General features: G+C 31.7%; 2 protein-coding genes across 4 annotated transcripts; both read right to left on the bottom strand.

Annotated features, from left to right (window-relative positions):
- Window positions 1-18,679: 18,679 nt before the first annotated feature.
- LOC110610649 (protein ALTERED PHOSPHATE STARVATION RESPONSE 1) lies at window positions 18,680-22,887 on the bottom strand. Its single transcript, XM_021750670.2, has 4 exons — window positions 21,503-22,887; window positions 20,683-20,858; window positions 20,222-20,445; window positions 18,680-19,614 (listed from the first exon to the last, which is right to left on the bottom strand). The coding sequence occupies exons 1-4, from the start codon at window positions 22,554-22,556 to the stop codon at window positions 18,807-18,809; spliced, it is 2,262 nt and encodes a 753-aa protein (XP_021606362.1). The 5' UTR covers window positions 22,557-22,887; the 3' UTR covers window positions 18,680-18,806.
- A 10,704-nt stretch (window positions 22,888-33,591) lies between these two features.
- LOC110611500 (protein ANTI-SILENCING 1) lies at window positions 33,592-48,001 on the bottom strand. Of its 3 annotated transcripts, XM_043954779.1 has the most exons (12): window positions 47,668-47,998; window positions 46,669-47,080; window positions 45,377-45,545; window positions 44,408-45,267; window positions 43,761-43,787; window positions 41,747-41,839; window positions 41,402-41,480; window positions 41,117-41,207; window positions 37,643-37,748; window positions 34,759-34,875; window positions 34,569-34,644; window positions 33,592-33,940 (listed from the first exon to the last, which is right to left on the bottom strand). In XM_043954779.1, exons 2-11 carry the CDS (start codon window positions 47,011-47,013, stop codon window positions 34,594-34,596), a joined length of 1,938 nt encoding a protein of 645 aa, XP_043810714.1. In that variant the 5' UTR covers window positions 47,014-47,080; window positions 47,668-47,998; the 3' UTR covers window positions 33,592-33,940; window positions 34,569-34,593. The 3 variants fall into 3 exon arrangements, 2 of the variants coding, with proteins under 2 accessions (XP_043810714.1, XP_043810715.1); XR_006350176.1 differs by lacking the exon at window positions 37,643-37,748 and having other exon boundaries at window positions 47,668-47,997; XM_043954780.1 differs by lacking the exons at window positions 37,643-37,748; window positions 41,117-41,207; window positions 41,402-41,480; window positions 41,747-41,839 and having other exon boundaries at window positions 47,668-48,001.
- Window positions 48,002-72,089: the final 24,088 nt, after the last annotated feature.

The following is a 72,089-nucleotide window of genomic DNA, read 5'->3' as shown; positions in this document are numbered from 1 at the left end:
TTTACTGAAAATTTTATAATAAATATATTATTTTATGCATATTATTATTTTAAATTAAATAATATATTTAATATAAAATATTTATAATTATTATTATAAAATAAAATTACCGCAAGTTGAGAATGTAGACTGCATTTTTAAGAATCGCATTATTTATTTGTAATTTTAATTTTAAAAAATTAATCAAAATTTCATTCAAATGTAAATATTAAATTAATTTATTTAAAATCTAAATATTTAAATTAAAATACAAAATAACGATAAATTAATGTTATAGCCAAATACAAAATGCTTGAGATGTCACAACTCATTACACCACTATCTTAGAACTTAGACATTCAAATAAAAAATATTTTATGGATAGACAATATTTTTTTCTTAAAATTAATTTTAGAAATAACAAATTTTTTATTTTTTAGTTGGAATGTTAAAAAAAATGTATTAATAAAATTCATTATTCATTTAATGAAAGGTCAATGATATTAATAAAATACTTACAAAATAAAAAAAATTCTTTTAAAAAAATCATAAAAAAAATATAATTTAATAATTATAATATGAAAAATCTATTAATTAATTATTTAATTTTAAAATATATTTAAAATTTTAAAATTTATTAATTAATCACTCCATTATTTTTAAAACCGATAAAAGCAGGAGAAACTAAATAATACTTCAACAAATAGTAATTTTAGAAAGAAACTTCTTCACTCCTTTAAAGTCTCGTGAATATTTTATTATATTTTTCAAAGTTCATACAATAAAAATTAAATAAAAATTTTTCTGGATTGTTTTTTCTAATAATAACAATAATTTTAATTTTTTTTTGAAAAAAAATTTTGTTACCTAAATACTATAAAATGCAAAAATATGTCTCTCTAAAATACTTTTTCAATAAAATATAAATTAAGAACCCAAAGAAGTACATCTCTAGATTATGCATAATTAGGTCTACTTTCCACCTCTCAGAATGAAGATGCCCATATTATGTAGTGGCTCTAATGATTTACTAGCCATTGATTAGTTTAAGGCTTCAGAATCATTTACCCAAATCCAGAATTCACATGAAAGAAGTACCCAAACATCCTTGAAGATTCCATTTGATTGATGATTTACCCACTCAATCATTTCTTTAATTAACATATCAAAGATCATTCCCAGAAAAAAAATAATAATAATGAAATAAAGAGAGAGAGAGAGAGATTCAACTAGGCATCATGATGATCATCAAAGTCCCTGGACATATCTAACACTAAGATTCTTGAAGGATCAGCAAACCTAGCAGAGAAAGAGCGAGAATGATTATCAGGTTCTGTCCATCCAGTTCCCTGATCAAAATTCTGAGAATACTCATCTGGATCATAAGAAGCCTGCAATGTAACAGGACCACTGGCAAATTTTTTCTTCTTCTTCTTCTTCTCTCTGTAGATCTTTCTCCAGAAATTAAACCACTTGGGCTTAGCTTCTTTAACTTCATCCTTTTCATCTTTCACTTGCAAATGGTTCCTACCTAGATGGATAGTTTCTCTAGATGATGAGTTTCGCCAGTTCTTGAAGCTCATTGCCATGGCGGCTGCTGAAGATCTTAATGAATAAGAAGCAGAAGGGCAACTCTGGTGATGAGATGAGAGGCATTATATAAGAAAATAGAGATTAATTACATAGGACTTGATGATGTAGATAGCAGATAATCATACGATTAAGCTACAGCTTATATTTTTTTGAAAAAGAAAAAAAAAGCTAAAGCTTATATGAGAAGGAATTTAATTGTAATGGTTAAATAAATGCATGTCAGATCAAAGGAGTGTTTGGATAAATGTTTCGCCACTCTTTTTCTTAATAAAATCGTGAGTTCAATTTTTGTGATAAACAATAAAATAAATATTTGCTAGAATTCTGAGATTTATTATTTAATATTATCTCTTATCATTATTAATAAATTAAATTTTTATTTTTTTTATAGAAGTAGTCTTTTTTATCTATTTATATCGTTAAAAATATAGTCAAAAATTAAATAATTATTATTATTTTTCTTAAAGTTTATTTTTTTTAGAAGAAGGGAAACTATTTTATTGATACAGAGAAAAAATAAAAATATTTTAATAAAATTTTAAAAATATAAAAATTCACTTATTAATAGTGGTATATAAAGACTAAATAATGATATTTACCGTGGATAAAATTTAATTTTAAAAATTTTAATTCTCATTTTTCATTTATTTTTAATAAAAAATAAAATATAAGAATTATTTCATTAAAAAAATATATTTTAATAAATTTTTAAAAATATAAAAACTAACTTATAAATAATAGTAACACTTAAGAACTAAATAATAAATTTTTTTAATATATAAATCGATTATTATAATTTTATTTAATTTTTATTTTATTTTTAAAAAATTCTTTAAAATATTTTTTAATATTTAATAAAATTTAATATATTTAAAAATTATAATTAAAAAGATAATAAAAAATATTTTTTAATATATATAAAAAATAAAATAAATAAAAATCATGATATGAAAAAAAAATATTTAGTTATTTAATGAGTTGAGGACCGAGTATTTATGTTAAAAAGAGAAAAGATATATAATATAGAGGCGTAGAGGACTAGCTCATTGACGATAAATGGCTTGAAATTGAACTTTGCTTAAGTGGCTGCTGGAAATTGTTCTATCTCAAATAGCCTGATTAGCCTTGGATTTTGATTAAGAAATTAGGATTATAGTTGAATTTTTTACCATAAGAATTGCAGTAGATATTGAAACAAATAAATAAAACAAGAAATTGTCAACTGAAAAATCTTGAATCGGCATCATGCCATAGTGAAAATGAGAGGCCATGACCTCAGAATTTTTTTTTTATGTTTCTCCCTCTACATAATTAGGATAAACTGTGAATAAATCTATCAAGATATGGTACGTAGAATTGTGGAAAGGAATAGGGCTAATAATAGTAATATATTTATCATATAATATTAGGTTAGAGGTTTTTTTCCTAATATAAAATTAAAATATTTAATTTTAAATTTTAAAATTTTTTAATATTCAATTAAATACACTCACCGCTAACTCAAACTCGCAAATGGAGACGGATAGCAGAGGCTAATTTCGTGAGCGGCGTATCCTTAAAAGTCTTTTTTCTTCCGTGATACTTTTGCTTCTATTATTATTATTTCCACCGGTAAAACAAAAAGCATAGGCTGACTTTGATTCATTGTATTTTTAAATAAATTTTAAGGCTTTGTTTTCATTTGTTTTATTAAAAATATTTTTTTTTAAAAATGTTTTTTATATTTTTAATATTTAAAATATTTGATAATTTAATAAATAAAAAATATTATTTTAATTAAATTAAAAATAAATTATTTTTAAAAAATGAATTTCTCTTTCACCTCGAGATTTTTATTAAAATTTTTATATATAAATTTATTAATAAATTTTATTTTTTAAATTAAAATTAAATAATAAAAAATAAATTATATTATTAAAAAATAATTTTTAGAAAAATAATTTTTATAAAAAATATTTTATAAAATATATTTTTAAAATATAAGTTATATTTTACAAATAAACGAAGTTTTAAGTTATGTTTAATTGTGAAAAATAATTTATATTTAAAAAGTATTTTTTAATAACATTTTTTTATTAAAAAAATTTACTATTTAATTTCTAAATAATCCTATTATTAACAAATCAGTCAAAAATTTTTTATTTTTTCTTTCCATTAACGAAATATTTTTCTATCATTTTTTTATTAAAAATAGATAATTGAGAAAATTTTTAAAATTTAATTTTGTTCTCAAATAAAATTTCTTATTTAGTCCATGGATATTATCATTATTAATAAGTCAGTCCTTACATTTTTAAAAATATATTAAAACGTTCTTATTTTTTTTAGATCTATTAAAATATTTTTATCTTTTCTCAGATCTATTAAAATAATCTTATCGTTTTTTTCGGTCAACGAAATAATTGATCCTCTTCTCAAAAAAGAAAAAAAAGAAGATGATAATGATGAAAAAGAAGAAAAAAAGAGAAAGAAGAAGAAGAAGGTGATGATAATAAAAAAGAAGAATCGTCTTTTTCTCCTCCTCTTAAAGAAGAAAAACTGAAGAAGAATTGAAAAAGAAGGACTTCAGAAGGAGAAGGAAGAGGCGGAGAAGAGAAAGGATAATTTAATATTTTGCTATATTTTTAACCATAAAAATAAATGAAAGGATTATTTCGTTAACTGAGAGAAAAAATAAAGATATTTTAATATATTTTTAAAAATATAGAAACTGATTTGTTAATAATGAAAATACTTATAAACTAAATTATAATTTTTTATTATTTAATTTTAATTTAAAAAATATAATATCAAAACATGAAAAATGACTTTTTTTTAATAAGAAAAATATTTTTTATGGACTAAATTTATTAAATGGTATAAATATAAAAAAAATATGAAAAATATTTTTTTAAAAAATATTTTTCATAAAACACACGTAGTCTAAGAGTATCTCAAATATTTTTAGTACCCAAATTTCTGTGAGTATTAAAATTATTAGAAAAAGGAAGTGTCAAAACTAAATACTGATAAAGTAGAATTTTATATTTACATATTTACTTTTAAATAAAAAATTAATATTAATTTTGATAACCGCTGGATTTCTTCACCCCGGATCAGGGGCTTGACCACAGCCAAAGGCCCATAACGTAGAGGCCCACGCACCTGATATGCACAACAAGCCTGGCTCATTCAACCTTCAAGGCCGGACTCAACCAAGCTTCTTCACTCAGATCGGCCCAGTCCGCGACCAGTAGGCCCTCTCCTCTCAGGCTTAGCGTCCGGCCCGACTCTCGGCCCAGCCCAGTATTCAGAGCCATACTAAGACAGCCTAGCAGATCCGCTCGAGCGTACGCACGAGGAGAATCAGAGGCCGTTACGCATGGAGCAGGCTGCTGATACCCTCGTACGCCCGAATCTGTATGTCAGAGACGCGTGTCCCAATCATGGAGAGGCCTTTACACGTCACCAGCAAGCATAGCGAAATGGATAAAAGGGGAACCCCCTCCCCAGAAAGTTTAAGTTTATTTTTCAATACCAAAACCCTTGTAAAACCCTATTCTATTGGATCTCAGATCATCAATTGGCGCCGTCTGTGGGAAACGAAGGAGATCTTTTCATCACCGGAGTTTTCACTTTCAAAACCCACTGAGATCCACGATATCAAACCACCAAGAAAGTAACCTTAACATTCCAAATGACCTGAGCTCTGCCCAAGATGGGCAGCAGTTCTCCTTTTCTAGCCCTACAACGTTGAATAACCAAACGCCTATCCCTCTTAATCCCTCGCCAAGCTTGGCAGGGAATACTCCCACCGTGACTCTGTCTAACCAGGACATTCAAACCATGGCTCTCCAGCTACAGACTACTGCTCACTGGTTGGGGCAGATAATGCAACAGAGGGGCCTTAGCACCCCAGTAAATGCACTCCCAGTAGTGGAGGAACCCAGAACCAATGAACCCCGACCTACCTCTGACCGCCTCCAAACTAACAGCCACGATGCCGGGGAAGAGGAAGAACCGGAGGCCCGAATCCATGGGAGAAGGGCAAGAGAGTTGATAGAAAATGAGGAGGCGGACAACTATTCTGCCGGAACAACCAGGGAAACGGGAACTGAAATAGGGGAGGAGGAATACAGCTTGGGCAAAAGATCCAGCCCGGAAGATGAAAAAATGAACCAAAAGCTGAAAAGGTTGAAAGAGCAGCTCTTAGCCGAGCTAGGTAAGAAAGATCAGAGCCAAACCTCCTTGCCCACTTCTTCTCCTTTCTCAAAGATAGTGCAGCAGGAGACCGTTCCCAAGAAGTTTATGATGCCGCCGATGGCGGCCTATAATGGAGCTGGTAACCCGAGAGAGCATGTCATGAACTATAAGACCTTCATGGAGTTGCAAACCCTGTCAGATGCCTTAATGTGTAAGGTGTTCCCAACAACGCTCTTGGAACCAGCGCGGGCGTGGTTCAACACCCTGGAGGCCGGGAGCATTAAAAGTTTTGGAGATCTTGCCACCCGCTTCATCAGTCGGTTCATAGCCGGGGTGCCAGCAGATAGGAAGACGAGCTATCTAGAAACAGTGAAACAGAAAGAAGGTGAATCACTCAGAGAGTATGTCGCCGCTTCAATACGGAGGCCCTGTAGATTCCCGAGCTGGATGAAGGAAGGGCGGTGGAGGCCATGCAAAAGGGAACAACCTCTGCCGAGTTCTTTGGTTCTTTGAGCAGGAAACCTCCGACCTCACTGGCTGAGTTGATGAAGAGGGCGGAGAAGTATATAAGGCAGGATGACGCCTTAGTGACGAGTAGATTTGCTAAAGGGATGGCAGGAAAAGAGAAAGCCCCGGAGGAGAGGAGGCCGGAGAGACACGAGAAGAAACATGGAAAGAGGCCTGAGCCGTACAAACAGGCCTGGGAGAGAAGGGATCAAAGGCATCCTCCTCCTCCTCGGGCTCTTGAACCAAGAGTGCTCCCTCCTTGGGTTCCCGAGAAACCAACCCCCCTCAACGCTTCCAGAGCCGAAGTGCTCATGGCAGTCCAGGATAAGGAGTTCCTCCAGTGGCCCAAACCCATGAAGTCGGAAGCAGATCAAAGAAATCCTGACAAGTATTGTCAGTACCACCGGAGCCATGGGCACGATACGAATAACTGTTTTCAGTTAATCGCGGAGATTGAGAGGACCGGAGCCATGGTGTTGAGTTAACATCGATCTCGGCAGCATTCAACACCACCTTTTTTCCTTTATCAACAGGAGGGGAGGGGCCTACCTCCACAAATTCTGAGGTTCTAGTGTACTTGACAGTCCTACCCCCAATGGCGATATCGCCTACAGCCTTAATGGGAGAAACACTCAGAGTGGAAGACCTAGTGCCCTCCTCTGAACTGCTCTCTGGTGACTCACTAACAACAATAGCTCTTTAGAAACTTTCTCTAGGGTTGATAGAGCCTTAGAGGAGGCTGGCGCCTTAGGAGGAATCGATGTCTTGGAGGCCGCAGAATGAGAACCCCCCTACATTGGCACCAAAGCTAATGAAGGTGCGGCAGCACGAGTAGAAGGATGAGTTGATGATGCTAGAGTCACAGCTTGGAAAACCTCCCTAGCCACATCGACAATGGATTTATTGGCCTTGAAAGCAACCAATGTGTGTTTCATACTCTCCCTAGATAAGGTAAAGTTCTTAGGGAGTTTGATGTTGTCCATTGGCACGTTGGAGGCTGAAAAAGAAAAATCAATGCAATCAAAGCTCAAAATAGCAAAAGAAAAACACAAGGGGAAAAAATTAAAGGTACCAGTTTATTGACAGTCCCATAGGTTGGACATAAACATACACTTCTCCATATTATATTTCTTCTTTACAGAGGTCAGTCGAAGAAGGCAGATCTGGTCTATAAGGTTTAACCTAGAGAATTCATTATAGCCCTAAGGCACCTCCCTCCAAGAGAGGTCGATATCCCAACTAACTTATGAGCTTTCCTTCAGCTCAATGACAACAAAGTTCTCTAACCAATCCTTAATTGAGTCTTTATACCCTGCAAATATAGATAACCCAGCTCGGGGGCCAAAATAATAAAACTCATGGTTAGACCTAACTAAATGGAAGAGAATAGAAAACAAATCGATGAAAAGGGCAAAAACCCTACATAAATAGACAGACTCAAAACAACACATGAATAAGATGGAATTAGGGGACAACATTCGAGGAGTCACTCTAAAATGCCAGAAGACCTCGATGAAAAAAGGGGTAAAAGGAAATGTTAGCTCGAGTTCATACAGTTTGACAAAAAAGACTAAATTGTGCCCCTATTAAGTATCTATCAGGCCCTCTAACGGTGAGTTGGGAAGAACGATGCGCTCATTAGGCATGAGAGCCCTAATCTTAAAGGTCGAGGTATCAGCAAGGTCGCGAGAAAAATAGTGGGAAAAAGAAGAAGGGGTGATAGAAGAGGCTAGACTACCCATCTCTGAAATTCTAGTAGAAGCTATGAGGAGCAAAACGTACCTCGGACCGGAGCATTGAGATAACAGAGAAGAGAGATGATGAAATAACAGAGAAAGAGTAACGAGCAAAACTAAAATTTTGAAATAACAGAGAAACAGCAACAAGCAAAAGTAAAAATTTGAAATTGGAAAAGACAGAGAAAGGATGTTTGACAGAACCCTCCTAGAGTCACGTGATAATAATTAAGATTTGAAAATTTACCTTATCATAAATCATGAAATAATTAATGAGCGGGTAAAGAGGCACTTAATGACAGTCGAGCTCTGGATGCCTGGGCTTGAGGAAGCCAAGCGAAAAGAACTGGGCCAGAGCTCAAGTAGGGCCCAATACGCGGCGATAAGTCATATACCGGTTCAAGACCTGTCCTCGCAGGCCGGACAAGATATGAACCGGCTTGAGGCATTCTGACCCCAAATACTCGTTAGCCTCTATAAAAAACAGACGTTGCGATGTCTGAGATTGTGTCTAAGTGGTGCCGGATGAAATTAAATGACCGCCTGACGAAAGGAAGGGATACAGTATGTCTGTACATATTGTCAACGTGAATATGGTAGAATGGTACGGACACAAGACAACGGTGACGCGCCCGAAAATAAAAAAAGAACGAAGAATAAAATGGGACGAAAGAGAAATAGAAACTAAGCTTACCAAAATATACTTGAGTCTAGACCCATTCTGAGATCTTAAACATTAGGGAGAGTGTTATAATGATGTAACAAAATGATGTGAATTATTTTATGATACTTAGATAAATACTATTGGTAAAGAAAATCCAAAATTTATAGTTATTTTGTAAATTAATTTAAAATTTTAAAAATTAATATAATTTAAATCAAAATCTCTAATTTTTTTTAATTTTTTACTGGCTTGATGTAAAAAAATAACAATATTAATTTTTTTTTTATTTACTACTAGTTCCAACAAAAATTGCAACACACCTTATATTTATTGATTTCTTACTTTCTAAATAGCTTATTAAATGTCTAGATTTTACTATATTTATTATAGAATATTGTGTCAATATAATAAAAAATAAAAATTATAGTCTTACTATTTATAATTGTATTATTAATTTTCGATTCGATTACTGTTTGACTGTATAAATTAGCGTTTGCATGCACAAAGATTAAATATTATTAAAATTCAGAAAAAAAAAAGGAATGTCGAAAGAATTCTTATTATAGTTTCTTGCACCAAATAAATAGGAATGAAATATAATAATAGAGTTTTAAAATTTTAGTAGTAAAAGAGAATATTAGGGATTTTAAATTTAATAATATTAATTTTTAAAATTGTAAATTAAATTATAAAATAATTAAAAATTTTAAATTTTTAATATTAATAATATTTATTTACGTGGTACATAATTATAATAAAATAATTTATATTATTTAGTAAAATATATTCTTTTCGATTTAAATTTTAAATTTGGTTTTCGATTTAAATTTTAAATTTGAATATAATTGAAATAAGTTTATAATTTTTTATAATTTTATTTTTTAAAATTTTAAATTAAATTATAAAATAGTAAAAAATTTTGATTTTTTCGTATAAATAACCCTTGTTGATCCTATATTTGTAATTTTATTTGAAACAAATGTTATACAAAAGATTTGCATTTCTTTTCATAGCATCTCAAACTTTACATCATTCAGTTGATTTACTACAAGCAATCATGAATAATGAAGGACGCTACGTGTAGGCATATGACTAACTTTGGAAAGGTTTAACATTAAGTCATTTGTAATTGGAAAGATATGACAAACTCTTTAATAATATTTTAATTTTATTTAAAATTAATATTTTCAATAATAAATTAATTTAATCATTTATATTCAGTTATTATTATTATTTTTTTAAATAAAAATTAAAAATTAAGAGAATAAAATTTTTTTAAAATAAAAATTAAAGATCGAAGAATAAAATATAATATTTCTAATATTTATTTAGATTAACGGCATATATGACAGTTGTTATTTTATTATATTTTAGATTGAAATTAAGATTAAACGGTATAATAGAGCTAATGCTTACAAAGGAAAATAGTTTTTTTTTTATAAAGAAAAGTTATTTTTTATTTTTTGATAATTTTATTAATATTTTTATATATAAATTTATTAATATATTTTATTTTAAATAAAAATGAAATAAAATAATTTATCAATAAAAAATTATCAATATACACTTTATAGTTGAAATTTACTATAGTATTACTTTTTATATCCTTGTTTGGAGTGAAAAGAAATCCATAAAAATTTAATTTAATTTATTCTTTTTCTATCAATTTTTTTTGAAATAAAAAATTTCATTTTTTAATTTATAAAATTTTTATTTTTAAAAGAAATGAAATTATATATAATTTTTTAAAAAAAATTATTTATTTATATATATTTTTTAAATTATACCAAAAAAAATATTTGACTAATTATTATTAGAACAATTACTAATTATTAAAATAGATGATAATTGCTAAATCGTTTAGTATTGAAAAACAGGAGCTAATTGTATAAACTAGTATCTGAAATAATATTTTTTATTAGAAAAAAAAATCTAAGTGTATAAACTAGTATCTGAAATAATATTTTTGATCAGAAAAAAAAAATTAATAGGAGAGAATATGAAGAAAAACAAATGGCAATGCTGCAAGATTCTAGTTGCTTTCATGATGCTGTCTTCCACATGAGAAGAGTGAAAAGATTGAAGGTGAAAGATGCCAATGCCATGAGCAGCAGCATCTTCATATCTATAATTAAACTACTCTTCTTGTCTTATGGATTCTGTTTGATAACCTAGCTTACACCCATTAATATTAAGCTAATTGACTCCACAAGAACTTTTTATATTATTTTATTATTTTAATTTAAATTTTAAATAAATTAATTTAATCGCTTGTATTTCAACGTAATTTTAATCAAAATTTTATAAATTAAAATATAAGATTTCAGATAATATATTAAAGGTAATATTTTATTATTTTTAAATATAAATTAATTTACATATAAAAATATTATTAATTAACACTTAAATATATTTAATTTTAAAGAAATAATAATTTAATAGTTAAATATGCTATTTATAATTTAAAAATAAATGAATTTGATTTTACTGAAAATTTTATAATAAATATATTATTTTATGCATATTATTATTTTAAATTAAATAATATATTTAATATAAAATATTTATAATTATTATTATAAAATAAAATTACCGCAAGTTGAGAATGTAGACTGCATTTTTAAGAATCGCATTATTTATTTTTAATTTTAATTTTAAAAAATTAATCAAAATTTCATTCAAATGTAAATATTAAATTAATTTATTTAAAATCTAAATATTTAAATTAAAATATAAAATAACGATAAATTAATATTATAGCCAAATACAAAATGCTTGAGATGTCACAACTCATTACGCCACTATCTTAGAACTTAGATGTTCAAATAAAAAATATTTTAAGGGTAGACAATATATTTTTTTTGTTAAAATTATCTTGAAAATAATAATTTTTTTATTTTTTAGTTGGAATATTAAAAAATTAAATATATTAGCACTCACAAGCTTAGTCTAGTGGTAAGTGCATTCAAACAAATTTGAGAGATCTCAAGTTCGAATCCTCCTTTCCAAATTAAATGTGTTAATAAAATTCATTATTCATTTATTTGAAAGGTCAATGATATTAATCAAATATAAAAAAATCTTTTAAAAAATCATAATAAAAGAAAATCATAATTTAATAATTATAATATGAAAAACTCATTAATTAATTATTTAATTTTAAAAATATATTAAAATATATTTAAGATTTTAAAATTTATTAATTAATTACTCTATTAATTTTATTATATTTTTCAAAGTTCATACAATAAAAATTAAATAAAAATTTTTCTGGATTGTTATTTCTAATAATAACAATAATTTTAATTTTTTTTTAAAAAAAAAAATTTGGTACCTAAATACTATAAAATGAAAAAATATATGTCTCTCTAAAATACTTTTTCAATAAAATATAAATTAAGAACCCAAAGAGGTATATCTCTAGATTATGCATAACTAGGTCTACTTTCCACTTCTTAGAATCAAGATGCCCATCTTATGTAGTGGCTCTAATGATTTACTAGCCATTGATTAGTTTAAGGCTTCAAAATCATTTACCCAAATCCAGAATTCACATGAAAGAAGTACCCAAACATCCTTGAAGATTCCATTTGATTGATGATTTACCCACTCAATCATTTCTTTAATTAACATATCAAAGATCATACCCAGAAAAAAATAATAATAATGAAATAAAGAGAGAGAGAGAGAGATTCAACTAGGCATCATGATGATCATCAAAGTCCCTGGACATATCTAACACTAAGATTCTTGAAGGATCAGCAAACCTAGCAGAGAAAGAGCGAGAATGATTATCAGGTTCTGTCCATCCAGTTCCCTGATCAAAATTCTGAGAATACTCATCTGGATCATAAGAAGCCTGCAATGTAACAGGACCACTGGCAAATTTTTTCTTCTTCTTCTTCTTCTCTCTGTAGATCTTTCTCCAGAAATTAAACCACTTGGGCTTAGCTTCTTTAACTTCATCCTTTTCATCTTTCACTTGCAAATGGTTCCTACCTAGATGGATAGTTTCTCTAGATGATGAGTTTCGCCAGTTTTTGAAGCTCATTGCCATGGCGGCTGCTGAAGATCTTAATGAAGAAGCAGAAGGGCAACTCTGGTGATGAGATGAGAGGCATTATATAAGAAAATAGAGATTAATTACATAGGACTTGATGATGTAGATAGCAGATAATCATACGATTAAGCTACAGCTTATATTTTTTTGAAAAAGAAAAAAAAAAAGCTAAAGCTTATATGAGAAGGAATTTAATTGTAATGGTTAAATAAATGCATGTCAGATCAAAGGAGTGTTTGGATAAATATTTCGCCACTCTTTTTCTTAATAAAATCGTGAGTTCAATTTTTGTGATAAACGAATAAAGCAAATATTTGCTAGTACTCTAAGATTTATTATTTAATTCAGAATATTATCATTATTAATAAATTAATTTTTTAATTTTAAAAAATTTATTAAAATATTTTTATTTATTTTTTATTAAAATAATTTTTTTATCCAATTTTATCTATTTATATTGTTAAAAATATAGCAAAAAATTAAATAATTATTATTATTCTTCTTAAGATTTATTTTATTTTGCAGAGAAAAATTATTTTATTGATGTAGAAAAAAAATAAAAATATTTTAATAAAATTTTAAAAATATAGAAATTGACTTATTAATAATAATAGTATATAAAGACTAAATAATGATATTTATCGAGAGTAAAATTTAATTTTAGAAATTTTAACTCTTATTTTTCATTTATTTTTAATAAAAAATAAAATATAAGAACTATTTCATTAAAAAATATTTTTTAATAAATTTCTAAAAATATAAAAACCGACTTATAAATAATAGTAACACTTAAGAATTAAATAATAAATATTTTTAATATATAAATCGACTATTATAATTTTTTATTTTATTTATTTTTATAAAATTCTTCAAAATATTTTTAATATTTAATTAAAATTTAATATATTTAAAAATTATAATTAAAAAGATAATAAAAAATATTTTTTAATATATATAAAAAATAAAAAAAATAAAAATGATGATATGAAAAAAAAAATTTAGTTATTTAATGAGTTGAGGACCGAGTATTTATGTTAAAAAGAGAAAAGATATATAATATAGAGGCGTAGAGGACTAGCTCATTGACGATAAATGGCTTGAAATTGAACTTTGCTTAAGTGGCTGCTGGAAATTGTTCTATCTCAAATAGCCTGATTAGCCTTGGATTTTGATTAAGAAATTAGGATTATTGTTGAATTTTTTACCATAAGAATTGCAGTAGATATTGAAACAAATAAATAAAACAAGAAATTGTCAACTGAAAAATCTTGAATCGGCATCATGCCATAGTGAAAATGAGAGGCCATGACCTCAGAATTTTCATTTTATGTTTCTTCCTCTACATAATTAGGATAAACTGTGAATAAATCTATCAACATATGGTAAGTAGAATTGTGGAAAGGAATAGGGCTAATAATAGTAATTGTGACCAGTGAATTTCTTTACTCTTATTCAGGCCCACGACACCAGCCCATCATTTAGAGGCCCTTAAATCTCATCACATGCATCAAGTGCAGTCCATTCAGTTTGAAGATCGGACTCCCATCAATCTCCTCAATCAGACCGGTCTAGACCTTTGGGCTCGATGAATAAAATCTTCTCTAGGTTCAGCTCATATCATATCTTCCGGTCCGGTCCGAAATCGGAAAGAAGACCCACCCATTCTTCACTTGGGACCAACCATACGCGCGTTTGGGAGAATTAGGGGCCGTTACGCATGGGGCAGCGATCTGATTTCCTCGTACGTCCATATCAATGTGACAGGAACAGGTGGCCCAATGACACACATTTTATTATACGTCATTAGCAGACAAAAGAAAACATATAAAAGAAGAAATATTCTCCTCTAGACCTAAATTTTTGCCAGTTTTACAGAAACCCTTATAAAACCCTATTTTTCTGGATCTCATATTAACAGTAATATATTTATCATATAATATTAGGTTAGAGGTTTTTTTCCTAATATAAAATTAAAATATTTAATTTTAAATTTTAAAATTTTTTAATATTCAATTAAATACACTCACCGCTTAGGGATGTAAACGAGTAGGGTACAAGCAAAATTGAGAGTACCCAAACCCGAATCCGATTATATATACAATTCCCGAACCCGTCCCAAACCCGTTTAATATTTTAATTTTACTATCCGAACCCGTCCCAAACCCGTTTAACAATAACCGCACAATACCCGAACCCAATACAAACCAGCAACTCATCAACTCAGCAAATAATTTTTTTAATTCAATTCAATGACAAAACCAAATAAACTATCTAACAGTTGCACAACCCAGTAGGAGGAGAAATGTTCAATGACAAGAACCAGCAACCCAGCAAATAATGATTTATAATCAAATCATTAGATTAATTGTCTATAAATTTTAAAAATCAACAGTATTACATTAATCAAATAGCAAATAATTAGATTTTTTAACATATCCAAATAATCAGATTAATAGTTCATAAATTATAAAATTCTTTAAGAACATACACATAAAAGATCTTGAAACCTGAAAAGAGTTCTAATCAAAGCAGATGTCACCGATTGAGGAGAGAAGGGTTGTCTCTAGCATCAGTGAAGTGCGGGGGAGAGAAGTGTAAATCGAAAAGAGTAGTGAAGTGCGGGGGAGAGAAGCGTAAATCGAAAAGAGTAGATTTCACCCGATTGGGGAGAGAGAAGGAGATATCGCCGATGCCGACCAGACAGAGGAAGAGTTGTCTTCAACTGGGAAGTCGGAGATGTCGCCGCTGGAGAGAGAGAAGGAGATATTGCTGACGGGGGAGAGAGAAGATTTATCGTCCACTGGGAAGAGAAATGAGAGTCGCCGGTGATGACTGCGTGACTGAGAACTATGGGAAGGGAAGCGAGGGAGAGAGAGAGACGTAGACGAAGAGAGGAAAGAGTAAAATAAAAAAATAAATTAGGGATTAAGGTTAGTTTTGTTAGTATAGTTAATAGGGTTCGGGTAACGGGTATCCGATCACCTAATCCCGAACCCTACCCGAATCCGAGACGGATAAAATTTTTCAAACCCGAATCCGTCCAAATCTGTTTTGTAAAAATCTAAATCCATCCTAATAGGGTTTGGACGAATCGGATACCCGTGAAAAAGGATCGGGTACCCGTGAAAACCCGCCCGCCTGCCATCCCTATCACCGCTAACTCAAACTTGCAAATGGAGACGGATAGCAGAGGCTAATTTCGTGAGCGGCGTATCCTTAAAAGTCTTTTTTCTTCCGTGATACTTTTGCTTCTATTATTATTATTTCCACCGGTAAAACAAAAAGCATAGGCTGACTTTGATTCATTGTATTTTTAAATAAATTTTAAGGCTTTGTTTTCATTTGTTTTATTAAAAATATTTTTTTAAAAAATGTTTTTTATATTTTTAATATTTAAAATATTTGATAATTTAATAAATAAAAAATATTATTTTAATTAAATTAAAAATAAATTATTTTAAAAAAATGAATTTCTCTTTCACCTCGAGTTTTTATTAAAATTTTTATATATGAATTTATTAATAAATTTTATTTTTTAAATTAAAATTTAATAATAAAAAATAAATTATATCATTAAAAAATATTTTTTAGAAAAATATTTTTATTAAAATTTTTATATATAAATTTATTATTTTTAAATTAAAATTAATTAATAAAAAATAAATTATATCATTAAAAATATTTTTTAAGAAAATATTTTTTATAAAATATATTTTTTAAATATAAGTTATTTTTTACAAATAAATGAAGTTTTAAGCTATGTTTAATCGTGAAAAAATAATTTATAATTAAAAAATATTTTTTATGAAAAATATTTTTTAAAAAATATTTTTTAATAAGATGATTTATTTTTTATTAGATACATTTACTATTTAGTTTCTAGATATTGTCATTATTAACAAGTCAGTTTTATATTTTCAGAAATTTATTATCAACGAAATAGTCTTTTATTCTCTTTTTCGTAAAAAAAAAAACGAGAGATGAAAGAGAAAATTTTTAAAATTCAATTTTGATCTCAAATAAAATTCCTTATTTAGTAACAAGTCTATCCCTATATTTTCAGAAATCTATTAAAACGTTCTTATCTTTTTTCAGATCTATTAAAATGTCTTTATCTTTTTTTAGCTCTATTAAAATATCTTTATCTTTTCTCAGATCTATTAAAATATTATTATCGTTTGTTCTCGTCAACGAAATAGTATCTCTTTTTCTCCTTACAAGAGAAGAAGCAAAAAAAAGAAAAAAAAGTGATGATGAAGAAAAATAAAAAGAAAAAAAGAATAAGAAGAGAAAGAAGATGATAAGGAAGAAGAAGAAAAAGAATAATCGCATCCTTCTCCTCCTTTTAAAGAAGAAAAAAAAAAAGAAAAATTAAAAAAGAATTAAGAAAGAAGAAGCAGAAAAATCAAAGAAGAAGGAGAAGAGAAGAAAAGAGATAATTTAATTTTTTATTATATTTTTAACAATAAAAATATATTGAAAGATTATTTGATTGATAAAAAGAAAAAATAAAAATATTTTAATAGATTTTTAAATACAAACATGTTAATAATGGTAATACTAAAAGATTAAATTATAAATTTTTTTATTATTTAATTTTAATTTAAAAAATATAATAATATGAAAAATGATTTTTTTATTAAAAAAATATTTTTTATTAACTAAATTTATTGAATATTATAAATATTAAAAAATATAAAATATATTTTCTTAAAAAATGTTTCCATAAAACAAATATAATCTAATAGTATCTCAAATTTTGTAGTATTCAATTTTCTGTGAGTATTAAAATTATTAGAAAAAGGAAGTGTCAAAAACTAAACACTGATAAAATAGAATTTTATATTTACATATTTATTTTTAAATAAAAAATTAATTTTAATTTTTTCATTAAATTTAATTTAGAAACAATTTGAATTATTTTAGTTTATACTGTGATTATTTTCTACACAAAGTCTAATAATTTTCTAACGCTAAAACTATTTTATAACTTACCAAAATTAAAATTGAATAATTTTTTAGATAAATTTTTATTTACAAAAGTAAAAGAATTAATCGTGTTATTATATCAGAATATATGGAGGGACGAAAAATTAGAAAATGATATAAATATAAATTATAATCAGCAAACGTTTATAAATTGCGTTTTTATAAAACAATAATGATTTTCGTTATTTCATAAAAAATAAAAAATTTAATAAAATTATTATTTCCAAATTTGGTGGTAAAATTTCGAAAACAAATTAAAAATCATTAAAGCCAGGTGTTAATAATTTTAAAAAATACATATAACCTGCCACAATCCCAAGTCAATTTGCCTGATAGGAGCACCAATATAACTAGGGATGTAAACGGGTAGGGTACCCGCGAAAATTGAATTATCCGAACCCGAACTCGATTTACCCGTTCCGAACCCGATTAAAAATTAATTTAAACTATCCGAATCCGTTCCAAACCCGATTATTATTATCCGAATAAAACCCGAACCCGTTTAATCTTATATATTTTAATTAATAATTTATATAAAAAAATATTTTTCATTAATAATTTTCATTTAAAAAATATAATATTTCTAAAGAATATTTAAATTTAAATTTTTAAATAAAAATATATAAAAAAATTTATAAATATTATTGTAAAATATATTTTTATATTAAATTAATTATTTATATAAACGGGTTCGGGTAGTGGGTACCCTGTACATAAAACCCGAATCCGATCCGAATCCGCAACGGGTATTATTTTTAAAACCCGAACCCATCCCAAACCCGATTATAACTATCCAAATCCGTTCTATTAGGGTTCGGTCGGATCGGGTACCCGAAAATACCCGATCCGTTGCCATCCCTAAATATAACCTGCCACCTTCAGGAATTGAGGACTCAGGATCACCAATTCACTGCAAAATTACTTCAGCATCGATATGCACTAAGGATTTAAAGGGGGCTATCAACTATTGTTTGAAATATGAAAGCAAAAATTTCCCCACAAAATATAAAGATTTCATACTGTCTCATAAGTAAAGGTACAGTCTACTAGGCTTTAACTTAAAACAGAGTAATTTACTAACTGGAAATAGTTTACATCACTGTGGAGGGCCATGACTTGAATTCTGCAATTGAGTGAGAGCTCTCAATTTCTCATAGGCATCAGAGCAAGCATGAGCATAGTCTGACATGGCACGGAATAGCTCCGGCAAACGAAGCTTTAGACTTCCAAGTGACTTCTCTCTCACCTGAATGCAATGTCTTTGGTGAGCTTCAACTTCTTCTTCCAATCTCTTCTTCAAGCTCTCCACCACAAATTGCCTCTCTGATATAGGATCCTTAGAATTTGCATCTTCACCTCTTTCAGCATCTGCTTCATCAGTTGGCGTTCTCCGCTGCATGTACTTTTGATACCATTCTTCAAATGCCTGATTCTTACGAAGAAACTCCTTCCTCGTTTCCTCGCACTTCTCCTTTAGCTTCATCTCTTCTTCCTGATGCAGTTCTATGGTTTTTATAACAGCAGCAAAAGATGAAATAGCAGATTTGGCCACCTCATCTGGAAGCTTTTCTAGATAGTCATGCCATGAATGTAGGAGGGCTTGGATAGGGGGATTTGGGACTTTTGGTGGAGATGATATTTTCTCTTTCAAGCTGCTCTCAATTGGGATTAGATTTAACTTTAACCAGTTATTGAGAGTTTGAACATATTGCTTCTGATGAGTGGCAAGTTTTTCGAATTGTGAATGCCAACCTTGCACGACATTACAAAGTTGCTTGGTACGTTCGTGATGGTGCCGGGTGGTTTCCTTCACAGAATGGCTGACATCAAGGGACTTGAGGTCTGTTACAATCTTTAGCTGGCCGTTGTGATGCATGCACATACTGTTCCACATTTTGGCCATCCTGCAGTACAAGGGTGAAATTCAAGGCAATGATCAGAAACCCATTTTAGGCGTTTTATGACAGTACAGCTGGAGATCAACAGATGAAAACTATTCATGTCTGTTTCTATAATGTCTTCAAAGTTAAGCCAATCACCTACCTAAAGCATCAACATGATCATAACAGCATAAAGCAAGCGAAGAAAGAATATCCACAAAAAGCTTATGAGGATTATATTCCAAGGTCTAAACAGTACTATTAAACCTACTTCAGATATTTGCATCAGAAAGAAAATTCACTGGACAAGTTATTATATGGTTGAGAATTAAAATTCACTGGACAAGTTATTAACTTATTATATGGTTGAGAATTTTAACATTTACTAATAATATACAAGGTCATTTTGTTACATCAGCTAATACAGGGATAAACACAAAAATAGAAGGGCATATCCAGGTTTGGATGCAGGCATGTCCAGATATCTGGACATTTATCCAACTGACATTGTATAAGAAAAATGAAACAATAAAGAAACAAATATGTTCCATTGGGAGCAATAAATCAGCATGGGGGGAGGAGGGGGATAACGTTCTGAATTCTCAATTGCCTTTTCTAAATAAAAACATACCCTTCAACCAGTTCAACGAGTTTTGGATACAACTGCTTGTCACGTATATCATTGACTTCTGAAACAGTAGAGTCCATGGACTGCATATCAACTATATATCTTGTATGCAGATGGCTTACAGCTGCTTTTGTTTTTTCCAAGGATTCAGCACTGGCACCACGCTTCTTCTGTCTATTTAGCAAAGCAACCTTCTTCCGATACTCAAGCTTCATAAGCTCACCTTGCTAATAACATGAAGCAAAATTCACTAAGATTCAGCACTTGACCATAATGCCCAAACAAGAACACATAACAAAATAACCAGCTCTGTACCATTTTACTTAACCAGAATTAATCAAAGTTTTCCACCAATAATTCATGCTCCAATCATGAAAGGAAGTTGAAGTTTCATTCCACCATTCTCAAAGAATGAAAAACATCAATAAAGGCAATGAGATGAAATTAAACCAACTGTGATGTACCTTTACTTCATCATAGAGCTTCTTTTCCCACGCTAATAATTTATCTAACACAGTGGCATGAGTCTCATAATCTTCAGAATCAAGTTCATCCTTGCCACCTTCACCATTAGGAGCACCCCTGAATGACCTATTCCATGTGATGACACGCATAACTCTGGCAGAATGATCAACATATCCTGCAACATTTAAGGGCGAACAATTAGCAAAAGACAACTAATATAACAAAGCCTTGCGCCTCTCCACAAGTAAAACCAAACTGAAAAGGAAAAACTATTAGCAAAAGAATGGCATACTTCCCACTTTTTAAGCTGAATTTAGACAAAGCTTTCCAGTTCTTCACAGCATACTTCCCCTTTTAGAACTGGCAGAAAAGGGTCACTCATTGCTAAAAATGAACCAACTTTATTGTTTTTGAAAAGGGGAAAGCAAGAGAACTGAGATTCTATACAGAAATTGTGTACAATAAAAATTGAAGATACTTAACAAACTCCCAGTTTTTATTTGAAAAATAGATGCAACCATTTGGAATAACAAAATCCAATTGCTCATACATTTTGTAGCTCACAAAAAGTGTATATGCTTTGAGCTTCAAGTTATTGCATACTAACTTGTCTACCCAGTTTTTAAGTTTCATAGACCAATAAGAAGCAACTGCAAGAATGCAAGATTCTATTAAACAACACTTTTTCAAAAAAAAAAAAAATACAGATGGATCCATCAATGCTTCCCTTCAGATGCAAGCTAAAGAATCAAACATAAGCACCAAAAATAATGACTAGTAGAATTCAAACATGAACATAAGGAAGTTGGACAATTATACCTCTATTGTCTGCAAAATTCGAGTGGTAATGCAAGCGAGTAGCCTCGAGCATCTTTGAAACCTCCTGTGCGCTCTCCGATGCCTTTAAGAAATGATCATCAATCTCGCTCAAAACCTGCATTAAATTCACTGTTGGAACTTGAACCACTTTCTTCCCTACCACTCTAAAATCAGGAGGTGCTGTTTTCGAATGCTCAATGTGCCTCTCCTTCTTAGGCTCCTTATCCTCCTCCTCCTCTTCCTCCTCCGCCACAGTAGCCAAGTGTTCCTCCGGTTTCTCCGGCGTCTTAGGCTCAACTGCATCAACTTCAGCACCAGTGGGATTCTCGATACCACCAAATCGAACGCTCAAATCTTCAACACTGCCAAAGGTATTGACATTTCTATGGGTGTCAACTTCAGGTTCCAAAGACGGCCCTGGCATGTCGTCCACCTTAAAGAAGTAATCCCAAGCCATATTCTTGGACTCTGGCATTGGTGGTACGGCGTGATTTTCCAGTGTCCTTGGTGAGGAGTCCGGCGTTTCCTCTGGTCTCACCTTCCCATTTGGTGGGCCCCGCGACCCGTTTAAATCTTTATTCTTAGTCTTATTATCATTAGCAATCCCATTTCGAGCTCCGTGATCCAATTCATCATCATCCTCATCTTCCTCTGCAATGGCCATGGAATCGATTTTTTCCCCGGGCTTCAGGTGCGGCATCATGGGGATCGCAGGCATGCTCAACGCGCGCTTGATGGGTATGGGACTAGGAGAGAAATTAGGCAGAGGAGGAGGAGGAGGCAAGCTGTCCATCGAGGGCGGAGGAGGGGGAGGAGGAGGCGGCTGAGAAATGGGTTCAATGGGAGGTTCGAGGAGGTGGGAATGGGAGTCTTGGACTTCACCTTGAGCGTAATCACTAAGTGCAGCACCCGTATTCTTAAGAGAAATAGCATAGCCAGAATGACCAGCAGCGAAGGCATTTCGAGCAACCACAGCCTCCTTCATGAGGATTTTCCTCTCCTTACACCTGGCCACCGATTCTTCATTGTCCACTTTAGACTGAGCACAACCCATTTCGTGAACTCCTCCAAAAAATTCAGTCTGCTTTGAAAACTGAAAAAAAAAAAAAAATGGAGTAAAGGGTTCGATGGTTGTTGGTTTAGTGGGCTGGGTTTAGTTTGGTTTGGTAGCTTAACAAAGGAGAGAGAGTTCTGAGCTCATGGCTTTGTGGATGCTTCAATTAACAGATGAATGAGGGTTAGGAGAGTTGATAATGGTGGAGACAGTGAGAGAGAGGTGGGGAAGATAGAGCCAAGCCAGTACAGAGGAGTGTGCAGACAGAGCAGCAAGGCATTGCATGCTTGCTATGGACTCGCTGAGAGTAGGAATATGGAGATTAGTCGCTGGGTTTAGGTTTCTGGGTTGAGAATTTTAAATTAACGGTCACATTTTCTGAGGCAAAAACAACGTCGTTTTTATGGTGGATTTACCAACATCAGATCTCACTGATGGTGTCGGGCCCACTGCACCAATTGAAGGATGGTTTTGATGGACCTTTTTGAATGTTATTGCTGTTTAATGATGTTGTGATTATTATATAAACGTTAATTAATAAGCACACCGACAGCTAATCAACGTTCGTCCCAATTAATAGGATGTTTAGCAGAGGGAGAGGAATTTAGTTAGATGAAAAATCTTTTAAATAGTTAAAATAAAACAAAAAAAATCTATGAATTAATTTGAACTTTTAGTTTAATTTATTTAAAAATTTTAGTTTGATTTGATTTGATTTAAAATATTTAAATATCTGATTTTCTAAGTAAACTTTTGTTTTTAGAGGAAATTTTACAAAAAATAATAAATCTTATTATTTGGTCTCAATTTTTTTTTATATACAATGAAAACTAAATGATTCTAAAAATCATTTAAGGCCATGCAATTTCTTGTAGTTCTATCAAACTACATAAATTATTGTCCCTCTGAAAAATTAAAAATTTAATATTTAGTCAAAAAATCCACCGTAAAATTCGATATTCTAGCAACCACCTAATTTGTTTTCTTATGCATAATAATATTACACAACTCATTAATCACCGTAAAACAACAAATGGCATTGGTCATCATATTTGAGTGGCGCAAATTAATCCCCTAATAATTCATGAGAAGGTACAATCTCACTTCCGAATCCATTTCAACCACCAAACTTTAAAAACCATCTCCCATACCAACTAAAGACCATGAGGAACCGCTTGAAGCTCAAGATTCACAGAAGAACAAATACACAACTAAATCTCATATCCAACAACCCAAATACCATTACTACCACCAATTATATCCCACCACAATTTTGTTCAGGATTGCCCTTCGACACACCATCAATGTTCAATTTGAACATATCATAATTCGGGGATTTTCAAGCTATTTTGGCTAGTAACTTGTTGCTAGATTGATTTATATCACCCTCTTGCCTATTCCAAGCAACAACATTTTGATTTTAAAAATCTAATTAAACTCTCTTGCTAGTGCTAGTCAGCGAAGGGGCAGAAATACAGTACAAAATCATTTTTCTATTTTCAAATGCACCAGAGACCAATGCAAACTATCTAAAGGGTAGAATGATGAACATATAACAAGCAATCAAGACCTAACCTATCATTAAACCATTCATCAATCTCCATTCCCATGAATAGCTGAAAATATTGATTATACAAGAGGACAAATCAAACTTCACAAGCAACTGGGCAATCACGAAATAAATGGTTATCATTTCAATAAGGGCACAACAACTAAGACAACTCACAGCCATAGTGAACCCTCGTTTATACCTCTCAGCATTAGTTATCAACTTTCTATTCAATAGTGTCTAGATAAATATTCTAATTTATTGAGCAATCATTCCTATTATTAGTATTCCGGCTCTTACACAGTAAAGAGCAAGTTGTTTGAACAAAAAATATATTATTCTTAGCAGACTTCCATGGAACCTAGTCTGTGTCCTCATATCTAGGAGTAAAAAAGTCTCTTTTTATGACCATGCATCCTTTCTCTAAGAGATAAGGTGAAATTATACTCCAATTCTAACTGCTATTACTATCCTAGAGCTACAGCACCACCAAATTCTGAAACTTATAAGATGCAAGTCAAATAACATAGTCTTGCAACAGCTTAGTTCTAACCCAAATATCATTCCAAAATGAAGTAAGAAAGCCATTCAATACAACCATATAATAACCCTCCTGAAGTAAAGGTACACTATCACAACTCCACTCTAAATAAACAACCCATTTGCCTTAGGTAATAAAGCATTCCTACATGAATTGTGTCCAAAATATTTGCTTCTCAAGATCCCAACCCATAAAGCTTCATCATCTTTCAACAAAATGTCACCCATTCATCATTCAAAAGATTTAAGCCCCAAACCCCTTTAGCAACTGGAGAAGAGATTTGCTCCCAACTAACCAAATGAATTTGTTGCCCATCCCATATAAAGTCTCAAATTTTTTTGTCAAAATCATCATATAAATATTTCGATACATAAACAAACTACATAAGATGGACTAGCAATAGTGACAACACTGTTTTAGCAAGAGTTATGTGACCCGCTAGAGACAAAGTATTAACTTTCCAATCAGTAAGATGTCTATCCATATTACTTAAGACATTAGTGAAATGATGCTTACTGATCCTACACTCTATCATGGGAATTTCCAAGAATTTGCCAATAGAATCTGATTTCTTCATTCATGCAACCTCACATATGTGCTTCCTACTATAATCATCAACATTAATATAGAAAAAGATTTCAAAATTACTATAATTTACCTTCTATCCTGATGCAAGACCAAAAACCTCTAAGCAACTCTGTTTTTGTTTCGATGCAAGACAAAAACCTCTAAACATCTCTGCAATATCTCCATTTGCTTCATTGAAGCCTCACTAAAGAGTAACAAGTCATCAACGAAAATAAGTGGGAAAAAAGGTGTCCTTGTGATATTCAAATTATTTTCCAATTGCCCAGGCCAATTAATAATATGACTTAAATGTTCCATGGCAAGGACAAATAGATACAGAGATAGGGATCTCCTTGCTGCACCCCGTGGGTTTACTGAAACTTTTCTAAAATATAACCATTCTATAGAACATGCATATTATAAGTGTGCAAACACAATTAAATAATAGAACACTAATTAGTAGGGATTTGCGCTTGAACTAGAGTCTCCAATAGAAAATCCTAATGTAGTTTGTAGTCTATCATATGCCTTTTCTAGGTCAACTTTAAACACTATACAATAGGGACGAGGGACTTTATTTCTCATTGAATGCACCACATGCTGCATGATTATGATATTATTATGAAGATGTCTCCCTAGAATAAAGCTGCTTTGATTTTGTGACACCAAAAATAGAAATGCAATCTTCATTCTATTCACAAGCACTTTGGAAACCAACTTAAAATCCAAATTACACAACTAGATATGTAGATATCAACTAATGCTCTTGAGATATTGTACTTTTGGAATGAGGGTAAGAATTTTTGCAACACTCATTTGCAAAGAGCATACCCAATTCCATATTAGCAAGCAAGCTCATAACAACAAGCCAATAGCGCTGATAAAAAATAGAATGAAGTTTGACATCAAAATGTCCAAACTTCCTTAGATGCTTCTCAACATAATGATCTTATGATAGTATTAGACTATCATTCTTCCTTATGATTCTAACTCCCAAAATCACGTTTGCCTCTTCCATATCTTTCATATCAAATTTAAAGGCAATGAAAGCTTTTGATTTACAAACTATATCATAACTCGTACAAAAAATAAGCATATCATCTACATATAAACAAATAATCACACATTCATCATGTATATGTTTTGTATATACACACTTATTAACTTCAACAGAGGTAAAACCATCATTCAACAAAACTTCGTCAAATTTCTCATACCACTATTTGGTGGCTTGTTTTAAACCATATAAGGATTTAAGAAGTTTGTAAACAATATAACCATCAAGTTGTACCATATAAATTTTTTCTCCCAAGTCTCCATTTAAAAAAGTTGTTTTAACATCCATTTGATAAATAACAAGTTTATGTATAGAAGCTAAAGCAATTAATATTCTAATAGAAGAAATTCTAGCTACAGGAGCAAAGGTGTCAAAATAATATATATCTTGTCTTTGAGAAAAACCTTTTGCTACTAGTCTTATTTTATACTTTTCAATTGACCCATCTGGATTATATTTCCTTTTGAAAATCTATTTACAACCAATAGGTTTAGCTCCTGAAGGCAAGTCTACTAAAGTTCAGGTACCATTTTGAGTAATAGAATCAATTTCAGTTTTAATTGCTTCTTTCTAATAAGGAGTTTCGGAAGATTTAATAATTTCAGAAAAACTTAAAGGTTCATTTTCAACAAGATAAGTGTAAAAGTCATTTCCAAAAGAAGTCTCTTTTTTTATCTTTTACTTCTTCTTAAATCTTCAATATTATTTCCAAAATCATTTTCATAAAAATTTCATTGGGTGCATGGAAAATTTTCTCAAATTTTAAAGGAAAAATATGTTCAAAAAACTCGACATTTTTTTATCTTAACTATAGTATTACAATCAAGCACATCACTTTTCAAAACAAGAAATCTATATGTAGTACTATGTTCAGCATAACATATAAACATGCAATCAGAAGTTTTTAAACTTATTTTTCATTTTTTAGGATCAAGAAGAATTACTTTAGCAAGACACCCCCACACTTTAAAATATTTTAAGTTAGGTGTATAACCTTTTCAAAGTTCATAGAATGTTTTATCAGTTTTCTTATAGGGTATCCTATTTTGTAGATGACAAACAAATAATAAAGTTTCCCCCAAAGGTTATTAGGTGAGGAGAAACTTATTAATAAAACATTAATCATTTCTTTTAATATTCTTTTTTTTTCTGCTACTCCATTGGATTCAGGCGAATAAGGTGGAGTAAATTCATGAATTATTCCTTCTTTTTTATAAAAGTTATTAAATAAGATATATTCTCCACTTTTATCTGATCTAATCCTTTTTGTTTTCTTATTTAATTAATTTTCTACTTCAGTTTTATATAATTGAAATATATCAAATGTTTCATCTTTGTTTCTAAGTAAATATACTTTAGTATATCGAGAATAGTCATCAATAAAAGTTACATAATATTTTTTACCACCTCTAGTCATAGTTTGTTTTAAATCCCCCAAGTCTGTGTGTATTAAACTAAGCAATTCATATTCTCTATGTGTAGTTGTATATGATTTTTTTTTGTTGACTTAGATTCTACACAAATCTCACATTTATTTAAACATGTATTACCAGTGCCAGATATTATACCAAGATATTGCATTTTTTTAATATAAGAAGCACTAACATGTCGTAATCTAGCATGCCATAAATCAAAAGAATCAAGCAAGTAAGCAGTAGAAGATGCATTTTCATTTGTTATTGTAGAAATATTGAGAATAAAGAGTCCCTTATTATAATAATCTTTTCCAACAAAAATGTCATTTTTAGTCAGTACAATTTTGTCTGACTCAAAAGACACATTAATCCCAACCTTTCCCAATAGAGCTACAGAAATTAAATTAGCTCCATATTAGGTACAAGAAGTACTTCACTAAGTGCCAAGGTCTTGCCAGATGTGAGTTTGAGAAAAACTTTCCCTTTACCAAGGACACTTGCGGTCCTAGAATCACCTAAATACACATGTTCTTCTCCTTCCCCCACTGTAGTGTAGGAGGTAAACGCATTTCTGTTTGTACAGATATGTCTAGTAGCACTAGAGTCTACTACCCATTATTGCACATTAGCTACAAGAAAAGTTTGAGAAATGACTGCAGCAATAATGTCATCTTCTTCAACTAAATCACTTTTGGTTTAGGAGGATTGTCATTTATCACTCTTTTCCTGCACTGAGGTGCATGATGATCCATCTTACCACATATAAAACAATGTTCTTTCTTTTTAAAGGTGGGATTATTAAACTTAGATTTGTAAACAGATTTCTTATTTCCGTACCTGTTATTTGATTTGTGCACTTTTCCTTGTACAATGTTTGCTTTTGTAGCCAGCTCTTTACCTTTTGCAGCTTTAAGTTTCCTCCTATTTGTATCTTCAATCTTCGAGATATCAGGAAAAGGTTTGGCGTATGGAACAGCAGGCAGAAGAGGCCCACCATTTATAGTAGCAGGAAGTGCGGTGGCAGGAAGCACAACAAAAGTAGAGGCAGTGACAATGTCATTGGAAGCAGGCAAAGCAAAAGCAGAGGCAATGACAATATTTGGTTTCATTTGTGTAAAGTTCATAAATCCTTTAGATTGTTGGAAAAATAGGATAAAATAATAAAACTTGAGTCGTGTTGAACATTGTCCTTAAGAATTTATTTTGTAATCCCTCAGGATTAGACAGGTTCTTTTAGAATTTAATTTTCAGGACCAGAATAATAATGATTTATCTCTAATTTATAACACAATAGAAAACATACAAGAGAGAAAGAATAAAGTAGAAAAAACGGGAATATTTTTCTTTGTAAAAATAGAGGTTATTTATAGTGGAAAAAATGGTCGTTACTTTGTTATTTTCTAGACTGGGACAATGAAAGTAAAATTATATTGTTGGAGCAATGGCTTGATTGCTTGCTAAAATAGTAAATTTTAAATAAGTAGTTCATGGGAGATACGGCACAATAGATTGGCAAAGAATGTTATATTGGTATATTCAATAAACTTCATTTAATTTTTACAATTTTTTACTTAAATAACTAAATCAACCCCATCTTTAGAAGTTTAAAACTAAAATCAAAGAAAAAATTAAAAGAAAATTAATTCAGTTAGAATTTGTAATCAAAACCAAATAATGATCATTACATAATTGAAAGTTTTTTAGTGTTTAAAATCTTAAAGTAGTTTTTGAAAATATTGTGGATTATAAAGTAAATATAATGGGAAAATTAACTATTTGGTGATTATAGTTTAACGAAAGTAACTAGTTCATCACTTTATTTTTAAAAATACACTGAATATTTTTAAAAAAAAAACTATTAACTATTTAGTCTTTCCATTAATGTGAGTTGTTTGTAATATGTAAAATGATTAAAATGCCATTATTTCTAATTAGTATATATGATTTCAATATATATAAGTTTAGTTCTTGTAATTAAAAAAAACTATTTATATCTATAATTTTAAAATAAACAATTATTTAGTCTATACAATTAACAAAGGACTAAATAGTAAATGATATAAAAAGATAAAAACTATTCATTGTATTTTTTAAAAAAAATAGAGAAATTATGATATGGATCCAAAAGGGCATATTTGCAACTATAGAGCAATCTTATATCATTCAAATGGGTTTAAAAGAATTCAAAAATCATATTTATATAAATCAAATCCACTTGGGGCATGTTTCAATTCATATGGGGCAAATTTGGTGCAACACTTATAACTATAGGTTTAAGGAGTATAATTAAGTCTATGAACCAAAACTACACAAAGGGAATACTAAAGTGAAAATCAAGGAAGTCTTTTGTGAAGATTTAAGTCCATTGGGTCTAATTAGAAGGTACAAATCCATCAAACCAAGTGAGCATATTTGAAAAAATATGTGCAATGCATGTGCAACTTAAAGAGCGTGTGCAAGGCATGTACACAGTTCATAAGCAGCCTTGGAAGACATGTTATACATGTTATTTGGACTTTAATGATACGGTTTGTATATACATTTGTTTGGGTTAAGCTTATATCATCTTATTTGCTTTAATATTACTAATTTAGTTGGTTGGCCTATTTTTTGGGTCTTACTATACCGCCCCTTTACTATGGGCTTTTAATTCAGCCAGCCTTATTTCACACTTTAAGGTTTAGTTTATTCTTAGTTTTCTATAAATTCCAATCTCCCTTTGCGTAGGAGAACTTTTAATCAAAATTTAGAATTATTCATGCTATTTGCGTACCTTTATTATTGCGAGAGTATGAGATTACATTCTTCCAATTGCATTAAGAATTAAGGTAAACTTATTAATTCAATTGTGGCATTTCTCTTATTTCTCTAATTCTTAATTACTGGTGTTTTTGTTGTCTTTTGCGTTGAGTGCCATAAATGAAAGTTTATTGTTGATTTTTGGATTTATTCTATCTTGTCATAGAGTTCTTGCACTTGATATTAATTATTCATGCTATTTGCGTACCTTTGTTATTGTGAAAATGTGAAATTGTATTCTTCTAATTGCAACAACAATCAAGGTAAACTTATCAATTCAATTATAGCATTTGTCTTGTTTATTTAATCCTCAATTATTGATGTTTTTACCATCCTTTTACGTTGGATGCTATAGAGGGAGTTTATTATTGATTTTTGAAGTTATTCCATCTTGTTATAGAGTTTTTGAACTTGATCCTAGAGTTTCATGTCAAATTGAAATAATTTCACTAAATTATAGAAATTAAATAGTGCTCTCCTTTAATAAATTGAGAAAGTTTTCTATCTAAAACTTTCAAAAAAGCTCTATGTTCTCTAAGCAATAAAAAATTATAGTTTTAGTCTTTAACTATTTACTATTTAATCAATGTGATATAAAAAATTCATTTAATGAGTTTAATACATTAAAATGTTTATAAATTTTTATATAAAAAAAAAGATATTTGACATAAAAAAAAAAAACCTAAACATTTACGAGTTTTGATGATTGAATTCAAATCTTTAATTTTTGGTACCATAAACCACATTCTCAAAAGCTTTGGTGATTTTATCCAATTTCAAAATCAAAGTTGGAGGAAGTGTATCCATGCTAACATAGCATGAGCATGTGTTATTTTTTATTATTCTTTCATGGGATCAACATGTCACATAGAATATTTTTTTTATAAAAATTTACCAATAAATCTTTTATAAATTAATCCAAAACTCTGTTAAATGGTATCGTTATAAATTTTCAGATTAATAATTTTTAAATTAAAAAAATTTTTGATTCCCAAATTTTTTTTTTTTGAAAAAAATTTAGATCTGAGTTTTCATTTATCCTTCCACATATTAACTAAGTATGAAATTTTTATACATTTCTTCTAAAACTTTAATCTCTTTTTGTGTTGAAATATGAATTTCACTGTGCTATGCCATATTTTTCATATCAAAATCAAGTGTAAAAACACGCTCTTTATTAAGCAATAAAGCTTTGATTTAGATTACTCTCTCGCGGAATTAAATGTCTATGATTTTAAATCTTCTTATAAATGATTTTCAGCAAAATAAAAATTTATGAATATTTTTTTTCTCACTTTTTTCAAGAAAATTTGGGAATGACAAATATTTTTGAAAAAAAATTAGAGATTATAAATTTTCAATTTAAAAAATTACAACAATATTCTTTGTACTAAAAATAAAATTAACAAAACATTTAAAAATTTAACTTGCAATGTCAATTTTAGAGTTTTAGATTAAATTGTGAAACAGTGCAATTGTTTAGATTTTTCATACCAATAGGGTTATTTTCTAAAGATCGATTATCTCATATGACAAGTAGACCCTATGAAAAAAAAATGAAATGTGTCATACTATATCAACGTAATATTATGTAAGCATAAATACACTCCTCCCAACTTTGATTTTACACTTAGATAAAATTACCAAAACATTTGAAAATTTAACGATTGGTTTAAAGAAATAAAGATTTGAATTGAATTGTAAAAATTTAGTCTTTTTCATGCCAATATCCCCAAAATAAAAATTCTTTTAATGACTTTTTTTCAACACCCAATTAAGACACTAAATATATAGTTATTAAAACCTTACAAATATTTTAATCTATTTTTTAGAAATGAAGTACTAATCAGTAAATTTTAACATTCGATAGAAATTAAATAATAATTTTCCATGCAACAATCCACCTGCCAGGCAAAACTTATTTCCTTCCAAAATAATTTTTTTTTTTTTATATTGCATCCCGTTAGTTATTTTAAGTAAGGATAATTATAGTTTGGTATCTTCGAAGTAAAATTTTATAATTTAATTTATTATAAAAATAGTAATGTGATTTCACTTCATTAGTAAAATAAATTTTTTTTTATTTAATATCATTAATAAATGTTGATGTAATACTTAAAAATTAATTAAAAATAATTTTTAATTAAAATAAATTATATTTTAATTTTTAAAATTTTATAAAACATATAATTTAATTTAAATATTTTATAAATTGTTATAAAATTTTATTTTATAATAAAACAGTCCATCTAATTATAATTCATTCTAATATTTTTATAAATTAATCCTTAAATATTATAATTTTTAATAAATAAATACTTATATTTATTTTCTAAATTAATTTCACATATTTATTAAATTTAATATCTTTAAATAAATTAATAAAATAAAAATTAAATTAAAAATCTTCGTACAATTCACCTTTAAATTTTTAAAAAAAAATACTCTAATTTTCCCTTTTTAATGATTTTTTTTATTAATAAAACAAACAGAAAATATATGTTTCTTTATTTTACTTTTATTTTTAAAATATTAAATTTAAAAATTAAAAAATTAAGTTATACAATCTTTTTAAATATAAAAACTTATTAGCAATTACATTATTTAAAAATCAATCTAACACATGAATTAATTTGAACTAAAAATATAAAATTTAAATTAAAAAATTATTTTATTAATTAAATAAAATTTAATTAATTAAATTTAAAAATACAAAAATTAAAATATAATTTTCATTAAATATTTAACGGTATCAAAAGATAGAACGAGTTTACATTTATTATAAATTTCATACTCATTAGCACTTTTTGGTACTAATATAAGACTCCTATATTGGATAACGTAAAACACAAAATCTAAAAACATTTTATCAAAAATCATATACTTCTCAGAACTTATCATTTAACGGGTGCCTCAAGGCTGCATTTCTTTTCATTTATTTCAATTTACTCCCAATTAAAGCCAAGTTGACCTGGTAATGTGAAAGTGAACTTACCCAGTTCTGAGCTCAAGAAGAAACTCACAACCTAGCCATTCTTACCCACTGCCTCAAGTTCACCAAAGCGTGGTCGCCAATGGGAGAGGAAAACAAGAGAGACAACGCAACGGAACGGTTCAACCAAGCAAAGCGACGTTAATGAGAAAGAGATTTTACAAAATTCCATCCTAATAAATGTAATTAGGCGTACTAAATATAAAATTACATAAACTATGGCAATAACCTAAAATTGGCTTCAACCAAAAACCGCCTTTGCTTCTCCCACAGAAGGAACAACAGCCTCAGGTACATTAGCATTCATTCTACTTCTGCAGAAGGTACCCGCTAAAATGAAGCGCATTTCACCATCATACTGTCAATCATCAGATGCCAAAATCCACCATCAGTGGCGTTTTCAGTGCATATGTTCGACTTCCATCAACTTAGGAACTATTTGCTGCACTTTAAGGAACCATTTCCTGACAAAGTTGACAACTAGTGATTTAGAGTGGGATAGAGCAGCAGCAAAAAGCTTCATTTTGATTTTTCATTACTTCTTTTCTCCCTCCACACATTCAGTCTTTGGAATCAAAAATTTCGCAAGAATTCAATTCAATTGTTTTCTTTCCTAGTAATTGTCTTTGTTTGAAATGAAAATTTTTAATTTTTTTTAACGAAAAAATTTTTCATTTCAAAAGAAGTTGAAATCATATATGATTTTATAAGAATTCACTTAGAATTCCTTTTTTTGCAAAATCAAACATGCCGGGAAGCTAAACCCAACTTGATAGAAATAATACAAATTTCAAATTTATCTAAAACGAGACCAAGTCTAGCTTGAAAACTTGAATTCTTTTATTGCAAAATCAATCATGCCGGGAAGCTACACCCAACTTGATATAATTAATACAAATTTCAAATTTATCTGAAAGGAGACCAAGTCTAGCTTGGAACTCATCTGTTAAAAAACTGATCTACCAATAACATAGATCAATGAGAACAAAATATCTCGTAAGAAAAATGCAATAAGATCAAGCACTAGAAACTATGCAGAAAAAAGGCAGCCAAAGTATGCAACAAACTTTAAAGTGGCAAGGATTTACTTACCATGAAAATCAGAATACACTTCAGTTCATTTGGACTTCAAATTGGCCTTCAGTTTTCTCAACTCTTGCCCTTGTTGCTGAAAAAAGAATCAACAAACCCAATTCAGCATTAAACTTGATTAACGTTGACAGAAACAACGTTGGTAACAATTATACCATGAGATTAAGACAAGAAAAACTAAATTTCAGACCTTGTACAAGTGTTTCCATTCTAAATCTGTTCTTTCTTGCAATAAGCACCAATCCATGGCCATATCATACTCAATCGTATTGGGCTGAGAACAATGCGAAGTAGATACAGCTTCTTTCTACACAACAAAATGTACATTAATATGGGATGGAATATACCTAAGTTTTAAAAGTGAATTAAATAGTCCTTCACTTCTCAAAAACACAAACTTTAAGCCTTCCAATGCATTTAACCCTCTCTTTCAAGTAAAATGACCATTTTTGCCCAAAATATAGTATACTGCCTTTCAAATGAACCAATACATAAATAGATGGAACAATTTATTAGTTCCTCACCCTTTAACTTTAAAAGGGATTTAAAATTCGCTTATTTGAGAACTCAGAGAACTGAAATGTTGTTAGAAAAGAAAACTTAAAAACAAAACTATACAATCTTTTAGTACAAGGTCTGAAAAGTAATCAAATTAAAGTAGAAAACAATTTGATTCACTTTAGAAAATAGCAAGTTTAGCAACTTAAATTTGTACTTCTCCAGACCTCGAAGGGTTAAAGTGTGAATTGTAGTACTTATTTGTCAAATCTCAATGGGTAGTAATAATTTACACACACACTGAGTCTGCATGCACATGTTTTTTTGCATGCACATGTTTTTCTACATAATTGAACAGCCCGGCCAAACTGAATTGAATAACTTGTGGACTCATTTTCTACTTGATCCAAAATGGTTAACTCAAGTTATTTAATAGTTTTTTATCCGGTATTATATACAATTTCAAATTTCATTAAACTTTCGGTGTGGGACAAGTCCCACATTAGTCCCCCACTCAATTTTACGTTTCCATCGCAATCATTCTAGACTGAGTCGAGTACAATTGTTAAATCATAATCGACCCTTGAGAATAGTAATTCGCTAGTATCTCAGGTGGCTCCACCTCATTTCGTATGGATAGCCATTTTCCTCGCAAGCCCACTCTTATACCAATTGTAAGAGTCTATCCCAAACTAACCGAATAATTTTTAGACCTACTATCCACTTGATCCAAAATGGTTAATCCAAATTATTTAATAGTTTTTGACCCGCTATTATATATAATTTCAAATTTCAATAAACTTTCAATGTGGGACAAGTGGTGGTAATAGTCCAATAGCATGATCCCACATTAAAGGGAAAGTGAAATGCAACAAAGCAAACCTTCTACAAAATACAAACTTGAACTTATGGCCCAGTGACTTTAAGTTCATTTTCCTTGCACCAATAAGGAAAGAACACAAATGCTTGCATTAATTTGAGATGTTATCCTAACATCAAAGAGTTTATTCGACATTCAAAGTGTTGAACATGCCACGTCAGCGTGTCAAATGACACGCTTGCAATGTTCCATATTGATACTATCGAACTTACTAGACACGCTGACGAACATCACCACATTAACTCCACATCAGCTCCTGTCCGTAAGCTCAGTTTAAGGAACTTTGTGTATTTACATTTTATATCTTTTGAAAAATTATACAAAGAAATTTATGGATTACAATTTTTAGCCACTTTGCAAAACTTTAGACAATTTGAAGGTTTTTTTTTACCATTATTAAGATGATAAAAAGACATCTCAATTTGACAATTTTTAATCTCCACCCCTAACCCCAGTTTATGTTTTCATGCAGAACGATCATTTCATTATTCAAATTGTCTACAGTTTTGCAATCTGACTAAAAATTAAAACTCAATAAATTTTTTGGTATAATTTTTCAAAAATATAAAGTCTAAATATATAAAGTGTCTTAGACAGAGTATGCATATAGGAGTCGACGTGGCAATATCTGCCAGCATGTCAAGCAAGTTCGACACTATAAGTGTTCAACATTGCCAGCGTGTCAGGTGACACACTGACGTGGCATGAAAAGAGTTGTTTAACACTTTAAGTGTTGAACAAGCTTCTTTGACGGCATGAATTCAAAAACGCTTTCTTAGTTTAGCATGATTTTCATTTTTTTTTTCTTTTTCTGCATGATTTGAAAAAAAACTCTCAAGTCTAATTGAAAATATCACACTTGATCCATGTCCCTATGAATGCTTAACAAAATGTCACACTTAGTTAAAATTCCTTCAAATTTCAAAGGTTTCAATAATTTGTCCAAAATGGGATGAAATTGCAAAGGAACTTAAAATTTGGACTTTTCAGTCCAAAAGGCCTTTTTCTTAATAATGTTATGGAGGATAAGACACATCAGGTCTAGCATACGAGTGCTTCATGAGTAATGTGCATTAGAACTCCCGCGGCATGTTTCCACATTTGAGGTAAAGTGAAATACAATAAGGCAAGCCCACTTGGTATCAAATACAAAATTGAACATTGGAAACATGTGGCTTTACGTCCATTTTCCTCAATGCTACAAGATCCAAGAAGGAGCATTGTGTTGGAGTCGCAAGAAGTGGGGTCAAAACTAACCCACGAGAACTACAACTCGATTGAATTTGGAATGCCCAATAAGATGAATCTCAGTGTTCTTTCTTATTTTGAATCCACATTAGCAGGCAAATTTTTTGCCAATCGTGGTAAAGCACGACAAGCACATTGCAGGCTAAAAGAGAAGGGAATGTCGAAATCTCAAGTATAGCCTAGAAAAGGGACTATTTTGCAAATTAGCTCACATGAACCATTAACCACAAATTCTTAGACCCAACCCAACATGGTCTAAGAGACATGTTCATGTGGATCCCACTTTTTGGGTTCTTGATCTATGGTGGACCAAGTTTGAGCAAGAATTTTCCCAACAAAAAGTTTGATCGATGGACCATGTGGTTAGGTCTAGCTCTATCCAATTACTAGCCAATCATTTACTTGAACTTGAAGTGCGTGCAAGGAAGAGGGTGAGAGTCAAGTTTACCATCTCCCGTTGCATCTGGAGTCTAAGTTTATCAATATAGATATGACCAAAAAATGTTGACGGCTTTCCAGGGAAACTAAGAGTTGCAATGCTGCCAACCAGAGGCCTACAAATAAAAATCATTTACTATTAAACAAGGAAAGGAGGAAAAGAAGAAGAGCAAGGGTTTTAAAAATTGAGAAAAAGCACAAAGCATATATAAAAGAGAATAATAATAATAAATAACAATAACACATCATATCCATGGAAGCTAGTTTGTAAGTTCAAATAAGAACTTCAAAGTTCTACAAGGCTAAATGGCTACGTCGAGGACAAGGATATCATACAAGTAGGAAATTGATACCAAGTGACGGGATACACTCAATTTCAACTTAATGAAGCTTGTAAAATGAGTGGCAAGCTACTAGACAAGCTCAACCATCCATAGATAAAATTTCCACTCTACTAGCATATTGAGTATACTAGTAATGAGGGAATAATTTTTAAATGTGCTCCTAAAACACACAATGTCGACCCTAGCCCTCTACAAGGAAATGAGGCCCTATCACCTCCAAGGGTGAATGAGGAACCTCTAATGAGTTCATGCAACGCAACCACCAATAAGCACAAGCTCTTTGCCTCAAGCATGGGCCTTCTACCATGAGCCACAATAAAGATGCACCTTAAGAGCTTTCATTTTCAATGATTCCTCTTGCTAGAATTAAAACTTCTTGCCCACAAAAATCCAACGTTCACAAGTCAAATCTCTCTTCCTTCTTGGCGAGAGTCCTTTTATCCTCGAAATGTCAACAACTATACCAAACTGCTACCATTGGAATTGTTGGCTTCTAATAGTCCAATTACAACACACACTCCTCAAGTCAAATCTCTCTTCCTTTCTTGAAGATAGTCCTTTCTCCACTTTCATTAGCTTTACTATTCTATCAAATGTTCTCTTGTAAAAGCTAGGTAGCTAAACTAAACGAGAAGGCAAATATGATCTTGTGAAATTGTGTTGTAGGCAAGGTTTATACACCTAGCTTGGTCATAAAACCGATGAAAACAAAGGACCAAAGGTTTAAGATTCAAATGTGTTTAAATATTATACTATTAAAAATAAAAAATTTAGGGTAAACTGTAATTTAATCCCTCTGATTTAGTGAAATACAACCTTTTGTCCTTCTGTTTTAAAAAATTTTCAATTTAGTCACTGTGATTTTTAAAAACTATGACATTAGTCTCTCCCATTAGATTTTCAGTTAAATCACCGTTAATTTTAGTTAAAAATACTAAAATACCCATTCTCTCTCCTTCCTCTTCCTCCTCCTCTTCTTCTTCTTCTTCTTCTTCTCCTTCCCGATCTCCTTCTTCTTCTTCTTCTTCTTCTTCTTCTTTTTCTTCTTCTTCTCTTTGCTAGATGTCCAGCATTTTTCTTGGAATAATAGACGTGCTAGTTGGAACCTCATATTCACAGTCCAAGGAGACCGCTGTGACAATTATGGCCTTTGTGGTGCTTATGGTATTTGTAATATCAGCAATTCCACCACTGTTTTTCAATGCATGAAGGGCTTTAAACCTAGATATCCCAATGACTGGGAAATGCTAGATTGGTCAGGTGGATGTGTTCCAAAGAATCCACATGTTTGTGGAAATAAGGGGTTCATAAAATTAACTGGAATAAAACTGCCAGATGCGTCAGAATATTGGGTGAGTGTAAGTACGAGTGTCAAAGATTGCAAGGAAAAGTGTTTGAGGAACTGCTCTGCGTGGCTTATGCGAAGTTGGATGTCAATGGTACTGGCAATGGTTGTGTTACTTGGGCTAGAGGGTTGGTTGATACAAGACCAGTAGTTGAATATGGTCAAGATCTCTACATAAGAGTGGTAGCTTCAGAAATATGTAAAATTCCGATGTTGATAGACCTGGATTGGTCTTCCAGCAAATTACCATACTTCTCTTTGCCTCTGCTGATTTTGCAGAATATCAGATCAAGCACTGGCTTTGGAAAAGAGAAGAAGAAGAAGAAGAAGAAGAAGAAGAAGGAGATCGGGAAGGAGAAGAAGAAGAAGAAGAAGAGGAAGAAGGAGATCGGAAAAGAGAAGAAGAAGAAGAAGAAGAAGAAGAAGAAGAAGAAGAAGAGGAAGGAGAGAGATCGGAAAAGAGAAGAAGAAGGAGATCGGGAAGGAGAAGAAGAAGAAGAAGAGGAGGAGGAAGAGGAAGAGGAAGGAGAGAGAATGTGTATTTTAGTTTTTTTAACTAAAATTAACGGTGATTTAACTGAAAATCTAACAGGAGGGACTAATACTAAATTGAAGATTTTTTAAAACAGAAGGACAAAAGGTTGCATTTCACTAAACCAGAGGGACTAAATTACAATTTACCCAAAAATTTATTACAATTAATGCAATTATTTATTTTATAAGTATATCTATATATATACTAAAATAAATTTAGCTACATATTAATATGTAAATAATTTTATAATAATTAATTTCTGATAAAAAATAAATATAATAAATTTATTCATTAGTCATTACTAATGAGAATAAATGCTAATATAATAAAATTATAGAACACACTTTAATTGTCTCAAGGTAATTAAAAAAATTAATAGTTTTAAATTAATACATTAAAAAGTTACTAATATCATTAATGATTCAAATTACAAGTGGGTGAAATGAAGAATTTACATTTTTATCATAGGGAAATAATTATTAGCCCTTGTATATTAATAAAAAAAATTAAGTTAATAGAAGGAATAACTTTATATAAGAAAATTTGGAGACGTTGCAGTTCAAATGATAATTGGCATGAGGGAAAGAAGACCTCTCTTCAGACCAAGAGCTAATCCTAGCGTCACAACCTCTACATTTCTTTTAATTGAGTGACAACCATTTCAAACTGGCCATGTTTCCGATTCACTGGATACCTAGCCACTTCACATCGGTTTTCAAGGAAATATGGTTTTAATAATTAAACTAGACCAGACCAAGCTCCAATTCCATACAAACCTGCCCAACCAGTCTGGTCCCAGTTTAATAGTCATGGTCATGCATAGTTATTATTAGTGGTACTATGTTTTCGAGTTATCAAAGTTTTGTTACAAGCAATAAGATCAAATATTTCTGTCCAGCTTATGTTCTCTTTTTCTCATAATTAGATACTTAACTGTACAATGATGCTTTCAAGATTGTTAGTTAAATTCAATTAGATTAATCATGCTAACATCTCACTTCATTGCAAAATTCTGGCCTTATTTTTGGATTTCTAACTTATCCTCTTTTCTTTTGGCATTTGACTGCTCTCAATTGGGCAACTGCACTTCATGAATTACGCTTGCACTCTAGGACCTCTTGGCACCACACTGCACCTTGGCTGTCAATAACTATGCACAAGGGATATCATGTGATATCCTTATGACCTTACTTTATATTAAGATTTAAGTGTAAGATATGTTGTAGAGAGGTGGACCATGTTAGAAATAAAGTTGCATACCTCCCATTTGATAGCATAAGGCAACTTTCATCTAACTTCTCGACAGCAATCTCAGCTGCTTCACTTGTTTTGAATATAACAAAGGCTTGACCTACATCATGAAGAAATTAGCATGTAAAAAATTTAGAAACAGGTAAAAACCATGTTCTTTTGGCTTCTGTTTAGAAACAAGATGGAGCACATAAATAATCATCACACAGCCAACCAATAACTCTTCAATGAAAAGCTGCAGCTTGTTTAACAATTTAAATAATATGTGAAGAATAATTGGTAGTTGTCGTGTACCAGAATGAGGGCTAGAAAATGCAGTTCGTTGAATCATCTTTGCAGTGCAGTTCTCCTTGAAAGCATGCCAAACAATATCCTGTTTCATGGAATTCAGACTTTTATAAGAGATTTTTTCCCAACCAAAACAGGCAACACAAAGTGGCAGGCCCAACTTGGAACAACCATGGCAGGGAACTAAACTAAACACTAAGAATATAAGACAAAATAAAAAGGGATGGGGTGGGGTGGGGGATTCGACAGACTGCAGTTATCTATTACACCACAAGGAAACTGCATTGGCAACATGAAAAACACAAAAAAGGTGTTATCCATAAACTAAGTTATTTTCATAATGAACATTACCTCCACTTCTGCTGAAGTATAAGATGGATCCAAATTCTGAAGCAGGACGAGCCTTCCTTCTGCATGTGCATTTTGCATTCTTTCTTCCCAAGGCTAGAAAATATACATCACAATTCATAAAGTCCACAGTATCTCACTCTTCTTACTACAAAAACATCAACATTCAACTGAAGAGGATAGCATAGTTTTTGCTTCATTCTCTCTCACACAGACACACGAGCAATATCTAATTACATAATTATTAAAGGCTCAAGGTGCACTAAGACGCAAAGGGGTTCTAGGGCCTTGGCGCTAGCACTCACCCAAATGAAGTGAGGTGCAAAAAATTAAATTAATAAAAAAGCAACTTTAGATAACCAAGAAACTAAGAAGCAATTAACATGAGAAAAGTAAGAACATATTGAAAACAACATATGAGGAGAGAGATTGAGAAGGTATTTGGCTTAACTTATGAAAATCAGCTTATAAGCACTTAGTACCATGGTTTTAAATCACGGTCGCAGTCGCAAGTAATGGAAACAGGCCTGAAACAGGCCTGTAACGGCAGTAACGTCAGTAACAGCATGATAATGTAACGATAACGGCCCGGCGCTATGCAAATTTTTCAAAAAAAATTGCAAAGTTCATAAATAAAATGATATTGATTAGATTTAATTCAAAACAATGTATACAAATGCATAATAAACATAAATATATGAAATATAGATTATTTAACTTAAGTTAAACATCATATAGTTTAAAATAAACAAAAAAACCAACATAATTTTTATAAATCGAGTAAACTAATAGCTCAAATTACAATTTTAACTCAAAACTAACACTTTAATCCACAAAAATTAAAAAAAAGGGGGAGAAAAAACAATAACTGAAAACTAAAATACATAAAATTTAACTAACTTTTTAGAAGAAATAAACTTGGAAATACAGTAGTTTATAATGGATAACTTATATGAAAAATATGCAGGGAAGATTGAAATTTGAAATAGGAAGAGAAGAGAAAACTTAAAAAATATAATCTTTGAAACTGCTGAAAAGTGTAGAAACTAATGAAAATGAGATTAAGGGGCAGAAGAGGAAGGATATAAAAGAATTACAATTACTGATAACGGCCTTTACGGCTATGTATCGGCCGTTACGGTTATGTAACGGCCGTTACGCCTGCAAATCAAGGAGTTGTTGTATAACCGGATAACGGCCCTCCAAAACTCATTACATAGCGGCTGTTATGTTACATAATGTAACGGCCATTATTTAAAATCATGCTTAGTACTTATGTCTTATAAGCTAAGTGAAGCTTATAAGCATTTAAAATGTTAAGCAAGGACATATTGAAGCTTATAAGCATTTAAAATGTTAAGCAAGAACATGTTTGGTTAAAATGCATATAAATAGTTGATAAGGCGTTAATATATGCAGTAACAAATAGCTTACAAATACATCTATTACTATTCGAATTATTAAAACAAATAACAGGGCAATATAGTAACTTATTTGGTCCAAACAACTTATAAGCTCAGTACTTATAGGCACCAAAATGAAAAGTTAGTCCCCCTAAGCTTATATTTTTAGTTTATAACCTAAATGTATAAACCCAAAAAAAATGTTATATACAAACAAATCAGCTTATTTTTAAATCTTACAAGCTAAGACAAACATCCTCTAAAAGACTAGTTATCACTAGTGATGCTAAGTATGAAAACTTCTTAATCGTCAATATTGGATTTTGCTAGATTGGCAAATTTCAAGTCAAATATTTTTTTCGGATGGAAGTACTTGCCGAAGGTGGAAATAAAGGTGTGCCCTCCTAGAGCTCATTGCCTAGAGCCTAGATCCTAGAACAAGATGCACATCTAGACGCTTAAGAAGTTAGGGTAAGAGCCTTGTGAGCTGTGAACCTTGAGCCTAAAGAGCACCTTTAATAACTATGGATAATTATGCAGTTAAATGCAGTTGACAAACATATATAATTAAACCAATGAAAAACTAGAAAGTGCATAATAGAAACAATACTCACAGGCATCTTAAACCATTTGCTTTTATCCTGTCAACATATGAATAAGGGGAAAAAAAAAAAAGAGTTCAGTATTGATATCATCTGTACCAAAACTTTAATGTCAATGAAGAACGAAGCATGATTTATGGGACACTAATCAAAAAATCAAAACAGGGGTTGCTATATGCAGAAATCAACGCAAATCAATGACCAACTTTTGAAAGCTCCTTCATTTAAAGAACACTTGCAAATAAGTATGTCATTCTTGTGGTTGAAAAAAGGTAAATTCACGAAGCACAAGTAAATTGAATACAGAACACCTTCAGTGGGATTCAGTACAGCTTTCTATGAGCCATGATCAGACAAATTACACGACTACGGATATAGAATGAGCTTTGAAAGCATATAAAACCAGCTTTGACTCCACTTGAGGCAATCAATTAATGCAAGTATTTTACTCAAACCAGAGAGCAATACACTTTTCAAACCCTTCCCTCTTAGATTTTCATACAAACAATTTAATGCACTTTGTGTACATATGTCTATGATACACTGCTTCGAACTGCTGAGTAAACAAGATGGTAGGACCAAGTTATTTAACAAATGAAATTACATAAACAAAATATATATATATATATATATAAGGGTATCTCAGTAGTGTAACTTACAGCTTCTGGTCTTCGAGTGACTTCCACTTTTTGATCTGTAGTTTTGCTCACACTATTTGAAGCCTCCCTAGGAGATGCTTCAAGCAATTGGCCTATCGCATGTTTTGTAAGCTTCTCATCAAGCTTTGTTTTCTTTAAAGAGATGTTCTCAGTCCAAGAGGGATTCTTAGTGAGTTTACGTTTAGATTTGTCATCAGAAGCAGTGGTTGTTCGATCTAGAGCCTTCGCATCACTGCCACCAGAATCAAGATTTAATTTCTGCAAAGTATTCCTGCCATTAACTGATGCTTTCACAGAATCATCAAAATTTGCTAGCTTAGATGGTCTATCACTAGATCTAACAGAATCTTTAGTAGCTTTTCCTTTCTTCTCAGCATGAATCTCAATAGCAGGAATACTACTGGCTTTACTTTCACTACTAACATTGTCTTTAGACCTTGAAGTGATCTTATCATTAGACATGCTTTCCCATTTAGTTATTTTCGCCATTTCAGCCAACTCTACACCTGATTTAGATGCATGCTTCTCTCCCAGCGAGGACTTCTGTTTCACCAATGCAGTTTTCAGATGTGCAATTTCTTCATTGTCAGATCTTGAATTGGTATAAGAATCAGGCTTCTTCCCAAGACCAGATTTTTGTTTGACAGATGTCATAATTGCTGCTTTATTTTCTCTAGAAACTGAATTTTCTTTTGTTGAAGCATCAGTTGAACTGTCATCAAGCTTCAAAGGTTTCCCCGATACATTCTTGTCTACCACTCCAGCAACTACAGCATTTCCAATGATTTCTTTATCATTTGAATCAGGTTTAGGAACAGCACTGGGTTTCTGAATACTGACACTGTTAAGTAAAAACCTAACTGCAACAATTACAAACACAGCAGACATACAAAAAAACCTTAACAATCAACAGTTAACCAACTAAATGCTACCAAAAAACAGGAGCATTCAAGGCCAAATAACACATACCGTCAATTCCAGCAATTTTATCATCTATCTTATCCGTGATCACACGGTGCCCAACATCAAATGTGCGGTAAAATATGAAGTCAGCCATTTCAATTTCTTCATATGAGGGCTGCGGATTTCTGCTGTCCTTTGAAATGCAAACAACATTACATTTTCCAGCAATAGGTTCCTGAATTGGCACATGAAAAATTAGCAAATCCATAGCTTAAATTATATTACGCACCTCCACATACGCTAAATACGTTACTATGGAAGTACATTAATAACATCTCAATACAATAAAATAGTGAAACAATTTCATTACTGCTTAAAGTAGTGCCAGCACGTTTCAATTCAATTCAAAAAACTCCACCACAATGCAGAAAAACAAATGCAATTACAAATACTTGCACAAGGGAAAAAAACGATTATACTAAATTCACATACAAAAGGGTTTCCACTTGTTTAACCAACAGAATAATCATTTAATAGATATCATTTTGCTCAAGGCTTCGCATTTGACTAAGAATCTAGTACCAAATATAGATAAATCTGAAGTACCCAACTCTTAATTCTAATTGTGAAAGGCATATGTAAGAGATGGATTGGTAAAGCCATATGCAAAGGTTTTATGATTCTCGAAGCCATATGCTAGAGTTAATTGGTTATGGAATTGCTGGCTTTAAAAGCTTCTTAACAGAATCATCACTTTAACCATTGATAAATTGACTCTTCCATTATGGACAAATATCCAAGTGTTTGACTCATCAATGTTTCATGCAATCTTCAACTGCATTGGGAAAACCCAACATGAACAATTTAGCCGTGTCCAATGATAACATCAAAGTTAAGCTAAGGGTCCAGGTAAGACAGCCCTTGAGCTCTCCGCGACTCATGTATATAAGTACCTCTAACATGGAAGGAAAATACAGAAAATTCTTTATATAAATGTCAATTCCAACAGACAAAAAAAATAGGAGAGGAAATTGATATCTCAATTCAATGAATAATTGGTAATACTGTCAACTATAAGGAGCTCAACAAATGCTAATCCAGATAAAAGTAAAAAAGCAGTTGCTATAAAATTCAGGTTCAGCGGCAGAGCTTCATTGGGACCATGCCCTGCCCCAAAATTGTCAAAAAAAAAATTAAATAGTACTTAAAAATAATTAAAATTAATTGTCAGAAGTTATTCACCCTCCCCGAAAAATAAATAAATTATTAATTACATTTTCATAAGAAATTATTTAAGGATTTAACATTTGATATCTCAAAAAGATAAAAGGAAAAAAAAGGTATCAAAATATAATTACCAGAGGATTAACATTTGCAAGGCCTACACCTTCACCAGATGCCAAAAACAATTCATTCTCCACCGCCTTGTCAGCTTCAAGAAAATTTGATATCTCACAAGGACGAAAGAACCATAAAATTTTTACTTTCTTCGTCTTATCAGAATTCTCCCATATCTTTATAAGTTTGCCGATGTAAGGCTCAGTCTCACCGTCCGCATATATATAAACAGAGTCATATAGCGCATACTCCACATCATCATAAGTAAAAGATTCGTAAAATTGTACATCTTTCTTTTTTCCACCAATTCCTCTCTTTTTTCCCCACTTGAACCCAATGCTCTCAATTTCGTTGGCCTGTACCATATTCTGATTTGTCAAGTCTTCCCGTTAAAGCATTCAGCAGAGTGTTTCAGAAAGGAGAAACCTAAAACTGTCGAAGGGAGAAAAGGGCAATTAGTTTTTTTCCCAATAAATAAGTAACAAAGCTCTACTATTTGCAATTAACTCGATCATGGAGAAATAGCAGCATTACAGAGACAGAAAAATGTCGTGAAAGCAGCAGATAGCACTTGGGATTGGGAAAACACCACAAACCGTGAAGAAGTACATAGCAGCATATTAAGCAATCAAACCCATGGACTGTTGGAAAATAAAAGAAATAACTTTGAAACATAAACAGGTAAAAAACCTATCATGAAGCAAATCAAATAGAAATAATAAGAAAGCAGACCCCAAGTATCTATACCAAAGCCCTCGAAACCCTAATTTCATTAGCAATATAATTGCTGCAAAAATATAATTGGCAATAATGCAAATTATATTTCAAAGAATATTAATAAAAAAAAAATAGAGAGCTACTCAAAAACCCTCACTGTCTTAATTTCACAGGTACACTTAAAAAACTGAAAGAATCGAGAATAAAATAAAATATTTCAAGAAACCAGTGAAATAGCAACAACGTAATTTTTCCCAAACTTCTTATAATCAGAAATATGAACGACGGCTTTGAAGAAATACCTTTTCTTCCAAAACTAACCAGATTCCAAATAATTTTCCAGAGAAACAAACAAGGCTGTTTAAATACTGCTGCATGAAGAGTTTAGGAACAGTAATGGTGCCACTGAAGAGTCGAAATTTGTAGTTTCGAAGAGCGTTGTGAGGATTTATCTCTGAGGAAACCCTAGCAATGAGCGCGCTACTTCCCTTTCGTGTTCCTCTCCGGCGTTTTCTGCCGTTAACTTTTCTGATTTGGGCGAGCGAAGCAGTGGAGGAAGGGATTGCTCTCGCTCGCTCGCTCGCTCTATCTCTCTCTTTCTCTCCAGGGAAAGCGGGTAGACGAAATAGAAAAATGGAAATCCATAATATAGAGAGAACCGAACCGCATTAAAGGACCTAGCTCAACAAAACCCATGGGAAATAAGCCCAATTAAATCTGTATACCTTTCATCAATGGCTAAATAAGATGCATCTAAATTTTTTAGCCGGACTCTCATTCAGACCATAATTTTATTTTTTAAAGTTAATTTATTAAAAAAATTTAAAATGGTTTAAGAAGCACTCCATAATTTTTATTTTTAGATTTAATTTATTTAAAATTCTTTAAAATGGTTAAAATAGTTAAAACAAACTCTCCTTCAAACTAATAATTCTTACATTTCAAATTTTGCTATTTAAAATTTTTAAAATGGTTTGAAAGCACTCTCCTTCAAACTAAAATTTTTATTGGTAGATTTAATTTATTTAAATGGTTTAAAGAAGACTCTTTCAAACCATGAAAATTATTTTTTTATTTCAATTAATATGTGTATTTTATTACTTATAACATGTCAAAAATTCAACCAAGTCTCTCATAAAAAAACGCACATTTTTCACTTTGTACTCTCACACTCAAGTTAGAATATTAGAAAGGAAAATAAATGCAATAAATTACTTAAAGTTTTTTGTGTGAGAGAATAGTGTATTATTGTCCATGTAATTCTTCCCTTTTATATTGTAAAAAGGTGAAAATAAATATAGCATTTTCCGATAAACCGGTAATGATGTAACTAGCTACTTTGATAAGAGATATTGCCGGTTAATAAGTTAGTAATCCTGCGATTACAGGCGTAATAGAAATATGCTGGACTGTGCCTTATCCGTCTTTGATCCTCTCTATTAGGGACCGAACTTTTTCCTCATATTTGACAAGATTCAGTTTTTGAACTTTGAATTGTCCTTAGCACTGATTAACAATTAATTTTGAGTCAATAAAAATAATAGATTTTTTTATACCTAATTCATTGACGATTCTCAAGGCCATTATTACAGTCTCATACTCGGCTACATTGTTGGTGGCATTGAAGGTGAGTTTTGCCGCATACTGAAACTTTATACCGATTTGAGACTGCAACAGGATCTCGATTTCGGAACCCCCGGCCCGCAAGCTCTGTCGGCCCAAATCTTCCACTCCTCTATAGTTGTTTAAGGGACTCTTTAGGTTCTAATTGTGGAGTCATTTTTGCGATAAATTCGGCTAGCACCTGAGCTTTTATGGCCTTTCATAGAACATACCTGATATCATAGGCTGACAATATTACCACCTAGGTAGACAATCACCCTAACAGCTCCGGTTTGTGTAAAACCTTTTGCAGAGGATAATTGGTTTTAACTTCTATGGTGTGTGACTCGAAGTATGGTCCTAACTTTGTGGCTGACATTAGGACTGCAAACGGTAACTTTTCAAAAGGAGGATAATTCAACTATGTTCTCTTCAAAACTTGGCTGGCATAATATACTGGGATTTGTTTTCCATTATTTTTGCAAACAAGTACTGAACAAACTGTTTCTTGTGTCACATACAAGTATAAAAACAAACTTTACCTTCAATAGGCGGGCTTAGCAACAAAGAAGATGATTAAAAGGTTTTTAGACTTTCAAAAGCCTTTGCACATTCTTCCCCCCATTTAAACTTACATTTGCCTTTTAGAGCCTTGAAGAACGGAAAACACCTTCTGGCCGAGCATGATATGAATCAATCCAGGATAGTGACTTGCCCATTTAACCTCTGTACTTTATTGATAGTTTTGGGTACTTCCATGTTTTGGATGGCACTGATCTTCTTAGGGTTCGCTTCTATACCTCTTTCTGAGATGATATATCCCAAGAACTTTCCAGTCTTTACCCTAAAGGTACACTTTTCAGGGTTCAGCTTCATACACGCCTTGTTTAGGACGTCAAAAACTTTGCAGATATCTTTTAGATGGTCTTTCAAGGATCAGCTTTTTACTACCATATCGTCCATGTATATTTCAATTGTTGATCCTACCATGTCTTTAAAGATTCTTGATACCAACCTTTAGTATGTCGCTCCTATGTTTTTCAGTCCAAAAGGCATTACTTTGTAACAGTAAACTCTTTTGTCTGTTATGAACGCAGTTTTCTCTGCGTTCTTGGTGTCAATCATGATTTGGTGGTATCCTGAAATGGCATCGAAGAAGGAAACCACTGCATGACTCGAGGACGAGTATACTAATCTATCGATGGATGGCAACTGATAATGATATTTCGGATATTCTTTATTCAGGTCCATGAAATCTATGCATATCCTCCATTTCTCGTTAGCTTTCTTTACCAGAATTGCATTGGCCAGCCACGTAGGATACTGGACTTCCTTTATCAACCTTACACTCAAAAGCTTATTAACCTCTTCTTTGATTACTTGTTGCCTCTTTGGTGCAAACTCTCTTTTTTTTTGTTAGATTGGTTTGGCGGTCTTGTCAATAGATAGCTTATGAATGATGAGAGTCGAGTCCAAACCTGTTACATCTTTTGGAGACCAGGCAAAAGTGGTTACTCGGCTCTTTAGCAACTCTATTAGACGGGTCTTTTTTTTGTTAACGCAGTACCGAACCATACCTTTTGATCCTTCCCTAGCTGGACCTCTTTTATCGGGTCTACTAATTCTGGATTTACGTGAGATTCTGGTTTCTCCAACAAGTTAATGGGCATTATTGCTTTCTTGAGACTTTTTGCCAGATATCTGTATCCTTCTTTGGTGAACCTCGGATTGTCTCGAACCACGGCTATTCCTCTTGGAGTTGGTAGCTTAAGACACATAGCACCCATGTATAACAATACTGTGGCAGTTTAGAACTGGGCAGCCGAGTATAGCATTGTATGCAAATAGGATGTCTACCACAGCAAACTATGCATATAACTCTCACCTATACTTTTCATCACCCAGGACTCAGAGGAGGTTGATGGTGCCCAGTACTGCCATAGTCTTATCTCCTAATCCTACTAACGGATAGGGAGACTCTGGGAAGGCTACTTTTATCCAAGCCTAACTTGTTAAAAATAATTAGGATTTGAAGGTTAACAGAACTATTTGTGTCTACCAATACTCGCCTTACCTCATACCGGTTTAGGAGGATCTTAATGACCAGTGGGTCATTTTGAAAGAATCTAATTGCTTTGTCGGTAGGTCCGAAACTTACCTTTTGCTTGGCCCATGCTTCTTGATCAACTGATATGATGTCTTCTGCTACATGCTTATATTTTCCTTTGCCCTTATCAGGTATTCCCGTAATGACATGTACTATTCCAGCCATTTCAAATGATAGAGAAAAGAGATTCCTTTTTTTAAAGAGAAAAAGAACAAGTGACCGATTTTAATCCAAATGAATAGAAAGAATTCAATGGAGTTTTTCGGCAATGAAATCAAATGATGTTGTAGAGATTATATTGATAACATGGCCGAAATGAAACTACGTTGTGATTGGCTAAAACCTACAAAGAAAAGGATGTGAGATGGTGGTGGGTGCCCACAGTAGTCACTCCGACGCTCAAGTCAGAATACTAGGAAAGATAATGAATGCAATGAATTACTTAAAGCTTTTTTATATGAGAGAATAGTGTGTCTTTGCCTCTGTGATCCTTCCCCTTTTATAATGTAAGAAGATGAAGATAAATATAACATTTTCCGATAAACCAACAATGATGTGGTCGACTGCTTTGATAAGGGATATCGCCTGCTAATAGGTTGGTAACTGCGATTACAGGCGTATTGGGGATACACTGGACTATTCCTGATAATGGTAACTTTGTATCGAGACTCGCCCCTTTGAGAGAGGGGCGAGTCTTGATGACGAACCGGGTGTTTAAGATGCCCGGGTCTTCCTTTCCTTGTGTGGGACTGCGTTACTTACTTCTCAGATCCTTGCCACATGACCCTACCTTGTGGTGACAGCTCATGGCTTACTTTGGGTGATTGTTACACAATATCACTAAATAAAAGGTCGTTTGTAAACTTCAACTTATTAAGCAACACTTATAAAAAAAATTATATTTTTAAAATAAGGCAATAATGTTATAGACTATTGATTCCCGATCTTAGTCCCAAACTGAACTTCTATAAATTGCAATACTCAACTCCTATTTATTAAAAACTAACATTAAAGTTAACTACAGATAATAAGATGAGTAAAACTAATTCAAAATTTGTCAACAGTAGTAATCAACAAGACAACCAAAACTAATGTTGAAATCTATAATCAACATTTCAACTTTGAGGCTAAACACGACAAATCGATATAACCAAGTACGATACACTAAGAATACGTTACTAATGTAACACAACAGTCGCTCAAAGTAAGCCATGAGTTGTCACCACAAGATAGGGCTACGTGGCAAGATTCTGATAAACCGATATGCGATTTCGCCTATGGAAAGAAAGACCCGGATACCGTAACACTCGGTTCTTCATCAAGACTCGCCCTCTCCTGAAGAGGTAGAGTCTTCACATAAAGTTACCATTAGCAGGTACAGTCTAACAAATCCCCGTTACGCCTATAATCATAGAATCACCGATCAATTAGTTGGTGAGATCTCCAGAAAATACTATAATTAACTCCATCTTCTTACAATATAAAAGCTAACGATCATAGAGACAAAGGGACGCAATTCATATACAACTATTCTTGAGTTCAAAGCATTACAATACTCTCACCTTTCTCTTCAATTTACTGACTTGAGCGTCAAAATGGTTACCGCAGGCACCAACCACCTCATCTTCTCTTTCTTACAGAATTGACCAATCATAGCACAACTCTATTTCAGTCACATCATTTGGTTTCGTTGCTGAAAAACCATTGAATTCTCTCTATTCATTTGGATTAAAATCGATCTCTTATCCTCTTTCTCTTAAAAAGAAATCTCTCTTTTCTATCTCTCGAAATGACCGGCAATTCACGAGCTGCAGCTAAGGTTGTCGCTATGAATGAGGGCGTCATCATTTCTTCCACTCCTGGCAGTGGATAAAACACACCCTCTATAGTCAACGAAGTAGATGTCAACTATTTGAGCAATGAGCAAATGCTCCAATATATCAAAAAGTTATAGGTTACTCTTGAACAATACAAAGCTCGGGGGAAGGCATCTTTCATAGCTCCTAGGGGAAGGGAGGAAGCATCCATTGATAACCTAAGGACTTGGAAAGAGGCGATCCATAAGCGGTCCAAAAGGAAGGCCGAGTTCGAGAAGAGGAGTCATTAGACGATACTCCAAAGGATGTCGACTAGATCCTGGTGCAGGCTGTTCAAAGGTACCAGAAGGAGCATGAAGAAGATTTAGGCCTGGATGATGCCTCGCCTCTCTCAGAAGAAATCTTGGCAGAGACATTCCTCTCTAAGTTCAAACTCCCAAGTCTGGGCAAGTATGAGGGGACAACAAATCTCAGGAATCACCTAGGGATTTTTAGAATGACCATGCAGTTTCAGGATGTTAACGATTTTATGTTGTACCGAGTGCTTCTATCAACACTCATAGGTTTGGCTCAAAAATAGTACCAGCATCTAAAACCAGGTTTAATTGAAAACTTTACGCAATTCGCTATCTTATTTAAGTCTAGGTTTATTACTTATATACCTCCTAAAAAAACTCTCCTTTGACTTGTGAAAGAACCGTCAGGGAGAGGGCGAGTCTTTAAGGAGCTTTATTCCACGATTTAATGTAGAAGTAATATAGGTGGAGGAATTAAATCATGAGATAGCATGTGACGCTTTGAAGAAAGAAACATTCAATGTCAAATTCATGGATTCCCTAATCAAGAACCCAGCCACTACGTCCCAATTGTTAATGGACAAAGCCCAAAAGTATATTAGGCTGGATGATGAAGTCTAAATGTTGAGAGAGGACAAAAGAACGAGTCAAAAGTAAAACCAAAAGTCGGAGAGGCGAGGATATGAAGGAGACCACAAAAGTTACCTAGTCTCTCAGGGAAGGGATGACCAAAGTAAGCATAAGAATTACACTACATTGAATGACTCACAAACACGTACTCTGATGTGGATCAAGAAAAACGATAAGGAGGTCAAATGGCCTCCTAAGCTCAACCCTGAGAGAGCTAAAAAATGAGATAAGACCGAGTACTGTCATTTTCACGAAGATCATGAGCATACAACAGAGGAATGCCGGTAGTTGAAAGACGAGATCGAGAGGTTTGTAAAGGATGGCTCACTTCGAAAGTTTGCCAGAAGGAATAAAGAAGAGAGAAGGCATGAACCTGAGGTAACAACTCTTGAAACTAATCCTGACCATGAACCTGTAGGGATTATTCATGTAATTGCAGAAGTACCTAGTGATGATAAGGGAAAATAAACAAATCGCAAAAGATGTCCCGAATGTTCGATAGAAGGGTCAGGTCATGGGTCGTTAATAAAGGAGACTTGGCCCTTAAACGAGCAGATGTAACAATCGATAATGCCGAGTCTGGTAAGTTAGGCGAAAACTGGAAAGAACCATTTAGGGTCTCGAATGTTATTCACCCAAGGTCTTATAAGATAGCCGAGTCATTCCCCACTCCTAGAATATTTGTAATCTAAGAAAATTTTATCAATAACAGTTAAGGATGTATTTTTTATGTGTTGTGTTATTCAGTGACAAGGAACGATGGGGTTCTCTTCTTCAAAAAGATTAAAGAGCATTCATTAAAGGCCATAAGGCAGGATTCCGCTAGGCCATAATCCGGGTATTAGTTCTGCTAAACACTGCATTTCATGCCAAGCCACAAGGTGGAAATCCATCAGGTCATAATCTGGGTGTTAATCCTGCTAAATATGACATCTTATGCCATGCCACAAGGTGGGAATCCATAAGGTCATAATTCGGGTGTTAGTCCCGCTAAACAAGACATCTCATGTTATGCCACAAAGCGAAAATCTGGCAGGCCATACTACCAGGTGTTAGTCATGATAAATAAAAGTTTTAAGGCCACAAGACAGATATCCGCCATGCAAGTCACGAGGCGGGAACCTGCTAAGCACATGATTGGGTGTTAGTTCCGATAAATAAAAGTTTGAAGGCCACAAGGTGAGTATCCGCCAGGTGAGCTACAAGGTAGCAATCCACCAAGTACATATTCACGTGTTAGTCTCGATCAACTAAGGTATTTTATGCCGACGCTATAAGGCGGATATCCGCCAGGAGAGTCATAAGGCAGGAATCCGCTAGGCACATAACCGGGTATTAGTCCCAATAAAACAAAAATTTCAAGGCATCTTATGCCAGACCACAAAGTGAAAGTCTATCAAGCCATAATTTGGGTGTTAGTCCCGCTAAACAAGGTATCTTATGCCAAGCCACAAGGCGGATTCCACTAGACCATAATCCAAGTGTTAGTCCTGCTAAACAAGGTATCTTATGCCAAGTCACAAGGTGGGAATCCATCAGGCCATAATCCGGGTGTTAGTCCCGCTAAACGAGGCATCTTATGCCAGGCCATAAGGTGGGTTACGCCAGGGCATAATCTAAGTGTTAGTCCCGCTAAACAAGACATCTTATGTAAGATTACAAGGCGGGTATCTGCCAGGCCATATGACCAGGTGTTAGTCTCGCCTCACAAAAAGTTTAAAAGGTATTTTATGCCCAGGCCATAAGGCAAGTGTTAGCCAAGCCACGCGACCGGGCGATAGTCCCGTTTCATAAAAAGTATAAGGCATTTCATGCTCAGGCCACAAGGCGGGTGTTCGTCAGGCCAAGCGACCGGGTGTTAGTCCTGCTTCATAATAAGTTTTCAAGACATTTCATGCCCATGCCGTAAGGCGCGTATCTGCTAGGCCACATGTCTGGGTTTTAGCCCTGTTCTCGAAATTTTTCAAATTATTTATTTTATGGCCACGAAGAGGGCACTAATTAGGCTAGTGACCCAGTGTTATATTCTGTTAGGGAACCTGTTTTAATTATTTTTTGATAGTAACCCTTAGCCAATGTTTTAGATGATTATTTAAGTCTTGATTGGATGAGGGTCCTAAACAAGTCTGTGAAGACAATGGCAAGATATGCGAAAAGTATATTTTCATTAAAAGATTACAGGGAAGGAGGGATGTCTTTAGTTTTCTCCTTTCGAGTCTCTGTTACATTTTCATTCTCTACATCTATTACATCATTTGTAAAGACCCGGTCAGTAGGATTGTCCTCAACTTGTCCCTCCTCCTCTGGCTCGTCCTTATCCTCCTCCTCTAGGAAGATGTCATCTATCCAAGCAAAGTCCTTAGGAGGAAACCGCTTCACCAGCTCCTTATTGACTCAGTCTTGGTTCTCAATGAACATCTCCCCTCCTTGGGCCACCATCTCTTGAAGTTCTACTTCTAGTTCAGCGATCCTAGTAGAGGCGGCCATCTTTGCCCTGGTGATGCTGAAGCATGGCCACTTGATCCTCGGCCATCTTTGCCTGATGCACGAGGACTGACTTTGAAGGATTTGCTTAGTCTAGATACGCTGGGAGCTTGTCCACAAACTCCAGCGTCTCTTTCATGGTACCCTCCACTTCATCAACTCGAGCCTTCAACCTTGAGCATTCCTTTTGGAGAAGTCCTTTGTCCGTCTCCTGCGCCCCGAACTCTCGCCTCAGAGCCTTGTTCCACTTCTTGGCTATGTATGCATGGAGAGCACTCTCTATCGTGGAGTGGATAATGTTATCGTAGAGGTCATCAATCTTGACATCATTTAGACTATTACAGTCTTTAGGCCTTAGGGCGTTCATTGCAATGAGGACATATAGGCGAGGATCTTCAAGAAGGGAGGTAGACTGACTCAAAGCCAACGCTAGATGCTAGATGCCTCGGGGCCATGATACTTCAACACCAATCTCATGAACAGGGACGGTTGTAGGAGTATCTCTAGAAGGAGACTTGGGTTCTGAAGGGGTTGTTTCCTCGGTTGTAGGTGGAGGAGGGGGAGGAGGAAGCATGATTATCTCCTCTACCTAGCGAGCCCATTTAGAAGGTGGATCGGATGGTCCAGCAACAGCTTTGCCCTTGCAGGAAGCATAAGCTGCCTTGGCAAACTTGTTCTTCTTTTTAGCCATATCTACACAAAACAAAACGTGAATAAGTAAGGCAGTTCTAAAAATAAAGAAAATTGGAAAGGAAAAGTACCATGCTCTAAAGCATGGGAGTGTTTTCCCGAGGGCTATAAAGACTAGGTGGGTGAGGAGCCCGAGCCTGTTCGTGCTGAGAGTGGCTCTGCTAGGACAAGATGGCGTTCCTTACTGCCATGTTGATGTCTACCCTCTACGACGAAGCCATCCTCTAGAGAAAGTCCAAAGCCTCTTCCTCGTCCCTTCGCGGCTGGACCCTATCTTTTCTCAGCTCCACATATATATTCTAGCTAGTACAAAGAGGACCAAAACCCCCCGGACTCTCTGTGACAGATGATAAAATACTTGTTCTTCCAGTACTTCAAGGATGAGGTATCTAGTCGAAGAATGTCTCTCGTTTCTTCCCACTAAACAATTAGAACTCTTCATTTTTTCGCATACCCAGCTGGTATAGTTAAGAGAAGAGTGTTATACTCGACTCAATATTATTGCTAAAGTAGACAAATCGGAATGTCACCAAAATCCTCCAGCTGTTAGGGTGCAGTTGGGCAACTAACAGCTTGTGGAATCGAAGGACCTCAATAAAAAATGGGTCCATGAGGAACCGAAGACCCACTTTCAGCTGCTCTTCGTAGACTATGATGATATCCTCTATAGGAATCTGGTCTTCCACGCGAACGCTCAAAGATGGAGCGAAGACACGAAAGATTTCTCGAGAGATTTGGCATTTATCGTGAAGGTGTTCTACATGTCTCTCTGTTAGTATGGAAGGGATGGCATTGATAAGGCTGCCTTCACTTTCATGAATCGCCCTCAGTGGAACGATAAGAGCTGGGGCGCGGATAGGGTCGCCAAAGGAGGATCTTGAGGTGGAACTTTCACTAGAAATAAGAGAAGAAAAGAAAGTATTCCTATTGATTTTGAAAGAGAAAACAAATAGGAATTACCTTGAAAGCAAGGGAGTGTAAATGAAAAAGAGAAATGGCCTAATCTTTTCTAAAGCAAAGATGTCAGATGTGAGCAAAAGTGATATTTGGAGAAGAGAAAAGGTTTTTATATGGCAATTTTAATGGCAGGTTTTAAATGCAGCTCAAGAAACAAAGCAACCATCATTGAGGGTAGAAGCAAGCGAAGCGACATGAGCAGGGAAAGGCCAATCTGATTTAGCCACGTATCCCAGATTATTAAGACAATTGTCACCTTCAAATATGAAGAATCGAATACCAACGAGGGAGATCTCTGATGTAACACAACAATTGCCTAAAGTAAGCCATGAGTTGTCACCATAAGATAAAGCCACATAGCAAGGTTTTGACCAAAAATTGTAACATTCGATTTTTCATCAAGACTCGCCCTCTTCTAAAGAGCTCGAGTCTTCACAAAAAGTTACTGTTAGCAGGTAAAGTCTAGCAGATACCCGTTATGCCTATAATCACAGAATCACTGATCAATTAGCCAGTGAGATCTCTTATCAATTAGTCAGCACTAGCCAAATCTCTAAAAAATATTATCATTAACTCCATCTTCTTACGGTGTAAACGCTAACGATCACAGAGACAAAGGGACACAATTCATATGCAATTACCGCAATTAACGTAATGTTCAAAGCATTACAATACTTCCGCCTTTCTCTTCAACTTACTGACTACTTGAGTCTCAGAGTGGTTATCGTAGGCACCAAACATCTTTATCTTCTCTTTTTTTCAGGATTGACCAATCACAAAACAGTTCTATTTCAGCCACATCGATTATTGTTAGGAATTGACATTCTCAACACCCATTACCTAGTATTTCATGACCTTTGTAACATCGTTACGATGGATATTCAACCATCAAGCAAGCCTAAGAAATTTTAAATCTTAAAGAGTCTTTAAATCAAGAGCATACAAAACACAAAATAAAGAGTAATTTCGCATTCGATGATGAAAGCAAAACTGAAAATGAAATGAGTTAATAACAAGAATCCATGAATACCCAAATGCTCAGCTCTATCCCAACAGGTGAGAGGTGTCAACATCTCTCAAAGGTGCGTTTGATGAGAGAAGCTTCTAATAGTGTCACTTGCTGGAAGAGGTCAACGCACTGGTTCCAAGCGGATCCACTTTAGATAGAGGGAATACTAAAATGGGTCTTGGTAGAGATAGGTGGGAATACTAAAATGGGTCGATAGGTATGTGAAAAGATGGAAATGGGTTATGGGTTATGTTGAAAATGGTCGAGAAAATGAAAAATGATTGTGATGTCAAGAGGGAAGGACTGTGAATTGGAGCTCAAGAAATACTAGTGTGAGGCTTGATGGGTCAAGAGTCAGGGCCAAAGGATTTGACGAACTAAGGAAGATGAAGGGGAATGGGGAGAGGATTGCTGATTGTCGAGCCTGTGAAAGGGAAAGTTGGTGTTTAGAGGAAGTGATAAGTAAGGGAAAGGGACTACCAAGAGCCACTAAGCAGCGTGTGAGCTAAGAGAATCAGGAGATACCTCTATTTTGGTTAGGACCCGAGGCAAATCGGGGTTGAGGGATGGATGAGGTTGAGGAGCTGGGAACTGAGGAAGGTTTTGTGGTTTTTTCTTTGGGAGTCACGACATCATTCTAAAACACTGAAAGAAAAAGGGTTACCCACTATTTGTACAATTTCCTTTTAATCCTCCCAAAACCTCTACCTTTGAACAATAAAAATAAAAGTTTATATAGATGACCAAAATCCTAATATAAATGACCAAAAGAAACTGGGAGAAAAGAAAGAGATGCGATCAAGATGCGGCGAGGCTCCTCTGCATCCAACGAAGAGGCCCAACTTTGTATATGTGTTTTATTTCTTTGAATTTGATTAGTATTTTCTGTTTTGGGTGTTTTGGCTTGGATGTTGTATGGGTGGGTCGTGAGGTTGGAGTTTCTCTGTGTTGCAAGTTTTGATAGATGCCTGTTGGAATAGGTGTGGGCCGGTGATAATCGGCGCCAGAGTTATGTATTCGGCTCCTTAAGATGGCTCTAATATATGAAACTGAAAATACTATAGGCTGATTTGTTTTCCAACGAACACTTTCAGTGAGAAGCACAAGAGATGGTATGTTTTACGTTTTGCATGGTACAATCTTTGGGTGGTTATTCACTGCGATTTGGCTTTTTGATGTCCATTGTTATTTCTTGTGGAGGCGTGGTGGTTTTGGTGGATTTGCTGCAGTTTGGCATCGCTTCGCTTACTGTTGGTCATCGTTAGTTAGATGAGGCAGTGAGCAGTGGCTTTGGTCGGCATTGGGTTGTTATGTCCGGCTCATGTGGCTTCTGGACTAAATTAGTTTATGGGCTGGAGCAGGCTTTCTTTGGGTTGGACTTTATGGGGTTTGGCTTTATGGGTGACTTTTTGTGTTCTTTTAGATGAGTTTGTATTATCTTGATTACCGTGAGTTGTCACCAGACGGGATATTTTAATGCAAAAGTTTTTACAATGGTCAAAAAAGAATGGTTGAAAATCAAAGGGCAATATTGAAGGGTTGAGATTCATTGTACAAGTTACTTTTGTACGATTTAATCCATTGGCCAAGAATGCAAAGTATCAAAAGATTAAATGCTAGGATTTGTGGTGCCAAAAATTAAAATTAACTTTTCTAATTCACTTTTCTTTTTTAATTTGTCTTTATGCTTTTTTCTTTAAATAAAATTGAAATGCTAACTTAATTAAAACAAAAGCAACCATTAAATTTTTAGAATTAAAAGTAATTGAAATTTAACTGAAATAAAAATTAATATTTTGCAAAAACATTATCTAATTGAAAATTGATTTAATTCTAAATTTCAAAATCACTAATTTTAATTTTTAATTTTAACTTTTAATCTTTTAATTTTATTAAATTTTCGGATAAAATATAGTGTCTACAATTATTATTGAGTTTTTTTTTATGGGATTAAACCTAATTATAAAGGAAATTCTATTAAATTTTGATAAATATTTAAGATTTTATTTTGTTTTTATAATTTATTTATTCTATTTATAAATGTCAATATATCCAACCGAGTCGGTAGCAATCAAATTAATAAATTTGAGAATTGGATATCACATATTTTTATCATTCTAATATTATTTATATATGTTTAGTATGTTTACGAATCAAATTACTTTAATATTTAATGTCTAAATTCATTGAGTTAAATGCTTATTGCTTTTCAAATATTTTTTTTTCTTTACATTCATAGGAAGCACAGTTTTTGTTTAGAATCTTAGCCTGCTTTTTTTTCCTCCGCAAGTAATTTTATTAAATAATTATAATTTGTTTAAATTAAAATTAGAAGTAAAGGCATTTAAATTAAAATGCTATAACATTTCCATATGTTTTCATTTTAGAAATTAAGTTGAAATTTTATATGCTTGATTAATTATATTGTAAATATTGAGAAATATTTTCATTGAAATTAATATTTATGAAGTTATTTGGATGATGGGTGTCTATATCGAAGAAATGTAAAAAAGAAAAACAAAATTATATAGGATAAATCACCGCATAAATTTAAGAAAAATATGCAACTTCTTTTGCATTAGCTAAAGGCTGAAATAAAAAAATTAATAATTTAGCCTCGATTTATTTAATATTTTTTTTTAAAGTAAGCATTTAAAAATTAATCAATGAAAATTTTTTTTAAAGAAAATTATTTTTTTGAAAAGAGAAAACCATTTTTAAGATTTTAAAATTTTTATTTACACTACTTTATATAAATTTATTAATATTTTTTATTTTTTAAATTATAACTAAAAATAAATAATAAATTATTTTCTTATGATGACTGTTGGACTATAAACGTTCGGATTTGCGATAGCCCATACTAGAAGAACGAAGCCTAAATTCCATGAGGACTCAATATGCAGCTCTAAACCCTACGAGTTCAGGGTCATTTCAGGCAAATTGGGCTGGATGCGAATTTACTCGTGCAATTTTAGCTCCGAATAGCTTCTATGGAAAAATAGACTCTATAATGCATGGGATCATGTCCAGGTGGCGTCGAATGGAATTGAATAGTTGTCTGACGATGAAAAATGACACGGCATGTTCATATATATTATGGCAGTGTGAATATGACAGGGGTATGGATATGCACGTCACTAAAAGATAAAATAGAAAGCGGGAAAAAAAATGAGTGAGAAATGAAAACCAATTTTACAAAAAGACACCCTAAACCTAATCCATTCTTAAATCTCAAGACATCATCTTAGAAAATAATTTCTACAAAAAATATTTTATAAATATAAATTATTTTCTATAAACAAACAAAACTTTAGTTAAAAATATTAAACTAGTAATAGTACTTTTACATCTAAATACATAATAAGACACCATCTTTATCCATTATAATCAAAAGACATTAAATTAAATTATATTTTAAATGAGTGAATAAATATACAATAAAAAATATAAAATAGTTACTACATTCTTTGATTAATTATTTTTTTATATTGAGCAAAATACTAATATACTGCCTAAACCCTATATGCTAGCAACCATAGATAGTATTATATTAAAAAATATTTTAAAATTTTGAGGGACTAACATATACTTTTGAAAAATTTATTACTTAATTTATGTGATATGGATATATTTATTAATTAGTCCATCAATTTTAAAAAATACAGTCTACTAATTAATTTTAGTTATTAAATATTGAAAAAAAAATTCTAAAATGTCTTCAATAATAATTTTTTTTTTAAAATTAGTGATATTTAGAAACATTTTAATACATTTTTTAAAATCAAAAAAACCAATTAATAAATTTTCCGTGCTAATTTTCCCTACTTTTAATTGGAATTCATAAATTGAAGGGGTCTGTTCAAGTACCTCAACCAATAAATATATATTTAATAAAAATAATTTTTACTCTTTGTTGAATCATTAGAAACCAAAAAAAATTTAAAAGAAAATTAAATTTATATTATATATAATTATTAAAATGAATTTTCTAATGAGTGCAAATTTGACGTGTTGATATAGGAAACTATGCATTTTAATAACAAAGAATAAGGTTAACATAACATTAAACTTATATTGGTTAACCAATTTGTTTTTTTCATGTGCGTTAATTTCAATTATTCTAATTAATTATATTTTTTAACCATTTTATTTTATTTTTAGTATTATTCTTGAGTGCTATTTTTTAAAAATGACCATTTAATTACTTTTTAAGTAGAAAAGTCTATATTATATACGCTGTCATATACTTACTTCATAGAATCTTTTTTCATATTCATTCTTTTCACTAAAAAATGTCCTTTAATTTTTCACTTAGAAAGACAATGAACCTAATTAATAATTTTAACTGAATTTACCATTAATTATAAGATTTTCATTTGGTATCACTTAAAGAGCAAGAGACAAAAATATATTTTTTAGTGCACTCCGAAGCTTAGCCTGATGGAAAGTGCATCCTGATAAACCTGAGAGGTCTAAGATTTGACTCTATTTCAAAAAAAAAATACATTTTTAGTAACTAGTAATAATTCACTAGGCCAGCACATTAGAAAGTAGATATGAGGAATTTGAAGACAATTCTTATGAAAGAAAACACTCAAAATATGATGACAAAGTATGTCTCATTACTTAAAATACTTACAACTACAAGTTTATTGCTTACTATTCCGAAACACATTATGTTTTTCGCATGTACGAATGAATACAGATTCATTTGAAGGACTGTGTAACATATGGCCATTGCAAACTCATTTTGAAATTATTTTGAAAGTAAACAATATGAAGACTTTAAATGCTTGCTCCTCCTAATAGCTATTTAGGTCGCGTAGAAGACCTTCTATACTTCTTTAATATATCATTTTGCAACAATGCATACTCAATGCTTTTTATGGCGTGTTTAATCCACATAGCAAATCACATAATTTTTAACTAGCTGAGCTAAATATGATAAGATATAAAAAGTGTAATATCGCTTATATTATTTTTCCTTTTCTTAAACAAAAATATAAAAATAATAAAAAATAAATTGAATAAACTAATATGAATAATAACATTTTACATGTTTTATAAATTTGACATAATATGAGCATGAAGCTATAAATATTTTCATAAAGGCATTGATACTTTCTAATCTATCTGATGTAGTCATTCATTAAAAAAAATGGTAACAAAAATATCTTGGCACCCAAAAGCGTCTAATATCGCATAAGCCAAGAACATGCTTATTTGAATCCAAATTATACTTGAAAATTACAATGGCCATTGATACTCAAATTTTTTACAAGTATCTAACTTGCATATCTTGTAGAAATTATAACATTATTATTAGTATTTATGTAGAACTGAAGTAATCCAACCATTGATTTTGGAAGTGATATACCATATACAAAATGCATCCCTTATAGTTGGAATTTCATTAGCTATAGCTTCATCCATCCGGGGATTTTAGTCTGTCAAATCGTTAAAGGAATATTTTTCATAAATAAGATAAAAGTTTATAAAATAATTCAGTATTGAATAATAGATATACATATAAGTATAAAGTAGTTAAAGTTATAAAATGAGTATATATATTTGCCTTTGTTAGCCATATAAAAGCGATGAGTACATAATTTTTTTTTTGCCATCGTAAGTCATGTAAAAGTGTTTCTGATCTAATTTCATATCAGTGCACAATTAAATAATATTATCCTTGCCATGATTATCAATATTAGATCAGGGAGTCATAAGGAAGATTCAGTCTCCCAGGAGTGATAAGGATGTTGTGTTTTAGGCTTGAGTAAAAGAGATATAAGGTGAAATCTGTAAATATTTTATATTTGAATGTGTCTAGTGGTTGAGATTCTTAGGGTGATTCGTTCCCTAACTAGTGATAGGTCTTTCGTTATTTACGGCAACTTCTGTTATTAACTCTCTTATTTAAAGTCGAATGTATACTGTAAAGAATATACAGCAGAGGCTTCTCTTCAATAAAATTACATCTTTTTCACTTTCTTATCTATCAACACTCACAAACATATGGAAAAGTGTTCCATATGAGTTCACCTTATAATGGGATGGAGACTAAAACATATGCAATCTTCTTTTATCATCAATTGTGAAAAATATTTTGGACATTTGGATTCTCGTTTTTAATAGTTTTGCAAAATTGTAAGCGATCTATGACATCATTCTCTCTCTCTTTTTACATATCCTATTGAACAGATTATATACGTCCTTAGCAAGAAAGGAAAGATGACCATGTTTAACACTCCTTAATAAGAAGATATCCCTTTTTGTACAAGAGAATGCGCTCTTCATCCTCTTTATATACTGCGATTCATTACAAGGAAATAAACTTCTTCTCAACATAATACCTTATGGTTGTGATATTCTTCAAATTTCATTACTCGCCACTCTTTAGGAAAAATACCACATGATTTCTTTAAAATAATCTGCATATGAGCTTTAGATTCACATTTAATGGATGTTGTATTTCTTTATTCTTTTGGTTAAATCAAATATTTTTTCCAATAGCTTTTCAACACAAGGACAAACAAAATCATGCCACCTTTTTCTTCATATACAAGTATAAATATGCTATTTTTACATGAAAAACTATAGGTTTTTGCATAGTTTTTATAAAAAATGAAGGACTATTCCTCACTTAAAAAATACATACTTATAAATGGCTTGAAAATATCTCCCATATTGTCCTCGCCATTATTTTCATTCACCTTCTTTAGAAACCACATTTAAATCAAAGTTCATCTTGAAAAAAGACACTAAATAAGTACTATCAAATGTAATTTATTTAGGATAAGTTATAATTTAGTTCCTGAATTTTAATGTAATTAACATATCGGTCTCTGTATTTTTAAAATCGAACATTTAAATCCTATATAATCACTCTATTCAAATTGGAGGTCCTTTCATCCATAATTACATTAGTCAACCGATCAAAGGGAAAATAAATATTTTAAATAACTAAAATACCTTTATGAACACTTAAATCCTTTTCAGTATAGGCGAGTAATTTTATATTGTACAAGCCACACTTTGGTTCCTAACTTTTAGCATAATTAACGGACTAGTCCTTGTATTTTTAAAACTAAATCCTTAAATCCCTCTATATTTAATCTGTCTATAATTACAGTTCTTCATCCATTTAAATATTAGTTCAAAACTAGTGGATGGTTAAATTTCTTTTAAAAGTATAATTTCTTTCTAAAATACTATTTATAAAAACTTACAATCTGCTTAAAAGTTATTTGGTACCATTTAAAATAGTTAAAATTGTAAGTATTTTATAAAAGTTTTAAAATTATAAGTATTGAAGTATTTTAATGAATGAAAATTGAAGAACAAAAAGTATTTAAAAAATTAGTTAAATGATATATCATAGACAAATATTAGTCGGGATTTAAGTGTTTTTTCAAATAAAAAATAAAGAATCAAAATATTTAAATTATAAGAGATAGGAAAGGACTGATTATAGAGGAATTTAATTTACGCTTTTAAAAATACTGGGGTCAATCAATTAATTATGCAAAAAATTCAAGGATTTAAGTGTAGTTTATCCATTTAAAAAATGTAATAAAGACATTTCTGCACTTTTAATAAAAAAAGAAAAATTTACTTTTTAGTCCCTGAGGTTTAACGTAATTAACACTTCTGTCCCTCTATTTTGGCGACCCAACACTTAAGTCCCTCACTTTCTCTTCCGTCCAAATTCGTAGTTCTTCCGTCCATTTAAACCGTTTGGTCAAAGAGTCAAAGGTGAGATGTGATAATTTTTTCCAAAAATACCCTTCTTTCAATGTGAAATTCCAGAAGAATGTTAATTTTATCAATTCACGTGTCCCAAACGGCTATTTTGGACGGAAGGACTACGAAGTTGGACAGAAAAGAAAATGAGGAACTTAAGTGTTGGGTCGCCAAAATAGAGGGACAGAAGTGTTAATTACGTTAAACCTCAGGGACTACAAAGTAATTTTCCCTAAAAAAATGGATGGAGGGACCTCTATTTTGGATAGACTGATATAGAGGGATTTGAGTTTTTGGTTTTAAAAATACAGGGATCTATCCATTAATTATGCTAAAACTCAGATACTTAAGTATAATTTACCCATTTATTTATATATAAATAAGATACAAAGCATGATATTCATATAAAAAAGATAAGGAAAATCAACTATTTAGTCTCTATTGTATACCAAAATTCACTAGTTGATTCCTCTATTTTAAAAATTATATTAAAATATCCATGATGTTTTAAAAAGTTTACTAATTAGTCCCTCAATTAATTTTAACCGTTAAGTATTACAAAAAAATCTAAAATACCCTTGATATGGAGGGACTAATTAGCAAACTTTTTTAAAATCTGAATAACTAACTAATGAATTTTTCAAAACCATAAGGGTTAAATAGAAAAATACTTAACACCTAAAATTAACAGAGGGACTATTAGTAGACTTTTTAAAATATCAAAAATGTTTTAATCTATTTTTCAAAACAGTGGAACCAATTAGTTAGTTTTGCCATACGATATAAATTAAGTAGTAATTTTTTCAAAAGATAAATAAATATTATAAAATAGTGTAGATCAATATTCCATCAACATACAACATATTATTTGTTATGGAATGAAGAAATGTTGTAAATAGTTATTATTTATAATTTATCTAAGATATTATAGTATATTACTTTTAATAACCAATAAAAATTAATTATTAATTATTATAATAAATAATTATAAATTATTTTTACATAAAAATCATCTTGTAACATTAATAGAAATAGTAAAATATCAATCATTAAATTAAATATAATAAATAATATAAAAATTTTAACATGTGAGTTTTATAAATTAATAATGTTAATAGAATTCGTGCAGTAAAAAATTACTGTTTTTTAAATTAAAATTTTTAATAAAATTTTTGGTGTAAATTATAATCACTATTAAAATACTATTTAAAAAATTAAATATCAAAGTAATTTGATACTATATTTTATTATATTTATACCAAAAGGTAAATTATCTTGCTTGCTAATTTTTAAACATTAATTATATTATTTCAACTAATTTATTTTGATATTAATTATATTATTTCAAGCAGTTTATTTTAATATTTAAATATATTTATTAAAAATTTCTAATGTTTTAATATTGAATATTAATCTAGTTAGCAATATAATTTCTTTTTTTTTTAAATTTATGTGATTATGAAATTTACAAAAATCAAAGATAATTTGATAATCAATTAATTTTAAAATTTAAAATCAAATTATTTAATTATATATCTTTATATATTTTAATAAATTCAAAATTATATTAATTATTGATAAATTTACTAATTAAGATAGAATATAACGTCATGTAACTGCACTCATAGGTTTAATCTGGTAATAAGTGCATTTGAGTAAATCTGATAGGTCCCAAATTTCTACAATCCCAATCCCCCTTAAAAAAAATAACTTCATGTAACTTGTTGAACATGATGTCTTTGCATCACTAGTTTTGATAAATTTTATTTTTTTAAAACAAAAAATCATAATTTTAAGATTGTACAAATCTAAACCAGATTGGGTTTAAAATACTCTTTCCCTTTCTTCATTAAAAAAAATTATATTTATAATATTTTTATCATTTTGTAACTGTTCTATTCTTCATCATCAAACATCAAAGAATATGAAAATTAAAAGGAAAATAAGAAAACAAAAATATTTTACAATTAAATTAAACAATGGAAAACAAAAATATTTTGCAATTAAATTAAATAATGGATTAAGATAGGCTTTTGTTACTATTTATTATTATATCAAAATGATTTAATAGGATTTTCTATTCCTATTAAAGTCTAACGATTTGGTATTAGAGTCTTGTTCTTGTCATAGAATTGTTTGATTGAATTTTTTTTATATTATTTTCAGTAATTGATTTTGATTTTACAGAATTAATTAATTAATTTTTTAATTCAATACGAATGAAATCAAAATTGTATTCAATTTGCAATTCGCTATACTATTCGTTATCTTCGTTTTGTATTTCTGAAAAGCTTGAGCAATTGGAATCGTGAATTATTTCTCTTTCATTATTATACACATGAAACAAATAATAGTAATAATTATAATAATTATTATATTAGGATCCACTAATATACATGATTGTGATGTTTCTAAATAGTTAAAGACATCAAATTTGAAAAGGATAATACCTTTTGACATTAAATAACAAGTGGTGATATCTGCACATGCAAATAAATTATTTTGTTAATGGCATTGGCATATGCCAATTTCGAATTTCAATAATGATTTTGGCTTTCTATGATTTTATATTCAAATCGTTTTGCTTTTATTTGCTACGCCTATATATTTATATGCGTTGAAAAACTTGACCAATAATAAAGACCATAAATTTTTTGATGCTTATAATTATATTGCAATTTTGGAATAATATAAACTACGGTTTATTATTGTGGATTTATTATAAATCAATCTTTATGATCATAATCATTATTAATAAATTGGAGGTTTGATTATAAATTGGAGATTTGTTATGTTTCGTTATATGAAATTATTAGTGCCTAATTTATTACATAATGATATTGATAGAATTTGAGATTTTAATTGATTTCGTAAAAGTTTACATAAATTAAATATTTAATGTATGGAAAGCTTGTTAGTCACTAAAGTGGTCATGCTTGGAATTAGTTCGGACATTTAATTATATATTTCAATTGTTCATATTAGTATGATGCAATTAAATGACATGGAAGATTAAATTGAATAATTGAGGTTACCCAAAGGTAGACCATTATTTATAATTAATGACATTAAAGAGACTTATGACTATACTTGGTAAATATTAAATGTATATCCAAAGATAGCAAGCATATTGACTATACTATAATTAAAAGCCTATTAATGTATTTTCTTATAAGCATCATTATTGGTTTATAATTGTGTATTTAAATATTACCCAAAGGTGAACTTAAATGCATAATCAAGTTTAGTATTTGTCTGAATCCATTTAAGTTTTCTCAAAGTATTAATGTGTGAGTATATGTATATTATTGCAGCTTCTACTAATATGTTCACTTTTTCAATGGATTGAACTATGCTGATTGGTCTGAACAAATCCATTATCACATAGGGGTTGTAGGTTTGGACTTAGCAATAGCCACTGAAAGGCCAATAACCATCACTAAAATCAGTACAGAAGCTGACAAGTCTCATTATGAGGCTTGGGAGCAATTTAATAGGCTGAGCCTAAACTTGATGATAATGACTATGGTTGAAAATGTCAAGCCATCAATGCCCAAAATGAATGATGCAAGAGAATACATGTTAAAAATTAAGGAATACTCCCAATCAGGCATAGCTAATAAATCCATAGTAGGGACCTTAATGAGTGAGCTAATGATCAGGAAGTTTAATTGATCACAATCCATTCATGATCATGTGACGGGCATGCAAAATTTGGTTGCTAGGCTGAAATTGATGGGTATAGATGTGAGTGAATCCTTCTTAGTTTAATTTACTATCAACTCACTTCCTCTTAAGTTTGTTCAGTTCATGGTGAATTACAACACTCTTAAGGAAAAATAGAACCTTCAGGAAATTAAGGTCATGCTGGTTCATGAGGAAAGGAGATTAAAAAAAATAAAAGAACACTATCAATCTCACATTTCATATTGGAGTTGGTAGCAATAAGAGTAAATTAGAAAAGAAAGGCAAGAGAAAGGACAAAGCCCCAATGAAGGTTAATGAAGGCCAAATTCAGGCCAAATTCATAAGGAGTCGAAATACTACTTCTGCAAGAAGACTGATCACTTTAAGAATGATCGTCCTAAAAGTAGGATATGGTTCGAAAAGAATGGTATACATTATATTTTAGTATGTTCTGAATCAAATCTTATTGAAGTGCCTAATAATACTTAGTGGTTAGATTCTAGTGCAACTACTCATGTGGCACATGTTGTATAGCGATTCCTTTCGATCCAACCCATAAATAGAACTGAAATGTTCTTGTTTATGGGAAACATAATGAAGGCACGAATAGAAGGAATTGGGACATACAGATTGATCTTAGATACTAGATGTTATTTGGATCTTGAAAAGTGTTTTTATGTTCCTAAATATGCTAAAAATTTAGTTTCTGTAGAAAAGTTAGATAATGTTGGTTTTAGTTTTAAGATTTATAATGGTGTTTTTTCGTTGTACAAAAATAAGTACTATTATGGTTCTGGTACTTTGATTGATAATTTGTATCATTTTAATCTTGACGTTGACCTTGTTGAATTCCTGTTTTATGTTAAATATAATATAGATAACAAGCGTAGTGCATATAAGGAATATTATGCTTTCTTATGGCATAAAATATTAGGTCATATATCCAAAGAAAGAATTTTAAGGTTAGTGAAAAGTAATCTCTTACTTCAATTGGATTTCGCAGAATGGGACGTGTGTATATATTACATTAATGGTAAGCAAACTAGACACACATCAAAGAATCCAACTACAAGAAGTAGTGAACTTCTTGATCTGATACACACTGATCTATGTAGTCCTTTCGACGTTCCATCTTAGGCGGTGAAAAATATTTGATTACTTTTATTAATGACTTTTTATGATATTTGTAACGACCTGAAATCGGACCGCTATCGGCGCTAGGATCCAGATCGACTTAAGGTCGCCGGGACGCGTAGCAAGCCTAACATACATCCTGCCATACCTGATAAATCCCATACATGATCATACATTCCCATAAGAACTTAAAACTTTTTCATACACCAAGCTTGACCTGTGCATGCACTATAACTGAAAATATATAAACCCCATACTAGAGCCCTCATCAAATGCTCTAGTTGGGTCAACATTACATACATCAAGCTTGGTTTAACATTAATAAGAACATTTCATAAAGATCATGTATCAAAAGGGATTAACCATAACTCTAGGGTCAAGTACAATACTAATCCTCAATACAAATCTGTACAATATTTTACATTACATTACATTACATTATCTTTCATGTCCACAACTAAACTATTACATACTTAAAACTTTTACTCTTGCTGACTTCCTAGTCTATCCCGAACCTGCAAACCTGGGGGTTAAGGGAAAGGGGTGAGCTACTAGAGCCCAGTGA

Source organism: Manihot esculenta, chromosome 3 (genome assembly GCF_001659605.2).
Source record: "Manihot esculenta cultivar AM560-2 chromosome 3, M.esculenta_v8, whole genome shotgun sequence".
NCBI lineage: Eukaryota > Viridiplantae > Streptophyta > Magnoliopsida > Malpighiales > Euphorbiaceae > Manihot > Manihot esculenta.
This window is presented reverse-complemented; position numbering and strand designations above follow the sequence as displayed.

Coding starts and splice junctions, on each gene's coding strand:
- LOC110610649 (XM_021750670.2), bottom strand. CDS start 22,556: ATGGGTTGTGCTCAGTCTAAAGTGGACAATGAAGAATCGGTGGCCAGG. Junction 20,859..21,502: donor GAATTTTGCAGACAATAGAG/GTATAATTGTCC, acceptor TAAATGTTGCAG/GATATGTTGATCATTCTGCC. Junction 20,446..20,682: donor AGCTCTATGATGAAGTAAAG/GTACATCACAGT, acceptor TCATGTTATTAG/CAAGGTGAGCTTATGAAGCT.
- LOC110611500 (XM_043954779.1), bottom strand. CDS start 47,013: ATGGTACAGGCCAACGAAATTGAGAGCATTGGGTTCAAGTGGGGAAAA. Junction 43,788..44,407: donor TCACTCGAAGACCAGAAGCT/GTAAGTTACACT, acceptor ATATGTTGACAG/GATAAAAGCAAATGGTTTAA. Junction 41,840..43,760: donor GCAAATGGTTTAAGATGCCT/GTGAGTATTGTT, acceptor TATATTTTCTAG/CCTTGGGAAGAAAGAATGCA.